Source organism: Tamandua tetradactyla, chromosome 5 (assembly GCF_023851605.1).
Source record: "Tamandua tetradactyla isolate mTamTet1 chromosome 5, mTamTet1.pri, whole genome shotgun sequence".
NCBI classification, from domain to species: domain Eukaryota; kingdom Metazoa; phylum Chordata; class Mammalia; order Pilosa; family Myrmecophagidae; genus Tamandua; species Tamandua tetradactyla.
The window spans coordinates 84101409-84173497 of record NC_135331.1 but is presented as its reverse complement, the minus strand read 5'-3'; the positions used below and the strand labels follow the sequence as shown (position 1 = coordinate 84173497).

At 40.2% G+C, this 72089-nt stretch overlaps 2 protein-coding genes and 1 pseudogene across 2 annotated transcripts; all 3 read right to left on the bottom strand.

Moving 5' to 3' along the window:
* Positions 1–2606: 2606 nt before the first annotated feature.
* LOC143683182 (uncharacterized) lies at positions 2607–3411 on the bottom strand (annotated as a pseudogene).
* A 13313-nt stretch (positions 3412–16724) lies between these two features.
* LOC143683181 (putative olfactory receptor 2I1) lies at positions 16725–50095 on the bottom strand. The gene is made up of 4 exons (XM_077159397.1): positions 50063–50095; positions 49395–49744; positions 49165–49252; positions 16725–17694 (listed from the first exon to the last, which is right to left on the bottom strand). Exons 1-4 carry the CDS (start codon positions 50093–50095, stop codon positions 16750–16752), a joined length of 1416 nt encoding a protein of 471 aa, XP_077015512.1. The 3' UTR covers positions 16725–16749.
* Positions 50096–65117: 15022 nt separating this feature from the next.
* Positions 65118–66107, bottom strand: OR10C1 (olfactory receptor family 10 subfamily C member 1). The gene has a single exon (XM_077159188.1). It carries the CDS (start codon positions 66054–66056, stop codon positions 65118–65120), a length of 939 nt encoding a protein of 312 aa, XP_077015303.1. The 5' UTR covers positions 66057–66107.
* Between the last annotated feature and the right edge of the window lie 5982 nt (positions 66108–72089).

The following is a 72089-nucleotide window of genomic DNA, read 5'->3' as shown; positions in this document are numbered from 1 at the left end:
TTTGTGCCATGATTTGGGATGATAAATACATTATTCAGAGAAATTTATGGGGAATTTTCCTAGGACTTGGACCAATTTTTGTAGTGAATTCTAATCACTATCACTTCTCTTTAGCAGCCATAAACACTATATACAACTATGTATTAGAGATCCATATATACTTGTTAAAGTTCATATGCATATAAGAAATCAAACTTCTAATTGTGAAAATTATTCTCTATTCACTTGTCCCCAAGCATTTATGTTGCAGGAAAATGAGACGATTATAGCAGCAAGAAGAGGTACTTGGCTTCCAGTGCAGATGTCAAGATCTTTGCAGTCCTCTCCAGAGACACATATACTGATCCATTTGGCAAAAGAATATCTAAAAAGAACTAAGAGAATAATTGGACTCATTATTGCAGCTGTCATTGGAATCATTGGAAGTATCACAGTGGCTGCAGTCGCTGGAATCGCATTGCAACAAACTATACAGATGCAGCATTGTTAAAAAAAAAACAAACCAGTGAACTGTGGCATAGACAATCTCATTAATGAGCAAATTAATAATAGACTAAATGATATAGAAATGACATTGGTTCATATTAGAGATCAAATGTATAATTTAAATTTTTTACAAAGTTTAAAGTGTAAAAGGAATGAGAGCAGTTTTTGTATTACCCTCTTTTAACATATGGCCTGTCTGAAATAGAATGGGAAAAGGGAAAAGGCATCTTTTAAGGCTTTCAGATCTAAGTCTTGATATTTTAGAATTACAAAAAAAGGGGTATTAAAATTATCTCAGAATAATTTACATGTAGCCTAGGGAGGTGATATTACACAATCACTTACCCAAGAGCTAAATAATCTTAGGTTTGGGGCTGTTTATACTTCTTTGCTTCCTCCTCAGCTGTGTTTAACAATGTGAATCAAAGTCAGAGAGCTTGACTGGCAGCCAATGATGGGTAAGACCCTTCAAAGCCTAAGGGCAACCTAAGACAGGCGTGGTCACCTCTGCTTATAGTCACCCTAAAAAGGTGATTCTTGTTTTCCTCAGCTTATAAAATAAAAAGGGAGAAATGTAGGAGCCAAAGGTTTAAAGCAAGACCTACAGAATTTGTTGCAAGCAGCTGGCCTCAGGATGGCAGCAGCAAACTGTGGAGATTGTTATGTAGAGCAGTCTGGGAGGAAGAGAATATTTACCCCAAATGGTTATGTTAAATATGAAGAACACTGTAAAATAAGAACTTTGCTCCCTCAGGAAATGCCTGCATATCTATTGACATCCTGTGGTATATAACTAGGATCTGGTTGAGAATCAAGTTGTCTGATGTCTGATGTAGAGTTAAACTTCAGACCCCCTGAATCCATTTGTGTCTGTCTTTCTTTTCTTCCTTTTTCTCTCTCCTTCTCATCATTCCTTAATATCCTTCGAGCTCTGTTTCAACAGAAAGCAACAATTTCCGTATGCCACAATCCAGAATTAACCTGTATCTTGTTATATTTACCTGCAGTCTTTTATTTTAAAGAGAAATGTTTATTTATATGTAAAGCTGCAATCCTCTTTTACCAATCCCCCCCCCCCACCTCCCACATTCATTCCCTTTTCTTCTCTGCTCTTCATAGGCAATCACTATCAATAGTTTGGTCTGTATCCTTCCTATCCATTTCAGAAATATTTACATAAAATATGCATCCATTGCCAACATATATTACTGAATTGTATGAAGGAAGTCTTTATTCAAATTTACACAATTTCATATGCATCATTGTGCAACTTGATTCTTCCCTCTCAACGTAATTTTTGAGATCTTTCTCTGTTAATGCAGGTTGCATTTTACAGATATAGTCTTCCACCACAATTTTCCATTTCATTTCTGATGGGCATTTAAGTTGTCTACAACTTTTGGTTATGAAAAATTTTGCCACAATAAGTATCCTCCTGGTACATAGCTGTTGAGTATACATATATAGAGAACAATTGCTAGGTAGTTTTAAAATTTGTTTTAAGAAATGCTGTCCTATTCTTAAGGTGATTTAAGAATATAGCCTTTTCATATTCCTATTTTTAACCCCTTTGCATTGTATTTTTGTACATTTTTTTCCCTCCCTGGTTGACAAATTACCTCCAAACTATTTTTTAAATAGTCCAATTACTTCATCACTTCAAGAAGTGCAATTTCTACATATTCCAAATTCTAGTAAGTGCATGAGTCTGTTTCTGGGCTCACTTTTGCTGCATCAACACCAGAGGAGTTTTATATTCTTTGTTTATGATATCTAGTACTGTCTTTTGCTTTCCAACACCTACAACTTTACATATACATAATATTGGTTAGAATCTCCAGATTCTATGCTGATAGCAATGATGATAGCAGGCATCTGTTTTTTGTCCCCAATTTTAGTGGGAATGCTTCTGAAGTTTCAGCATTACCTTTGCTGTTTGCTGTAGGCTTTCTGTTGGACACAGACTTTTTATTATGAGTGTCCTTCATGTCAGTATCCCAGTTTTTAGTTCTTGTTTCCCCCATCCATGGTTCTCTTCTTTAGAACAATTGTTTCTGATGTGCTATGAGATGTAAATTCCTGATGAAAAATTTCACATCTTCGAGGTACTCTTATGGTTTTTAATGAGTATGAATTTTCTGGTGTCTAATTTGGTGTGACTTCTGGCTGGAAGCGTTCCTACCTTCACTACACTGATAAGGCTTCTTACCTCTATGTATTCTCAAATGTAGAATAGTTGAAAACTGAGAGAAGGCTTTCCTGCATTCATCACAGCGATAGGGTTTCTCACCTGTATGGCTTCTCGCATGCACAGTAAGAGATAAGCTTTGAGAGAAGTCTTTTTCACATACATTGCATTCATAAGATTTATCACCCGAATGAATTCTCATGTGTACAATAAGTGATATTCATGGAGAGAAGGTTTTTCCACATTCATTACATTAATAGGGTTTCTTTCCAATGTGAATATCTTAATGTTTTATGAGTTATTTCTTCTGGCCAAAAGCTGTGCCACATTCATTACATTTTAAGTGTGTATCTCCAATATGAATTTTCCCAGGCTCAGTAAGATTTGATATGTCACTGAAGGTTCTCCCACACTTCTTAAATACAAAGGACTTCTTTCCCATGTGAGTTCTCTGGGGTCTGATGAGGTTTGATTTCTGTACGAAAGCTTTTCCACAATTCTTACAGTTAAATAGTGTATCACCAGTTTGAATCTTCTGATGAGCACCAGGAGGTTTTTCTTTCTGGCTGAAAGGATTTTCCACATTCATTGCATTCAGAAGGTTTCTCTGTAGTATGAAAATTCTCATGTTCAGTAAGATTTGATTTCCCACATACCTTACAGGCAAAGGGGTTTTCACTTCTATAAATTATCTGCCACAATACCTGCAGTATTGACATTCCTTTGTTCTTCCTCATGCAAGAACATTTTTTGATTTGCACATTTAGTCACTGTCATTATACACTCTAGACATTCCTAGATTATACCATCTCAGTCTTTATTGTTTATTTTTCCTTCTGATTTCATTTGTACCCCCAAGCCTCATCTCTCTATCATTCTTACATTCAGCTTCATTCAGTGTTCTAACATTATTGTATTACAGTTAGGTAGTATTGTGCTATCCATTTCTGAATTTTTACAATCAGTCCCGTTGCACAATCTGTATTCCTTCAGTTCCAATTACCCAATATCTATCCTATTTCTATCTCCTGATGACCTCTGTTCTTAACTGAAATTATCCAAGTTCATTCATTAATGTTAATTCATATCAGTGAGATGATACAGTATTGTCCTTTTGTTTCTGGCTAATCTCACTAAGCATAATATCCTTAAAGTCCATCCATGTTGTTACATACTTCATCACATTATTCTGCATACAGATGGATAATATTTCATCATATGTATATACCACAGCTTGTTTAGCTACTCATCTGTTGATGGGCATTTTGCTCTTGGCAATTGTAAAAAATGTTGCTATAAACATTGGTGTGCAAATGTCCATTTGTGTCCTTGCCCTCATGTCCTCTGAGTAGTTACCTAGCAATGGTATTGTCAGGTCATACAGCAATTCTATACTTAGCTTCCTAAGGACCCGCCAAACTGCCTTCCACAGCGGTTGTACCATTTGACATTCCCACCAACAGTGGATAAATGTGCCTCTTTCTCTGCATGCTCTCCAGCACTTGCATTTTCTGTTTTATTGACAATGGCCATTCTGGTGGGTGTGAGATGATATCTCATTGTGGTTTTGATTTGCATTTCCCTAAAAGCCAGGGAAGTTGAGCATCTTTTCATATGCCTTTTGGCCATTTATATTTCCTCTTCTGAGAAGTGTCTGTTCAAGTCTTTTGCCCATTTTGTAATTGGGTTGTCTGTCTTTTCGTTATTGAGTTGAACAATCTCTTTATATATTCTGGATACTAGAACTTTATCTGATATATCATTTCCAAACATTGTCTCCCATTGTGTAGGCTATCTTTTTACTTTCTTGATGAAGTTCTTTCATGCACAAAAGTGTTTAATTTTGAGGAGTTCCCATTTATTTATTCATTTCATCAATGCTCAAATTTGGGGTGAAAGTTCTAGAAAACCACCTCGGATTATAAGATTTATAAGATATTTCCCTACATTTTCTTCTAAAAGTTTTATGATCTTAGATCTAATGTTTAGGTCTTTGATCCATTTTGAGTTAATTTTTGTTTAGGATGTGAGATATGGATCCTCTTTTATTCTTTTATATGTGGATATTCAGTTCTCTAGGCACCATTTATTGAAGAGACTGTTCTATCCCGGGTGAATTGGCTTGACTGTCTTATCAAAGATCAATTGTCCACAGATGAGAGGGTCTATATCTGAGCACTTTATTTGATTCCATCGGTCAGTATATCTATTGTTATGCCAGTACCATGCTGTTTTGACCACTGAAGATTCATAATACACCTTAATGTCAGGTAGTGTGAGACCTCTGACTTCATTTTTCCTTCTCAGGAGACTTTTAACTCTTCAGGGCACCCTGCCCTTCCAGATAAATTTGATTATTGTTTTTCCTATTTCTGAAAAGTAAGTTTTTGGGATTTTAACTTGTATTGCATTGAATCTGTAAATCAATTTAGGTAGAATTGACATCTTAAGTATATGTAGTCTTCCAATCCATGAACATGGTATGCCCTTCCATTTATTTAGGTCTTCTGTGACTTCTTTTAACAATTTATTATAGTTTTCTCTGTACAGGTCTTTTGTTTCTTTAGTTAAACTTATTCCTAAATACTTTATTCTTTGGGTTGCAATTTTAAATGGAATTTTTTCCATGATTTCCCCCTCAGATTGTTCATTACTAGTGTATAGAAACACTACAGATTTTTGAGTGTTGATCTTGTAACCTGCTACTTTGCTGTACTCATTTATTAGCTCTAGTAGTTTTGCTGTTTTTTTCAGGGTTTTCGACATATAGTATCATATCACCTGCAAACAGTGAGAGTTTTACTTCTTCCTTTCCAATTTTGATGACTTGTATTTCTTTTTTTTGTCTAATTGCTCTGGCTAGACCTTCCAACACAATGTTGAATAACCAGTGGTGATAGTGGACATCCTTGTCTTGTTCCTTATTGTAGGGGGAAAGCTTTCAGTTTTTCCTCATTGAGGATGATGTTAGCTGTAGGTTTTTCATATATTCCCTTTATCATGTTGAGGAAGTTCACTTCTATTCCTATTCTTTGAAGTACTTTCAACAGGAAAGAATGTTGAATTTTGTCAGATGACTTTTCTGCATCAATTGAGATGAGCATGTGGTTTTTCTGCTTTGATTTGCTGATATGGCATATTATATTAATTGATTTTCTTATGTTGAACCATCCTTGCATACCTGGGATGAATCCTACTTGGTCATGGTGTATAATTCTTTAAATATGCTATTGGATTCGATTTACAAGAATTTTGTTGAGGATTTTTGCATCTGTATTCATAAGAGAGATTGGTCTGTAATTTTTTTTTGTAATATCTTTGTCTGGCTTTGGTATGAGGGTGATGTTGCCTTCATAGAATGAGTTAGGAAGCTTTTCCTCCTCTTCAATTTTTTTGAAGAGTTTAAAGAGGATTGGTACTAATTCCTTCTGCAATGTTTGGTAGAATTCACATGTGAAGCCATCTGGTCCTGGACTTTTCTTTTGGGGGAGCTTCTTAATGACTGATTCAATTTCTTCACTTGTGATTGGTTTGTTGAGGTCATCTATTTCTTCTCGAGTCAATGTTGGTTGTTCATGCCTTTCTAGGAAGTTGTCCATTTCATCTACATAGTCTAGTTTATTTGCATAAATTTGTTGATAGTATCCTCTTATTACCTTCTTTATTTTTGCTGTGTCAGTGGTTATGTCTTGACCTCCAATTCTGACTTTATTTATTTGCATCCTCTCTCTTCTTTTTGTCAACCTTGCTAAGGGTCCATCGATCTTATTGATTTTCTCATAGAACCAACTTTTGGTCCTACTGATTTTCTCAATTGTTTTCCTGTTCTCAACTTCATTTATTTCTGCTATAATCTTCATTATTTCTTTCCTTTTGCTTGCTTTGGAGTTAGTTTGCTGTTCTTTCTCTAGTTCTTCCAAGTGGACAGTTAATTCCTTAATTTTTGCTCATCTTCTTTTTTGATATAGGCATTTAGGGCAATAAATTTCCCTCTTAGCACTGCCTTTGTTGCATTCCATAAATTTTGATATGTTGTGTTTTCATTTTCATTTGCCTCGAGGTATTTACTGATTTCTCTTGTAATTTCTTCCATGACCCACTAGTTGTTTAAGAGTGTGTTGTTGAGCCTCCATATATGTGTGAATTTTCTGGCACTCTGCATTTTATTGATTTCCAACTTCATTCCTTTATGATCTGAGAAAGTGTTCTGTATGATTTCAATCTTTTTAAATTTATTGAGACTTGCTTTGTGATCTGGCATATGTTCTATTCTTCAGAATGATCATGAGTACTTGAGAAAAACGTATATCTTGTTGTTGTGGGGTGTAATGTTCTATAAATATCTGTTAAGTCTAGCTCATTTATTGTATTATTCAAATTCTTTGTTTCTTTAATGATCCTCTGTCTAGATGTTCTGTCCATTGATGAGAGTGGGGAACTGAAATCTCCAACTATTATGGTAGATGTGTCTATTTCTCTTTTCAGTGTTTGCCTCATGTATTTTGGAGCATTCTCGCTTGGTGCATAAACATTTATGGTTGTTATGTCTTCTTGTTGAATTGTAACTTTGATTAATACATAGTGTCCTTCTTTGTCTCTTTTAACAGGTTTGCATTTGAAGTCTGTATTAGTTAAGGGTCTCTAAAGAAACAGAATCAACAGGGAACACTTGCAAATATAAAATTTATAAAAGTGTCTCACGTGACTGCAGGAATGCAGAGTCCAATATCCACAGGGCAGGCTGTGAAGTCGACGACTCCGATGGATGGTCTGGATGAACTCCGCAGGAGAAGCTCACCAGCCAAAGCAGGTATAGAATCTTCTCCTCTGAGTCCTCCTTAAAAGGCTTCCCGTGATTAAATTTAGCATCACTAATTGTAGAAGACACTCCCCTTTGGCTGATTACAAATGGAATCAGCTGTGGATGCAGCTGACGTGATCATGACCTAATCCTATGAAATGTCCTCATTGTAACAGACAGGCCAGCACTTGCCCAATCAGCTAAACAGATACCACAACTTGGCCAGTTGACACATGTCCCTAACCATGACAGTCTACCCCTTGTCAACTTGGCGCCTATATATATATATATATATATATATATATATATATATATATATATATCACCTTAAACCATACTTAATTTCCAAATGAAATAAGCAGACATTTTTTTCTTTTACCTGACAATACTCAACTGTCCTGCATATAACTGGAAACACATAAAATCTCTCCAGAATAGGGTACAAATCCTTGGCCAACATTCATTCTTAAACTTGATATCTTACAACTTAAATAGTATAACATGAACAAAACAGCATTACAGTCCTCATTTCTGTAACTGATCACGTGGTTGAAGTTCATATTTATCACTACCTTCTTCCACTACCCATTCCATGTTCCCTTTACCCTCAGCAAGCACTTCAGCTGGCCGTGATTTTTTGTCTGTTGGGGTAACCCAAACCTTCATTCCTGAAGTTTCAGAGACATTAGTAGTCCTGCCTGGAATATGTTGTTGCAGTTTTCCATTGATTTTAATCATAGGGCATGGTAGTACTAATAGAAACCCTAGGGGATCTCCTATATTCCAAGAAAACTCTTCTTTACCTCCATTATGTAGTTGCAGTCCTACTTCCTTCTGATAGTCAGGGTCAATTACCCCAGACAATAATGTAATCCCCTTCTTGGCTTGTTGATCCAGAGGCATAAGTAGCCCAAAGTGACCAGGTGGCAATCTTAACTTTCAGTTCAGTGGTATCATTGTTATTTCTCCTGGAGGAAGCACACCCCATTTTGGAACTCACCCGAGTGGCTTCTCTCAGCCAGCCAGCCGTTCCAGGATGGGGTACGCTGTCTTTTTTATCTCTGTTGTGGCTTTGGGCGCTGTTCTGTATCGTTTCTACTCCCCTAGTAGCTGTCCTGGAGAAGAAACTAAGATCCACGCGTCTTACTAAGCCGCCATCTTCTCCGGAAGTTCCTCATAAACTTTTTGATGGGCATTTTTAAAGAGATGGGAAAGAAGCCTCTGCACTCGGGAGGCTTCAGTGGGTGGAGTGACTAGCCTGGACCATCCCAGAGCCACAGGCAAGCTAGGATGTTTGTAGGTAATCTGAGCCATTTGTTTCTTCTTCTTATCCGGCAAGATCTCCACAGCATGGTCTTTCACCCTGGCTGATTTCCTGAATTTATTAGAGGGCCAAGTGAAAAGAGATGTTTCTGCCTTTGAGAGAGCTTATTATGATAAGCTCATATTACTAGTAATCAAGTAGTAATAAAGTAGCAATAAAGTACTACTAAATCTAAAGTAATTAGATTTACATTGTAGTAAGAGGCAAGGCCCCAAGATTGAATCCAGCAAAGGTGAGACCAGAGAAGTAATTTTACACAAGAAGGGATGAAAGAAGAGAGAGAGAGAGAGAGAGAGAGAGAGAGAGAGAGAGAGAGAGAGAGAGAATGGCTCAGATTTGCTTTCACATTCCTTGAAAGGGCACTATTTCTCAGAATCAGGTGAATACTCTGGATCAGATTTTCCTGGGAGAATCTGGCATGCCCTTGCAGTAATGCTATGCTGAATTACCCCAATCCTAATAGGTAGTTTCTCTTTCTCCACCACAGCATCATCAGTGAGGGACAAGATGATGCTTGGTAAGTTTGAGGGTGGGGATTTCAATCCTTGATTTGTCAAGCTGGTAAGGAGGAGGGAGGCTTACTTTAACTGACCAGAAAGGGTGACTGACCAACTTTTAAGCTTCTGACTAGGAGTGGTGACCTCAGGGGGTTAGTGCTTGCTTTGCCTCAACTGTTGAGACCCTGTAAATTCAGAGGGAAGCCTGTGGGCCCTGGTGGCCATCTGTTGATGGATGTCACTGTCATCTGAAAGTGTATCACAGTGGTGTTCTTGAATGCTCATAATCTTGGGAGAACAGTTCTCATCTCCCTTTATACAGGCTGCCATCTTCCTGCAGGCTGGATTCATGCACTCCTGAACTCTCTGCTCTGTTAGGGGGGTAGGGTATCAGTCAGTGCCTGCTGTCTAGAGATACTCTTGCCTACATTTAGGTCCCAAACCTCTTCTTGCTCTTCTTCATCCCAAGGCTGCATGCAGTTCCCTGTACATTGTGTTCTAGTTTGCTAGCTGCCGGAATGCAACACACCAGAGACGGATTGGCTTCTAATAAAAGGGGATTTATTTTGTTGGTTCTTCAGAGGAAAGGCAGCTAACTTTCCACTGAGGTTCTTTCTTACGTGGAAGGCACAGGATGGTCTCTGCTGGTCTTCTCTCCAGGCCTCTGGGTTCCAACAACTTTCCCCGGGGTGACTTCTTTCTGCATCTCCAAAGGCCTGGGCTGAGCTGCGAGTGCTGAGATGAGGAATGCCAAGCTTTTTAGACTGTGCTACATTGTGATCTCTCATTTAAGCACAAGCCAATTAAGTCAAACGTCACTCATTGCAGCAGACACACCTCCTAGCCGACTGCAAATGTAATTAGCAACAGATGAGGTTCACATACCATTGGCTTATGTCTGCAGCAACAAGACTAGGTATGCTCACCTGGCCAAGTTGACAACTGAATCTAACTAACACACATTGCTTTTCTTTTCTCTCTTATTTCCTTCCATCAACTTGTACCTTACCTGTAACAAGAATGCATGTACATGCTGACATTTTCTCTGCTTTTATTTCCATTGCAGCAACTGAATATGGTAAGAAAACTGACTGGATAAATGAAGACTTGCATTTGAACCCTTGCTTATCAGCTTCTTACTGATAAGACTGTGAGTTATTTACCTTCTTTTTTTTAACAGCAAAGATACTAATATTTATCTCATTAGAATGTTAAGACAGTAAATGAGTACCATGTAGTAACATCTTATGCAGTCTCTGAAATGTAGTAAGTCTTCACTAAATATTAATTTCACTTTTTTGTTATTTCATTGATAGTTCAGTTATTAATTCATTATGCACTTAGCAGATATTAAATATTTACTGTGCCAGACAGCAAGAGGCATAGTCCTGAAGATACAAGTTAATTAAGATATAATGCTGGCCCTCAATATTCTCACTGCTTCCTGGCAGTGATGGACAAATAACCAGATGATCTTTTTACTATCAAAATATGCTTTGAGAAGCTTGTATCAGTGTGGGAAGGCAGATGGGCATATAACTTTGACTAGATAAGAGAGTTACAGAAGGCTTCCTGGAGGAGATGCCACTTATCATTTTTTATCTTACATATTCTTGGTGGGAAAGTCCTGCCAAGCAGAGTGATTGGCATATCAAGGGCTTAGAGGTGACAGGGAGCTGGACATGTTAAGAATATTCAGGGAAGTCAGATAATGGTGCATAGGAGGCTAGAAATATGTGTCTGCAACTCAGATCTGGGCTGTGGATTTAGATCTGGGGGTATCAGTAAGCAAATGCCACTGCTGGGCTTCTCCTTCTGGAGCCTCCTCCCAAGGTTCCTTGCTGCCCCTGATAATGCAGACATTGGTACCTAGATGGTGCACGGTAGTGAGGAGAGAAAAGCAATGAAGGAAAGGGTTTGAGAAGGTTGATTTAAACAGTTTAACCATCTACTTACTCTCTTGTCTTTTCAGAAGTGACATGAAGCTATGAGAAGATAATGGTGCAAACAAAATTTGAAAAGTCAAAAGCAGTTCACATAAGTTTGGGTTTGTATAGGTTTTCCTTATCCCTCTTTTGAGGTCCTTCCCCTTTCCCTACTCTTCTGAGGACTTTCTCTTTCTCTTTCCCTTTCCACCTTACCCTGATTTGATATTTTCTTCCTGGCTACTGGTGATGTTTCAGAATCCTCAAATCCTACTGTACAGGGAGCTGTTCTCTGCTGAGCAGCAGCCAAAGCCCAGAGTTTTGGTTTCTAAACCTGGTGCAATATGTAAAGGAATGAGAAGGATTAATGGTTTCTGGTTGATTTCATCAGGCGCTTTTCCCTCTTCATAATCATTCTATCTGCTTTAAAAAATACATAAAAGTAATAATTAGTTTTTCCAATTTTATTATCAAGCAAGAGCTTCAAATAGAATAAGATGATTTATATTAAGCTTTTTAAAATATTGGAATGAACTCTTGGATCCCATTACTCTGTGGAGGCACTGCTGTAAATCCAAGTTCTCCAAGATGGAAACCCTTAGAATAAAGCAGGATCATTTGAGATCTATCAGTGAGTATCATAATGGCCCCTGAAAAACACAGAAGTCAAACATAACTTGACATTCTTATAGGCTTTTTACTCTGAAAAAAATTGAAGCACTTTTTTTAAAAAAAAATAAATTCCAAGTCCTTCAAGATAGAAACCCTTAGAATAAAGCAGGATCATTTGAGATCTATCAGTGAGTATCATGAGTGGCCACTGAAAAACACAGAAGTCAAATATAATTGACATTCTTATAGGCTTTTTACTCTGAAAAAAATTGAAGCACTTTTTTTTTTTGGTATGCTATACGGCAGGGTCACATTTCATTATTTTTCCATGTGAGTATCCCATTATTGCAGCACCATTTGTTGAAAACAATGCCAGTGAGAGACCAAAACTGAGAATTGGACAGTCATAAATCAGGACTGAGAGTGGGGAGGTGGGATGTTAATCAGAAGGAAACTCTCAAAAAAGAAGGACTGTGCTGTGTTTCGAATGAGGTGTGTAAATAGATTAGCAAGAGGAAAAATACCTGATCAACAAAGTATTCTGTTTTATTGACTCCACCCCAGCAAAAGTCAATTTCTGAGACTGTGTCAAGAATAAAGGGTACAGCAAAGCTGTGTAAAGATAATCACGACAGTCCAGGCAGGGGATTTTCCAACTCAATTGCCTGTATATAGTATATAAGCTGCACTCTATGTCCTTTTTCAGCCTCATATTTCTACTCCCTTGGCTGCAGAGATGGCTCCCATGCTTTCTGAATCTGTGTAATTTAGGTCTGACAAAGGGATGGGGAGAGGAAAAGCACTTTTAAGAGTTAGGGAGGGATTTTAGGAACTGGAACAGGGATGGTGCTCAGGGAGGCAGGATAGCCAGGAAGGCATCTTGAAGGAGAGCAAAAAGGAGTTATCTGCAGAATGGGAAGAAGGGTCTTTTGGACAAAAATCAGACATCTGGCTCCTGATTTCTGTTTTGTGTCAGACCTTGAACTGTTAGGGAGAAATGGTAGTAAGTGGATTGGGCTTTTTGTTCAGCAGGGCTGGCAAAATTTGAAATTATAGAAATATTTTCTCATGTCCTTTTCCCCTATTCTGTTTAGGGGTCCAGGGTTCTTAAATGTAAGCTTCCCTCTCCCTCAAAGGACAGCTTCACAAAACTCATTTATTCCAAGTTGTTAATGACCCAATATGTTACCTTCGGAAAGAATATACACATTATGAAGAGAACCTGGAATGTGGGCATCTTAACACAGAGGAAGGGCAGTCCAGTGGAGGAATACCAGACAGGTTCCGTGATGTGTAGATTGGTGTGCTGGTTTGAATTTGTGGTGGACCCCTGAAAAGCCATGTCCTTTAATATTCATTCAATATTCCTGGCTGGGAGATTTTTGATTGTTCCTATGGAGATGTGACTCACCCAATTGTGGATATTTTCAATAGAGGCAAATGATGTGACTCCACCCATTCCAAGTGGGTGTTGATCAGTTTACTGGGATCCTTTAAAAGATGAAGCATTTTGGAGAAAGTCCCTTTTTAGAGCCACAACATAGCCCACGCAACTAGAGACCTTTGGAGATGAAGAAGGAAAATGCCCCCGGGAAAGCTTCATGAAACAAGAAACCTGTAGAGATAGCTAGCAGATGTCGCCATGTACGCGGTGTGCCTTTCCAGTTGAGAGAGAAACCCTGAACTTCATTGGCCTTTCTTGAGTGAACGTAACCTCTTGTTGGTGGCTTAATTTGGACACTTCTATAGACTTGCTTTAATATGGACAATTTCATGGTCTTAGAACTGTAAATTTGCAACTTACTAAATTCCTCTTTTTAAAAGCCATTCCATTTCTGGTATATTGCATTCCAGCAACTAGCAAACTAGATGGCTGGGGAAATATTTTTGAATGGGCTATGAGGGAGCTCCTCCCAGGCTTTCAGGTGACAACAAAATGGTAAGCTGCCCGTCTGTCAGAATTTTTCAGTTATTGAAGTAATACTTGGATACAGCCCTCACCTTCGGTGAGGCTCTGATGTAATTACAGGAGATCACATTCTATGATATGTAGATACAAAACACAGGAAAAAAGACTGGCATGTAACATTGAACATAGTGTCACTGAAATATGTAACATCATTATACAGTAATTAAATCTTAAATCAGAAAGTAAGAGCAGAGCAATATTGTGCCAACAGGGTTTCTTTCCAAAGTACTTGTAGAAAATGAGTATCCAGGAAGGCTGCCAAGTCTTAGAAACTCTTTGGGAGTTGTTTTTAGAGTTTGGTGTGCATCTTTTGAAGTTGGATTTACTTTTTGATATTTGCCACCTCTTATCTCAACAGAAGACAGGTAAATAAAGTCAGAAATCACTAATGCTATTTAGACTTCTCTTATTTGGCCACACCTGGGTCTGGAGAAAATACCAAAAAGAGAAGGGTGAAGAAAAGAAGGGTCACTGGTGGGAAGGAGCAGGAGTGCCAGGTAGGCAGTGGAAGGATGGGTGCAATGAAAGTGGGGTTAAAAGTGTGGTGGATATTCTAGGTAACGTTTCTTGGTAATCATTGCCCAGGCACATGCTTATTCCATGGAATGGGAATTAATGACGTTCACTATCAACAAAAATGACAGGGTGAATAAAATCAGCGAGCACATCAAAATCAGGACCTAGGTTCCTGTTCAGGACCAGGTCTTGTTTCTGGGTCCCAAGACCTTAAAGCTTCATCTTATGGAATCAACAAGAAGACCATCCAACCTCTTCCTGAAGGTAGTGAAGCCCAGTGACCAGGAGGTGACCATGTTTCTGATAGTATGAGGTGATGAGGGGCAAAGGCACCGTCTCCAGGTGCGGAGGTCCAGCTCAGTGGCCCAGGTTAAAGAGATGATTGAGACCAAAAGCAGTATCGGCCCTGAGACCCAGACTGTGACTTGCAATGGAAAGAGACTGGAAGAAGGGAAGACCTTGGCCAACTATGACATCAGAAAGGAATTTTACTCTCCCTGGCTTTCCCCTGCATTGGGGGTGATCATCTTGGGGATGAGTGATCTCAGGAGACAAAATGCTTATTTCCTTTTTGCTCTCACTCATAATCTTGTCCTTTGTTGGCTTGCCCAAATGAAAAAAAGCCATAAATATAAAAAGTAAGTTTTGGGTGGGGTGGGAAGGAAGACTGCAGAATGTCTTTCCAACTTTATTACTCTTTGATTTTAACACAATTATGAGGCAGTGTTCTAGTTTGCTAGCTGCTGGAATGCAATACACCAGAGACAGATTGACTTTTAATAAAAGGAGATTTATTTCATTAGTTCTCCAGAGGAAAGGCAGCTAATTTTCAACTGACATTCTTTCTTACATGGGGAGGCACAAGGTGATCTCTGCTGGCCTTATCTCCAGGCCTCTGGGTTCCAACAGCCTTCCCTGGGGTGATTTTTCTGCATCTCCAAAGGCCTGGGCTGAGCTGTGAGTGCTAAGATGAGGTGTGCTGAGCTGCTTGGGCTGTGCTATGTTGAACTCTCTCATTTAAGCACCAGCGAATTAAGTCAAACATCATTCATTGCAGCAGGCACGCCTCCTAGCCGACTGCAGATAAAATCAGTAGCAGATGAGGTTCATGTACCATTGGCTCATGTCCACAGCAACAGAACTAGGTGCTTTCACCTGGCCAAGTTGACAACTGAATATTACTACCACAGGCAGGATAGTGTAAAAGATAATAATGAAAACAGAAAACGAATTACTGAGGCTTATGAGAGACAGCATTCAAAGTCAACTTTGAATTGGCTTTGAATTCAAAGCTATTTAAAACTGTTCTTATTCCTGGAGATAGCAGTGGACATGGAAGCTGTTTTCCGTGGGGATCTAGAGATTCTGTGCCTCTTGTGGGGACTCCTTGGTGTCAGACGTGTTTCAGGAAGGAATGGACTTTCTGAAAGTTGGGAGTCTGTGGGCCAGTCTCCATCCTGCTTGTCTTAGGGTGTAACAGGTCTTCTATAGGCCAGGTATCACTCTGGATGAGGGGGTAAAGAGTTAACTTCTGGGTTGGCCCCAGCACTCTGCCCAAGTTCTGCTGAAGGAGACTTTTCCTTTCAACTTCCTTCACCACCAGATCCTGCTCCTCTCTTGGAAACTTGAGTCACAGCCTCCATCTTACTCCCTCCTCTTACTCCTCTGCCTCATGACCCTTTTCTCAGGTTCTTGCTGCTCATCATCTTGATTTTTTGTTACAACCTGAGATATCATTTCCTTCTTCTTCACCAATTCTAGTCCTTATCTTCTTTAAAACTTGCTCAAGAACCACTTCCTTCTGGTGGTTTTCCCAACTTAACCTCACCCAGCACAACTCATCACACTTAGGAGTATTCCTCATCACTTTTATGGGTCAGGTGCCCTGTCACGGGCACTGGTCACCTGGCCAGGTGGGTATTATGTCTCCATTTGGACTGTTTCCTCAAGAAAAGACACCATGTCTCCTTTTTCTGGATGGAGTCTCATGCAGGGCAAGGTCTTTGATTCCGTTCTCAAACAGAGAGAGCCCTGGTAGCAGAAACTGGGGAAAGCTAATAAAGATAAGCATTATGAAACACATCATCTCACCTGCATATGGAGTCTGAGGGTTGGTTACTGTGTCTCCTGACAATGGGGAGATCTCTCCCGGATAATGCCTCCTCCCTTTTCAGCTTGGGAGAAAAGCCCGAGAACCATTTCCTCCTCCCTAAACCTGTATGTAGAGAGGATATACAGATTTTCCCTCACGAATCAGAACAGTACCTGAAGATGGGAAGGGTTAATCTCCCCATTAACCTTGGGCTCCCTGAAGACAAATCTTGCAGATTTTCATTAAGAAGTGGACAGCATGAAGCGAAACTGACTGACTCTCCAACAGCGTTTCCATTCTTGGGTACTGGGCTGACAGGTTCTTACTTTCCCTCCTCACTCACTGTCCTGCCTGCCTTCTCCCCAGGCTCCCCAGGAACCTCCTCCCTGCCCCCTTCACCTCCTTATTCCTCAAGGTATAGATGAGTGGGTTGAGGGCGGGTGTGACCACGGTGTAGAAGAGCGAGATGAACTTGCCCCGCCTTTGATTGTAGCTGTGCGTGGGTTGCAGGTAGGTGTAGATGGCTGAGCCACAGAACAGGCAGACGGCGGTCAGGTGGGACCCACACGTGCCTAACGCTTTCTTCCGGCCTCCGCGGCTCCTCATGCCCCACACAGCGCGGGCCACGGCGCCGTAGGAGGCCAGGATGACAGCCGACGGCAGCAGCAGGATGACCACGCGGGCAACAAACATCTGGCGCTCGGTGGAATCTTGGCCGCCGCCGCTGCAGATCAGCTTGAGCAGCGCGGGTAGCTCGCAGATGAAGTGGTCCAGTTGGTAGGGCGCGCACAGAGGCTGCGCGGCCAGAAGCGACGTTTGCGCCGCAGAGTTGGCGATGCCGCCCAGCCAGGAGGCGCCGGCCAGCACGCGGCAGAGGCGGGGCGAGGCGAGCCCGGCGTAGCGCAGCGGGCGGCACACGGCGGCCGCGCGGTCCCTTGCCATCACGGCCAGGAGGACGCTCTCGGATGAGCCCAGCGCCAGCGACACGCACAGCTGCGCCATGCAGCCTGCCCGAGTCAGCCGGCGCGCCCAGCCCAGCAAGTTAGCCAACAACGGCGGCACCACACTCGCGGTGAAGCCGGCGTCCACCAGGGCCAGGTGGCACAGGAAGTAGTACATGGGCGTGTGCAGGCGCGGGTCGCGCACCGCCAGCAGCACCAGCGCCGAGTTCCCCGCCAGGGTCATCAGGTAGCAGAGGAGGACAAGGGCGAAGAGGCCTGGCTGCAGGGAGGGCCAGTCGGAGAAACCCAGCAAGAGAAAGCGCTGCTCTGTGCTCTGGTTGGCCTAAAAGAGGAAAACTCCAAGAATGTTAGAAAGGACCAGATGTAAAGGGTGATACTGTCTCTCACAAGCAGTAAAAACTGCGTGATGTGGGGTTGGGGTGGGGAAAGGGATGGACTCATATTCCATGTTTCTGTACCATTTTGTTACCTCATTTACAGCCTTGATTTCTTAGTTTAGGAATAGAGCCAAATATTTACTATTTTTGGTTTATATATTTACAAGATCCTATGTGGAAGATAGAACCTCCATTTTATAGAGGAATAAATTGAGGCCCAGAAAAGCTAAGTAAATTGTTTCAAAATTGTAGCTAGTCAGTGGATGGCGGGGCTTGTACTCAGGCCAACCTTGTTTCCAAATCTGGTTGTAGGGGCTAAAGAAGAAATCTAGTTTTCCTCCCACGTGACCACCCTTCAGGTATTTGAAGACAGATTGCACATTGTGGCTCCCTCTCCCTTCTTTGAAAATGTGCGGTTCTAAAAATAAGTATAATACCCCAGGTTTGGTCAAACAAATACTTGGTAGATCAGAACTATCACCTCCCTTATTTTAGATGCCCTAGTTTTATTAATGCAACCCATCACACTGCTGACTATGGATGCATAATCTGTACTGATTAGAGACTGCTTTCATGCCCATGTCCCTCCTGCCCTAAGATCTAGAGTGATGATATTGAGTAGCACAGATCAGCACATGCATTCCAGCCTTTAAATCTATAACCAGCTGTTAGAAGAAAAACACTAGGCCAGAAGCCATGAGACCTGACTTCTGGGTAGCATAACTGCCATTCGGCAGTTATTTGACATGGGGAAGTCACTTCATTATCCTCTGCCTCAATTTTTTCATGCACACAATGAAGAGTTTGAAGTAGATGAATTCTAAGTTTCCTGTCCTATTCCCCCTGGCTCTAAACTCAATAAATATTGCTAAAAAATAAAATAAAGAGGGGAAACAGAGCCTTTAATTCCTTGAGAGTGTTGTCAAATCATGTGTCCTAACAGTACAGAAACCATAATAGTTGATGTAGTAGATAGAAGTTAATAAAATATTTCTACTGTGTGTTTTATGATGGGTGTCATCAATACATGGATAACAGTTTAGACATCACATTTGGTATTCTTAATTTAAATATCATAACCTCTTAGCTTTTTATTTTCAGAGGGATAAATCCCTTCTTTTACTAACAAACTATCATGTTTATATGGTTTTCTCATTTACCATTACTAGGCTGAGGCATGTATTAATGTGATTAAGAAAAATGTTTCTGGAGCTGGACTGTCTGAGTTAGAGGCTTGCAGATGTCATTTCCCTGCTGAGCAACATAGGCATGTTACTTAATGTATCTGTTCTTCAGTTTCCTTATCTGTTAAATGAAGTGGAGTAAGTAGGTTAAGCAGGGTAAAAATTCCTAGGACATTGCTTTAGAACATACAGTAAGTATTCTATAATTAACTATTACCATCCATATTTCACAAATGAAGAAACAGGGTTTTGGAGGGATCCTACGCTAGGAGTGACAGATCAGGGATGAAAATTTATATCCTTTTCATTTATTAACCCTGATCTTCACCCTCCTGTAAATTATAATAGTCCTTTTTATAGATTAGTGTAGTAGGCTAATTGAGGTTAAGAAACTTGCCCAAATCATCTAGTATGTATACACTGACAGGATTTGAACCTAAATCTGATTGACTCTGAATTCCTTGCTTTTTTTAAAAAAAATCTGTCTCTATTATGTGTGGGACCATGGAGGATAAAAGAACCTGCAAAGTCTGATCTTTATTTATAGAAAATTTGACAGTCTTGGGGTCGTATGGGAGAAAGATAAAGTGCAAGAAGTAATAGTCATGCTTATTGTCCAATGGTGGCTTTAGTGTTGAGTTCAGAAAAGTAAATTCTCCAATGCTACGATCACCTAGACACGCACCAACCCTAAACCACTCCCCTCCAAGCACATCAAACTCTTCTCACACAAAAATGCACACACTAATAAAATTCCACAGAAAATGCTCCTATTACATGTATGAACAATCATCAAATACATAGCTCTACATAGCTCACATAAACATATAACCCATCATCCCCCTCATGCATACACAAGGCAAATCAGCTGTACAAAATATTCTGCAACGTGTCTCCAAACCTCATTTGGGATACTAGAATGTGCTCCTTATCCACAAGGCCATTTTTCCCCATGGCAATGTAATGACAAACTAACCTTCATTTCTTAGTCTCTGGCACTGATCTTTAGACCTTCAGTTTCCAGGTGGTAAGTTGGCCTCTTGATTCTGCTCTGGTTTCTCTGAGTTCAGAATTGTGATGGGAAGGGTTAAAGAAAGATCCAATTGTATGCCTGTGTTGATTGCTGGAAGGGGTGCCTGAGAACAGAGCCAAGCCCTCAGGAAGACGATGTGGGGTGGATGCCATCTTGCTGGTCAGCAGAAGAATAGATAAAATGTCTTTGGATAACAAGCCCTGTGAAACATTAAGATTCAGCAGAGTTGCTGATGTCTATTCCTGGAGTGCCCGTAATAGGGTCCCAGCAATGTGAGAACTACAGAATACATAGAATCAGCATGAGCCAGTGGTGGTAGAAAAAATATTCTCTCTGATTCTAAAGGGCATAGCTGTTGGAGACAAGGGGGAAACTTGATGGTAAGTAATGAGTACAAACAGGGGAATCAGTCCCTGTGCTATTTAGAAGAGAGGACAGAGCTCTGGGAAATCTGTGTCCCACATCTTAATTAGTGCTTGGCATAGAGGTGTCCAGAGAGAAGTCCCCCAGGGGGAGAAGTGAAAGTCATTTTAGGATAGTGCATCTCTGCCAGTGTGTGGAGGACAGAGACAGCATAGTTCCTTTTCACTGACATTTCTAAATCCTATGTTTTAGCTGGTTTGGAATTTCATTCTCTGGTTGAGTGACCTTAAGCAAGCTGCTTAGCTTCAGTGACTCTCAGTGTCATCATTTGTAAAATGTGAAGCTGGGCTGAATCACTATCCTACTTAAATACAATTCTAATTACACTCTCTCCCTGCATTTGTTCAGCTGACCGTGGCTGGGGAAAAGCACATTGCTATGCTGAGAGGTTTCGCTCTACATCCACGACCACTAACTGTAAGGGGGTGATGTGACGCTATCCAGCAATCAGAGAATATTCCCTATGGCCCTCTCTTGTTCTCTTAGGTCATTCATACATGCTGTTTTAGTTAGTAAGCTGCCGGAATGCAATATACCAGAAATAGAACTGCTTTTAAAGAGTGGAATTTATTGAGTTTGAAGTTTGACACTTTTGACATTTCTGAATCCTATGTTTTAGCTGGATTGGAATTTCATTCTCTGGTTGAGTGACCTTAAGCAAGCTGCTTAGCTTCAGTGACTCTCAGTGTCATCATTTGTAAAATGTGAAGCCAAACCAAACAAAAAACAAATCCTTATCTGTTAGAGATGTAGATATTATGAAGTAATCCTCCCATTGGAACACATCTTTGATGCTCATGTTATTGACCTCTGCCCACTACCCCTCCTTGTGGCTGTCACCCCCTCCTCACCCCTCAAGCATCTCTCATTCTTTGGAGAATTTTGCTCCTGGCTCATGCTCACTCTCTCCAGCATCCATATAGATTATACTTCCTACAACTTCTCCTCTCAGTTCCTTCTCAGTTAGAGGTCTGGGAATTTATCACTCTCCCTCCCCTCCCCCACATCTTTGCTTCTCCTTAGATTCCCTGGTCCATTGTTGTAATTACTCCCCTGCACTCCTGCTTTCACTACTCCTGCCTCCTTTTACTTTGGTATACTCTCTGGGCTGAATCACTATCCTACTTAAATACAACTCTAATTTCACTCTCTCCCTCCATTTGTTCAGCTGACTGTGGCTGGGGAAAAGCACATTGCTATGCTGAGAGGTTTCGCTCTACATCCATGACCACTAACTGTAAGGGGGTGATGTGACGCTATCCAGCAATCAGAGAATATTCCCTATGGCCCTCTCTTGTTCTCTTAGGTCATTCATACATGCTGTTTTAGTTAGTAAGCTGCCGGAATGCAATATACCAGAAATAGAACTGTTTTTAAAGAGTGAAATTTATTGAGTTTGAGGTTTACCGTTCTAGGGCCATGCAAACAGTCAAATTAAAGCAAGGGAATAGAAATGTTCAATCCAGGGAAAGATACCTTGGTTCAACAAGATCAGGGTTTCTCTCTCAACTGGGAAGGCACATGGTAAACATGGCAAACATGGTGACATCTACTAGCTTTCTCTCCAGGCTCCTTGTTTCATGAAGCTCTCCCAGGGGATTTTTCTTTCTTCATCTCCAAAGGTCTCTGACTGCATGGGCTCTTATGGCTCTAAAGCTTTTCACAAAATGGTTTCCTCTTAAAGGGCTCCAGTAAGGAACTCCATCTTGAATCGGTGGAGACACATCTGAATGGAAATCGTCTAATCCAATTTACTACCCAAATTGGGTGAGTCACATTTCCACGGATAATCAAAAAACTCCCACCCAGCAATACCGAACGAAGATTAAATGGCCTGGCTTTTCTGGGGTCCACAATAGATTCATACCAGTACACATGCTTATTCATTTCTCCTCAAATCCCCAATACTCCCTCTCTCTTAGATAATATCCTTTCTCAGACAATAAAGTTAATTAACATTTCACTGAAATTAAGGAAATCAGACAAAACTCCCACAAGCTCTCACTAACACATCTGCTCCCCTACTTGCAACTATGCTCATACACTTTACTTTTTTCCTGATACTTCTCGGAGTAAACTATTTGTGTTTCTGTCTGATGCTCGTTTCTCCATTTGTCCACTGGCTTCCATCCCTTTGTGTTTTTGTAAGAATATAATTCTATCCTTCCCCCTCCTCCTGATCATTATTTTCTTTCTCTAGCAGATCTCCATCACACATAAACAAATGTTTATTTCTCATAAAAAATGATCTTCTCTTGACCTCTCTTCTCTCCAATTACCATCTATCTGTGCTGGTTTGAGAGGATTTATGTACCCTAGAAAAGCCATGTTTTAATCCTAATTAATCTTGTGGGAGTAATGGTTTCTTCTAATCCCTATTCAGTACTATAGACTGGAAACTTGATTAGGTTATCTCCATGGAGATGTGAGTCAATCTATTGTAGGTATTAAACTTGAGTAGAAGGAGATGTGTCTCCACCCATTCTACATTGGTCTTGGTTAGTTTACCAAAATCCTATAAAGAAGTATTTTGGAGAAAGCTTCAGAATGCTGCAGAGCCACGAAGCAGAGAGTCCACCAGCCAGTGACATTTGAAGATGAAGAAGGAAAATGCTTCCCAGGTTGCTTCATTAAGCAAGAGGTCTGGAGAGAAAGCCAGCAGATGCTGCCATGTTTGTCATGTGCCCTTCCAGGTGAGAGAGGAACGCTGAATGTCATTGGTTTTCTTGAACCAAAGCATTTTTCCCTGGATGCCTTAAATTGGAGGTTTCTATAGACTTGTTTTAATTTGGATAATTTCACAGCCTTAGAACTGTAAACTAGCAACTTATTAAATTCCCCCTTTTAAAAGCCATTCCATTTCTGATAAACTGCACTCTGGCATCTAGCAAACGAGACCACCATCCCATGTCTAACCTGCCTTTATACCACAACTCTTTGAAATAAATGCCTGTACTCACTGTCTTTAACCTTCCCTCTTGCTACCTTGAATTGGCTGCAGTAAGGCTTTGCCACTGAAACTGCTTTTGTCAAAGGTCACAAATGACTTTCACATTGCTAAATTATCAGGTCCAGAGATTAATTTTTAGTCCTCATATTTCTGGACCAAACAGGAGCATGTGATAGAATGGATTTTTCTTTCTTTTTGGAAACACCATTTTACTTAACTTCCAGAGCATCAAAACCGCCTGACTGTTCCTTCTCAGTCTCTTTTGGTCTCTCCTCATCTTCCTGCCAGTTGCAAGGGTTCATTCCTTGTACCACTTCTCTTTTCTGCATGAACTTTCCTAACTGATCCCATCCAACTTATGACTTTAAACACTATTTGTATGCCAGTGAGTCCACATTAATATTGTAGCTTGGCCTTTTCCCCTTAAGTAAAATTGTAGATGGAACATTATCATTTTGTTATCTAATAGACATCTCAAGCTTAATATAGAACAAAATGAACTCCTTATGTTCCCCCCAGATATGCTCCTTGTGTAGACTTTTTCATCTGTTTGAGGCAATTTATCTTCCCTACCATTCAGATAAAAATCTTGGAGTACAGAATATTCTTTGTCTCACTAAAATACAATCTGTCAGCCAATTCTGTTGGCTATAGCTTCAAAAACATGTCCTGAAACTGACAAACTGTCTTCATCTGCAGAGCTACCAAACTAGTTGGGTCCAAACCATGATCATCTCTCACTTGGATTATTGAAATAGTCTCCTGATTCTGCCCTTATTCTTTTTGGTGTATTCTCAGATAGAGACCAGAGTAACTCATTTAAAACACAGCATGATTTAGATCATGTCACTTCTCTGTCGAAAATCTTTCAACACTTTTCCACCTCATAATAAAAATTGCCTCCTAATTAAACTTAAAAGGCTGTACATCAGAGTTTCTCAGTTTCAGCTCTTGACATTCTGGGCTGGTTAATTCTTTGTTGTAGGGAGTTGACTAATATGTTGTAGGATGTGTAACAGCATCCATGGCTTCTACCCATTAGATGCCAGTAGAACCCCTCCCCAATTGTGACAATCAAAAACATCTCCAGACATTACCAAATTCCTCCTTGAGGGCAAAGTCAACCCTGTTGAGAACCACTGCCACACCTGATGTGACCCCTTGCTCCCCTCTGGCCTTCTTTCCTCCCCCTCCCACTCATTCACTCCACACCAGCCACTCATGGCCTTCTTGCTGTCTCTAGACCATACCAGATCCATGCCCACCTCAGAGCCTTTGTTCTTGCTGTGCATTCTGCATGAAATGAGCTTCTCTTGGATAACTGCTTGGTTACTTCTTTTATTTCCATCAGAAAATTTATTTCAATGTCAGATCCTCAGGGAGGGTTCCTTTGGCCACCTAATCTAAAATTTAAATCTTTTCCCCTGGTATCCCTATTCCCTTCCCTGCTTATTACTTTCTCCTTAGCACTCACCATTTTCTAGGAGACCAAATATTTTACTTGTTTACTTGTTCACTTTACCTCTCCTACAAAAATGTAAGCAAGTAAGCTAGTTGAAGATAAGGGTTTTTTTTTCTTCCTACTTTGTTTAATGCTGTATCCACAGTGTCTAGAACATACCCTGGAACATAGCAGAGAAGTTGTAGGTTTACATGAAAGTCATGCAAAAAATACAATGTTCCATAAGCCTCACTATTGTTGAAACTTTGTGTGATACTTTGGTGATACACCAATCACGGATTAGTGTGATACTTTGTTACAATTGATGAAAGAATATTAAAATATTATTGTTAACTATAGTCTATATTTTGCATTTAGGTGTATTTTTCTCTCCTATACCGCTCTACTAGTAATGCCCTATAATAGTGTCATACATTTATTCTAATTCATGAAAAAACTTCATATATTTGTACTGTTAAACACAGTCATCATCCACAACAGGGTTCATTGTGTTATAAATCCTGTGTTTTACTATCTGACTTTCTTTCTAGCAACATATAGGACCCAAAACTTCCCCTTTCAACCAGATTCACACACATAATTCAGTGCAGTTAATTACACTCATAATAATGTTCTATGTCACTACTGTCCATGTCCAAACATTTATAATCAATCAAATTAGAAATTCTGCACAAATTAACCATCACACCCCATTCTCTATCCCCATTCTATCTCCTGGTAACCAATATTCTAGATTCTAACTCTATGAGTTTGCTTATTATAATTAGTTCATATTAGTGAGATCATACAACATTTGTCTTTTTGTATCTGTTTTATTTCACTTAACGTGATATCTTCAAGGTTCATCCATTATCAGAACTTCATTCCTTTCCACAGGTGATATTGTATGTCTATATCACATTGTGCTTATCCCTTCTTTAAGTCATCTGTAGTTGCTCTTCAGAAAAATGCCTGTTCATATCCTTAGCCCATTGTATAATTGGATTGTTTGTTTTTTTGTTATTGAGTTGTATGATTTCTTTAAGTATACAGGATATCAAACCTTTATCCAATGTGTGATTTCCAAATATTTTCTCCCATTGAGTTGGCTGCCTCTTCACCTTTTTGACAAAGCCTTTTGAGGTGCAGAAGCATTTGATTTTGAGGAGTTCCCATTTATTTCTTTCCTTTTGTTACTTGTGTTTTGGTTGTAAAGTTTAGGAAGCTTTTATTATTTTATAAATATTTTATTTTTATATTTTTATATTTTATTTTTAAAGCTCCTATTACTAGGTCTTGAAGACGTTTCCCTACATTTTCTTCTAGAAGCTTTATGGTACTAGTTCTTATATTTAGGTGTTTGATCAACTTTGAGTTAATTTTTATATAGGGTGTAAGGTAAGGATCCTCTTTCATTCTTTTGACTATTGATATCCAGTTCTCCCACGTCCATTTATTGAAAAGAATGTTTTGTCCTGGTTCAGTGGATTTGGTGGCCTTGTCGAAACTCAATTGATCATAGATTTGGTGGTCTGTTTCTTTTCAATTCAATTCCATTGGTCAATGCTTCTATCTTTGTGCTAGTACCACGCTGTTTTGACCACTGTGACTTTATAATAAGTTTTAAAATCAGGAACTGTTAATCCTTTTGCTTCATTCTTCTTTTTTCGGATGCTTTTAGCTATTCAGGTTTCTTTCCCTTCCAGGTGAATTTGGTAACTAGCTTTTCCAAATCTTCAAAGTAGGTTGTTGGAATTTTGATCAGTACTGCATTGAATCTGTAGATCAATTTGGGTAGAATTGACATCTTAACTATATTTAACCTATCTATCCATGAGCAGGGAATGTCTTTCCACTTATTTAGATCTACTTTGATTTCTTTTAACAATGTTACGTAGCTTTCTGTGTACAAGTCCTTTACGTCCTTAGCCAAGGTCATTTTCCTAGGTACTTGATTCTTTTAGTTGCTATTTTGTATGGATTTTTTTCTTAACTGACTCCTCAGTTAAGTCATTGCTTGTGTGTAGAAACATTATGATTTTTTTGCACAATAATTTTATATCCTGCCACCTTGCTGAACTTGTTTAGTAGCTTAAGTAACTTTGTTGTAGATTTCTCAGGATTTTCCAAGTATAGTACCATGTCATCTGCAAATAATGAAAGTTTTACTTTCTCCTTTCCAGTGTGAATGCCTTTTATTTCTTTTTCCTGCCAGACTGTTCTACTTAGAACTTCTAGTAGAAGTAGAATAATAGTGGTGACAGAGGGTATAGTTGTCTCGTTCCTGATCTTAGGGGGAAAGCTTTCAGTCTCTCTCCATCAAGTATGCTGTTGGCTATTGGGTTTTCATAAATACCCTTTATCATATTGAGGAAATTACCATTGATTCCTGCCTTTTGAACTGTTTTTATAAGAAAAGGATGTTGAATTTTGTCAAATGTTTTTCAGCATCAATTGAGATGATCATGTGATTTTTCCCTTTTGATTTGTTAATGTGCTGTATTACATCAATTGATTTTTTTGTGTTGAGCCATCTTTGCATTCCTGATATAAACCCCAAGTGGTCATGGTGTATAATTCTTTTACTGTGTTGTTGGATTCAATTTGTTAGTATTTTGTTGAGAATTTTTGCATCTGTGTTCATTAGGGAGATTGGCCTGTAGTTTTTCTTTCTTATAGCATCTTTACCAAGTTTTGGTATTAAAATGATGTTAGTTTCATAACATGAATTAGGTTGTTTTCCTTTTCCCTCAATTTTTGGAAAAGTTTGAGTAGAATTGATGTTAGTTCTTTTTGGAATGTTTGATAAAATTCTCCTGTGAAGCCATCTGGCCCTGGGTTTTTTTTTTTTTTGTAGGAAGATTTTTTGATGACTGATTGAATCTCTTTACTTGTGATTGGCTTGTTGAGATCTTCTGTTTCTTCGTGAGTCAGTGTAGCTTGTTTATGTGTTTCCAAGAATTTTTCCATTTCATCTAAGTTGTCTAGTTTTTTGGCATATAGTTTTTCTTAGTACTATCTTATGGTTTTTAAAAATTTCAATTGGGTTTGTGGTACAGCACCCATCTCATTTCTGATTTTGTTTATTTGTACCCTCTCTCTTTTTTTTCTTTGTCTGCCTTGCTGGTGGCCCATCAATTTTATTGATTTTCTCAAAGAACCAACTTTTGGTTTTATTGATTCTTTTTATTTTTCTTTTGTTCTCCCATTCATTTAACTCTGCTTTAATCTTTGTTATTTCTCTTCTTTTCTATTTGCTTTGGGGTTAGTTTGCTGTTCTTTTCCAAGTTCCTCCAGTTGAGCAGTTACATCCTCAATTTTTGCTCTTTCTTTTTTTAATATAGGCATTTAGGACAATAAATTTCCCTCACAGCACAGCCTTTGCCACATCCCATAACTTCTGATATGTTGTATTCTCATTTTCATTCATCACCAAATAGCCTCTGATTTCTCTAGCATTTCTTCTTTGACCCACTGATTTTTTTAGAGTGTGTTATTTCAATTTCCAAATTTTAAAGAAAATTCTCATTCTTTGTTACTTATTGATATACAGTTTCACTCCATTGTGGTCAGAGAAAGTGTATCACACTTGCCATACTTGATAGGTCAGATGCATATATTCTTTTCCCTCTTTCTCTTCTTGTCCTTTAGGTTATCCTTACCAGTAATCTTCAATTCTGTGCCCTCCTCCAGACCTCCCTCTCCTATCTTTTTCTCCCAACTGGCAGAACTCCCTTTAGTATTTCTTGTAGGGCTGGTCTCTTGTTGACACATTGTTTCAGAATTTGTTTGTCCATGAAAATTTAAAAATCTCCCTCAGTTTGGAAATACAATTTGGCTGGGTACAGAATTATTGGCTGGAAGTCTTTTTCTTTCAGGATCTTAAATATATCATGCCACTGCCTTCTCACCTCCATACAGCCAGTTGAGTAGTCTGAACTCAGTCTTATGTTTTTTTCCTTTATATGTAGTAGGTTGTTTTTCTCTTGCTACTCTCAGGATTTTCTGCTTCTCTTCAACATATGACAGACTGATTAGTATGTGTCTTGGGGAAGGCCTATTTGGATTCATTCTATTTGTGCTTTGTTTGGCTTCTTTGATTTACATATTTATGTCTTTTATAAAGGTTGGGAAGTTTTCCCACATTAGCTTCTCAGCAAATCATCCTAGCCCTTCACTGTTCTCTTTTCCTTCTGGGACACCAATGATTCTTATATTTGTGTGTTTTGTTTTGTCAATCATTTCCCTGAGATCCAATTCAAATTTTTCCATCTTTTTTGCCATTTGCTGTTTTGAGTGTTCAAAATCAGTTTTTCTGTCCTCTTGTTCACTTATTCTTTCTTTTGCCTCTTCAGATCTGCTGTTGTGTCTTGAGTTTATTTTTTATTTGGTCTATTGAATTTTTAATCTCTGTGATATCTGCTATTTTTCTATTTATTTTTTCAAATTCTTCTTTATGCTTTTCTAGTGTCTCTTGATCTCCTCCATGTCATTAGCTATTCCATTGATTTTATTTAGTAGAGTTAAATGAACATATTTGATTAGTTATTCCAAAGTCTGTGTCTCCTATGGTGTTTAAATTTTGTGATTAGGCTGGGTTATATCTGTCTGCATGATATGCATAGTAATCTTCTATTGTCTTTGAGGTATATAAATATCTTGATAGGTTTACTTTGGAAGTTGATTTCCTTCAGTAGTCTAAACTTTATATATGATGGATGGAGGTGGAGCAGGATGTGGGGTGCAGGGCGCACAACAGTGTGGTGATGAGTTGCAGTGCAGGTATAGATGCAGGTTCGGGATGCTATGCTGATGCCTTTGAGCATGGGGTGTGGGTTGTGGGGTTGTGGAGGTGTGGTGTAGTAGCTGAAGATATGGGGTGCAGCTCAGGCTGACTTTGGAGTGGAGGAGCAGTGTGCAGAGTGGGAGACACAGAGATACAGTGCTGTGGGAGGCAGATGAGAGGTTGAATGGATGCACAGGGGTTGATGTGCACGTAGGATGTGAATGGGCTTGTGGATTGCGGGGGTCATGGTTATCAGGTAGTAGGGTAGATGACACAGAGGTTGGGGTATGTGATGAGGCCTGGTTGTGCATGTGTCCTTGCTTAGAGTGGGTGGATCCAGAGGGTCCTGGATATTGATGTGGGAGTGTGTATGTGTGGGCACAGGTCACCAGAGTTGCAGGGTCACCAGAGTTGCAGGACATGGGTCTGGGTGGAGGGTGTTGTTGGGTGGGCAGTGCCTTGGCACACATGCATGGGTGTCAGGGGTTTGGAACAGGGGTGCACATGTATACACATCTGTAGAGGGTGGGGGCTATGTAGAACAGATTCACCCATGAGCACCTTGTGCTGGGGGTGGTGCAAGTGAGCACACTTGCGGGACAGGGGTTAGAGTGCAAGGATCAAAAAGTCAGTGCATAAATGCTTGGGCACCCAGTGGTGGGGAGGATGTGGATGTATGAGGGCATGGGTCTGGGAGGCAAGGCCTGGTGTACACTGATCTAGGAAGCAAGGCCCTGTGTGTACATGCACAGAGCTCAGGGCAGCAGACTGGGGTTGCATTTGTGTGGGCTGGGGGTGGGGGTGGCCTGGTTGTGAGGTCAGTGCTTGCTATGAGCTGGGGGACATAACTGGGGATCATGCACATGCTGGATTTTGGAGGACCATAAACTGATATACATATGTGCTGAGCTTACTGGGGGGTGGATTGGGGTTGTGCGAAGGTATGGACTGGGGTTGGATGTAGCCTAGATATGAAGATAAGGGCCTACAACCTTTATGTGCTGGCACCCACCTGCAGGGGGCAGGGAGGGGGAGCTGGATCACAGGAAGGCAGTGTCAGGGCTTGCACAGAGAGCTGGATTGGGCTGGGGTAGGCATATGTGTGTTTTGGGTGGGTACATGTGGGGGCATGGTAGTAGGGCAGGGGCGCTTGGAGCGTGAGGGGGCAGATGATGGAGTTCAGGTGCACAGGGAGTGGGGTGTGGGGTGAGTTGCAGGTTGTGGAGTTGTGCCTGTGAGAGTAGCCTGTTGAAAGAACATAGCTTGGCTTAATGCCTAGTCTCTGTTCCCCTGTCCTTGTAGTACTGAAGGCTCCAGGCTTCTGTGTGGAAAGGGGGACATTAGGCTGTTTGCACCAGCCAGATGGTCCCCGGTTCTCCGTATCTCAATTCTTTAGATTTTTCAACCAGGACCAAGACCCTCACAGGTTACTTATACCCTGGAATCGTTGTCTTAATCACCTTCCTGTCCCTTCTTTACCTGGTCCTTGGAGCAGGGATGAACTCGGCCTATCTTATTCTGCCATCTTCCTGGAACTTATCCTTTCTTCTTTAGATGGATATCTGGGTTGCTTCCAGCTTTTGGCAATTATGAATAATGCCACTTTGAACATTAGGGTGTGAATGTCTGTTTGAATGTCTGTTTTTAGTATTTCCAGATGTGTATCTAGTAGAGGTTGCTGGATCATATGGCAGTTCCATACTTAGCTTCCTGAGGAACAGCCAAACCGTCTTCCACCACAACTGCACCATTTTACATTTCCATCAGCAGTGAATGAGTGTTCTTATTTCTTTGCATCTTCTCCAATACTTGTATATTATGCATAAGAATAACTTCAAGGATGACCTCTTGACTCTATTTGAAGTCTCTCTGCCACTGAAACTTAATTTTGTTTCATTTCTTGTCCCTCTTTTGGTCAAGAAGGTTTTCTCAAAGTGATGATGCCAGGTCCAGGCTCATCCCCAGGAGTCATGTTTCACATTGCCAGGGGGATTTATACCCATGGAGCCATGTCCCACAAGGAGGGGAGGGCAGTGAGTTTACCTGCTGAGTTGGTATATAGAAAGAGGCCACATCTAAGCAACAAAGGAACTTCTCTGACATAAACTTAGGCATAATCATAAGTAAGCTTAGCTTCTCCTTTATAGGAATAAATTTCAGAAAGGCAAGCCCGAAGTTCAGGGTCTAAGCCTTTCAAATTGGTAGTTCCCTATGCTTGTGAAAATATCAGGAATTCCCCAAGAGGGGAAATTTAATATTTGCAACTACTTTTTTATTCTCTGCCCAAATTACTACCACAAGATCTTGAAGATGCTTCCCTACATTTTCTTCAAGGAGTTTTGTGGTCCTGATTCTTACATTTAGGTCTTTGGTCCAATTGGATTTACTTTTTGTATATTCTGTGAGATAGGATTCCTCCTTCATTCTTTTACATGCAGCTATCCAGTTCTCCATGTACCCTTTGTTGAAGATACTATTCTATTCCAGTTGAGTGGACTTGGCAGCCTTGCCAAATATCTACTGGCCATAGATGTGAGGGTCTACATCTGAACTCTTGGCAGCCTTGCCAAATATCTACTGGCCATAGATGTGAGGGTCTACATCTGAACTCTCAAGTTGATTCCATTGATCAGTATGTCTATCTTTATGCCGTTGCCATGCTGGGTGACTACTGTAGCACTGCAATATGCTTTAAATTAGGAAGTGTGAGTCCTCCACTTCATTCTCCGGTTTCAAGATATTTTTGGCTTTTCAAGGCCAAAATATCTTACGCTTCCAAATAAATTTGATAATTGACTTCCCCAGTTCTGCAAAGCAGGCTGTCTGAATTTTTACTGGGGTTACACTGAATCTACAAATCAATTTGGGTGGAATTATTTTAATTCAATTAAGATGAATCAATTGAACACAGATTGTCCTTCCATTTGTTTAGGCCTTCTTTGATTTCTCTTAGCAATGTTTTGTAGTTTTCAGTTTATAAGTCCTTTACATCCTTAGTTAAATTTATTCCTAGATATTTGATTATTTTACTTGCTATTGTAAATGGAATTGTTTCCTGATTTCCTCCTCAGAATTTCATTACTAGTATATAGAAACACTACTGGTTTTTGTGCATTGATGTTGTATCCTGCCACTTTGCTGGACTCATTTATAGTAGCTTTGTTATAGATCATGTCATCTGCAAATAGGGAAAGTTTTACTTTTTCCTTTCCAATTTGGATTCCTTTTATTTCTTTTTCTTGCTAGACTGCTCTAGCTAGAACTTCTAGCACAATGTTGAATAACAGTGGTGACAGTGGACAGTGGATATCTTGACAACAAGATATCCTTGCCTTGTTCCTTATCTTACAGGGAAATCTTTCAGTCTTTTACCATTAAGTACAGTGTTGGCTGTGGGTTTTTTATATATGTCCTTTATCAAGTTGAGGAAATGTCCTTCTTACATTTTGAAGTGTTTTCAACAAGAAAGGATGTTGGCTTTGTCAAATACCTTTTCTGCATCAACAGAGACAATCATGTAGTCTTTTTCCTTTGATTTGTTAATGTGGTGTATTACATTAATTGGTTTTCTTGTGTTGAACCACACTTGCATACCTGGGATAAAACCCATTTGATAATGGTGTAAAAGTCTTTTAATGTGCTATTGGATTTGATTTGCTAGTATTTTATTAAGGATTTTCACATCCATATTCATTGGAGACATTGGTCTATGCTTTTATTTTCTTGTAGTATTTTATATAGCTTTGGTACTAAGGTGATGTTGGCTTCATAGAACAAGTTAAGTAGTGTTCCCTCCTCTTCAATTTTTTGTAAGAGTTTGAGCAAGATTGGTATTATTTCTTCTTTGAATGTTTGGTAGAATTTACCTGTGAAGCCTTCTTGTCCTGGGATTTTCTTTGTTGGAAGATTTTTGATGACCAATTCAATCTCTTTACTTGTAACTGGTTTGTTAAAAATGACTGTTTCTTCTGGAGTCAGTGTAGGTTGCTCATGTGTTCCTAGAAAATTGTCCATTTCATCTAAGTTTTCTAGTTTATTGGCACACAGTTGTTTATAAAATCCTCTTATGATCCTTTATGTTTTTGTTTCTCAGACTGTCCAGCTGTATGGGTTTCTTACTCTTCTTTCATTGTGTCTAGCTGCTTTTGTCTGGAGAGCAAATTCTGGGAGGAGGGTCATTCCAAGAGGATTTCCCAAAACAGTTTTTCCCAATAAAACAGGGCCAGGTCTCCATGAAGGGGCACAAATCAGTTCCTAATAGTCTTGGGGAAATCCCAAGTCTTGGATCCCAAGTCTTGGGGAAATCCCAAGTCTTCAGGAAAGACACCAAAAGATTTTTGATGACTCCCTGAAGCTGAGCTTTCCTGTCCTTCAGAACAGATGACACTCTTTAGCAAATGGTTTCCTTTAGCCCTAAGGAGGCCTGGTATCTTTGAACATCTACCCACTTCTCCCCTGTCAGGGGCAGGGTTAAAACAATGGTTGGGCTGTCCCTGTCCAGGTCAGGCTAAAACAGTGGTTCAGCACTAGGACTCAGCAACCTAAGCCTTGATCAGCGCTTGACTATTCCTTAAACCCCCCACCCCCATTCTTGGGGAAGAGGACTTCCACGTCCCTCTTTATCACAGTAGCCAGAATAGGGACCAGATCCTGAGGTGGCTCACCTCAAGAGTGGCGTATGGGCACCAGCAACTGCTGCAGAGTGAGTCACTCACAGTTCCTTACCTCAGTTTCTCATCCTCTTTGTCCCACTCTTTCCTGGATGACCTACAGTGCTCTCCTAGTCTTTGAAGCCCCAGAATACTTGTTTTAGATAGTTTCTTCCTGCCCACTAGCTGTTTTTGGACGAGGAGTGAGTATTGGAGCTCCTTAGAAGTCCATCTGCAATACTTTTTCAGAATACATTTCCTTTAACGTGTCCAAGACTGGTGGTTCCTTTTTGTCTTTTAGATCATATTTCAAATAGAAGTGGAGGTTCCTAAGCTGGGGCTTATGGGGGATAATGAAAGGACCACCAAAAAAAGCATGGTGAGAGGATTCTGTAGATGAGGGTACCTGTGGATAGTGTGAGGTGTGTGAAAGCCCTGTGTGTAATTCCAAGGGAAAAGCACTGGCTTAGAATATTTGCCAAGCACAGAGGGAATGAACAGAAGATATTTGTCATAGAGGAAACCAACCAAACTGTGGTGTCAATTAAGACCTTTTCTACTCATTAATTTATCTCCCATACTACCCTGTTCTAGTTTGCTAGCTGCTGGAATGCGATATACCAGAAATAGGATGGCTTTTAAAAGGGGGGATTTATTAAGTTGCAAGTTTACAGTTCTAAGACCATGAAAACTTCCCGATTAAAGCAAGTCTATAAAAATGTCCAAATTAAGGCATCTAGGGGATACTTTGGTTCAAGCAGGCCAGTGAAGTTCAGGGTTTCTCTCTCAACTGGAAAGGCACTTGGCAAACATGGCAATGTCCACTAGCGTCCTCTCCAGGTTTCTTGTTTTTTATGAAGCTCCCCCAGGGGCATTTTCCTTCTTCATCTCCAAAGGTCTCTGGCTGTGTAGGTTCTCGTGGAGCTCTTGTGGTTCTGTTGCATCAAGCTTTTTCCAAAATATTTCCTCTTTTAAAGTATTCCAGTAAACTAATCAAGACCCACCTGGAATGGGTGGAGTCTTATCTCCCTCTAATTAAAGCATAATACCTACAATTGAATGTGCCACATCTCTTGTGGAGATAATCTAATCAAATTTCCAGCCTACAGTGCTGAATGGGGATTAAAGCAAACTGCTGCCTCAATAAGTTTGGATCAGGATTCAAATGTGGCTTTTCTAGGGCACCTAATCCTTTCAAATCGGCACACTGCCCCTATTGCTAAAGGAGCCAGACTGGTGAGTAGAGGAGGAGGGTGGGTGCTCACCCATTCCTCCTTTCCACTGCAGGCAAGCTGTGATTGGGAGGCGGAAGAATTTAAAATCTCAATTATTATAAGAGTCTGATCAGCTTATTTACTTAAATAAGTCCATTCTTGGGGCAAACATGACCAGAAGTCTTCTTACTATCAAGAGGTGGTAGGCCCCATATTTCACCCAGGGGTTGGGAAAGAAGTGTCCCACATTTGCCCAGACAGTTAAGTAACAGCGTACAGTTGCTTTCTTTTAGAATCCTACTCTTTCAATGTATTGATACACTTTTTACATGTTTATTGTCTGTCCCCAACTAGAAAGTAAACTTTGTGAGGGCAGGTAAATTGCCTGTAAATTAGGATTGCAAATATTCTGCCTTTTTGATTGCATGTGAAAATACTTTATAAAATAGAGTGAGGCATTTTTACTGCTGATATATTTTTGTTGTTTTAATAAATTTAAATAAAATTTATGGGAGCACAACTTACATGCAATAATTTATACCTATTTAAAAGATACAATTTAATGCGTTTTGACAGATAAACATTCTTTGAAACCATTGCCACAATCAATATACAGAACCTTACTAGCACTCTCAGAGTTTTCTCTACCACTTTTCAAGAGGTCTTGACCTGGGGCAAACACTGATCTGTTTTCTGTCAGTATAGTTTGGTTTGTATTTTCCAGAACTTCATATAATGAGCATATATCAAAGAGCATATATCATGTGCTCTTTGACCACTATATTTCACTCAGCGTAATGCTCTTGAGATTCATCCATGTTGTTGCATGTATCAGTAGTTCATTCCATTCTGTTGCTGAGAAATATTTTATTGAATGGTGTCATGGTCTGGTTCATTGTCAACTTGTCCAAGTGGTGGTAACTGTTTTTCTAGTTGGGCAAGTGCTGGCCTGTCTGTTGCTATGAGGACATTTCATAGAATTAAATCATGATCATGTTAGCTGAATCCACAGCTAATTCCATTTGTAATCAGCCAAGGGGAGGGTCCTCTTCAATGAGTGATGGTTCGTCTAATCACTGAAAGCCTTTGAAGGAGGAGTCAGAAGAGACAGGCTCTCTTCCTGCTTTGACCGGCGAGCCTCTCCTGTGGAGTTCATCCAGCCCCTCCATTGGAATCATTGGCTGCACAGCCTGCCCTGTGGATTTTGGACTCTGTGTACCCACAGTTATGTGAGACACTTTTATAAATTTTATATTTGTGAATGTTTCCTGTTGATTCTCTTTATCTAGAGAATGCTAACTAATACAACTTGGTACTAGGAATGGTTCTTAGGAAAAAGAATCTTAAAAATGGGTTTTTATGAATGGTTTTCTACTCTGATTAGACACAAAGGCACTAAGGACTCTGATTTCCATAATCAGAATGACACTCCCAATCCATGGAGTGAGTTGGCAACAGAGGTAGTCAAAATATCACCATGCAATTCTCCTAATGCTTCACTTGTACGAAGCCAGCGCCTGGGCAAAAATGTTTTTGACACTTTTACAGAGTTTTGTGGAAATAAGAGGTATAGAGATGTTGGCTGGTTGTTGTTAGATATGCTGGATACATTAAGGAGTGAAAAGGATGGGCTTAAGGCTTCAAACGAGAAGCTTAAGCACCATCTGACAGATGTAGAAGTTTCTATGAGTAGCCTGAAGGAAAATCTTATTTCCTGTAGCCATAGACTTGAAATTTCTGAAAATCAAATTCAGAATCTTATTGTTAGAGCAGCAACTTTGCAAGATAAACTGAAATCTCAATGTTACATGGTGTCTGCCATTAAAGTGAGGGTGTTGATTGGAAAGGAGTGAGACCCTGAAAAATGGAATGATGACATACAGATTGATAATGATGTCAGGGTGAGGTTGAAACCCTAGTTCATGCTGAGACTTTCCTAGGTAATCCTGTTATAGTCTGCCCTGAGGACATAGCCACCCCACCTCCAGCATGCCTTGAGGAGTTGGCCACCCAACCTCCTCATGAAGGAATTAGCCTAGAGTGATTAATCCTGTTTCACCAGATGAAACTGCAAATGAATGCCCTGAAGCAAATGACTTAGAAGATATTTCTAATTCTTTTCATGACCCATCTCTACCACCCCTCATTACTTCCAGACCTATAATAGACTAAAGTCCCAACAGGCCTCAAAGGTGAGGTACAAAGTACCACACATGAGGAGGTACATTATACTCCAAAAAACCTGTGTGAATTTTCCAAATTATGTAGACAGAAATCAGGGGAATATGTATGGCAATGGATTTTAAGGGTGTGGGATAATGGTGGGGGAATATAAGGCTGGATCAGGATGAATTTATTGATATGGGCCCACTAGGCAGAGATTCTGCATTCAATGTTATAGCTTGAGGTGTTAGAAAAGGTGTTAACAGTTTGTTTGGATGGTTCATTGAAAGAAGGATCAAAAGGTACTGATATTACCTGAGGTTGAAATGCCAGTACTGCCCTGGTATAATGTAGATGATGCGATCCAGAGGCTTAGAGCGATTGGAATGTTAGAGTGGATTTATCATGCAAAGCCTGCTCTTACATCCCAGGAATGTCCGGAGGATGCACACTTTGCCAGAACAGTGAGAAATAAATTTCTGAGACTAGTGCCATCATCCCTGAAGTGCTCTGTAGTTGCACTTCTCTGTAGGTCAGATATTACTGTAGGAACTGCTGTCACTGAGCTGGAATCCTTAAACACAATGGAGATGACTGGATCCCAAGTTGGCAGAAGCCAGGTGGCAGCACTTAATCACCAAAGACAAGGTAGACGTGGCTATTTTAATAGACAGCAAACTCAAAGGAGAGTCAAAATTGTGTGTCTCACAGAGATTTGTGGTATTAGCTTGTAAATCACAGGGTACCTAGAAATGCAATAGAAGGGCAGTCTACTAAATTCTTGGTTGGGCTGCATAAACAAAAGAGTTCTAGTTCAAGTGAGCAGAAGTCTAACCTGAATTACAAAAATGCAGAGTCATGGCCCCTTAATCAATTTCCAGACTTGAGACAACTTACACCCCAGAGTCCCTTGAATAAAGGGGAGGCCAGGGCCCTTTGGGGGAGGACTGTTTTACACTGCCACAAGTCTATACTGTTAGTCTTCCTCCAAAGCTTCCCCAAGGAGACTGATGGCCTTTTACCAGAGTAGCTGTGCATTGGGCAAAGGAAATGATCAGATATTTCAGGGATTATTAGACACTGGTTCAGAAGTGACATTAATTCCAGGAGAACCAAAACATCATTCTGGTCCACCAGTCAGAGTGGGGGCTTATGGAAGCGAGGTGATCAGTAGAGTTTTAGCTCAGGTACATCGCACAGTAGGTTCAGTGGGCCCCCAGACCTATTCTGTACTTATTTCCCCAGTTCCAGAGTGCATAATTGGAATAGACATAATGAGCAACTGGCAGAATTCCCACATTGGCTCTCTAACTCATGCAGTGAGGGCTATTATGGTGGGAAAAGACAAGTTGAAGTCACTAGAACTGCCCCTACCTAGCAAAATAGTAAATCAGAAGCAATACCAGATTCCTGGAGTGATTGCAGAAATTATTGCCACTCTTAAGGACTTGAAGGATGCAGGGGTGGTGATTACCACCACATCCCTATTCAACTCTCCTATTTGGCCTGTGCAGAAAACAGATGGGTCTTGGAGGATGACATTGGATTATCATAAGCTCAATCAAGTGGTAACTCCAATTGCAGCTGCTGTTCCAGATGTGATATTATTGGGCAAGAAAATCAAATGCATCCCCTGGTACCTGGTATGCAGGATCTGGCCAATGCTGTTTTCTCAATAGCTATTAGTAAGGGCCACCAGAAACAGTTTGCTTTCAGCTGGCAAGGTCAGCAATATACTTTTACTGTGCCACCTCAGGGGTATATCAACTCTCTAGCCCTATGTCATAATCTTGTCCACAGGGAACTTGATCGTTTCTCCCTCCTAGAAGACGTCACACTGGTCCATTATATTGATGTTATCATGTTGATTGAACCAAGCAAGCAGGAAGTGGCAACTACTCTAGTGCCAACTTACTAGTAAGGCATTTGTGTGTCAGAGGATGGGAGATTCCAACAAAAATATAGGGAACTTCCACTTCAGTGAAATTCCTAGATGTCCAGTGGTGTGGGGCATGTTGACATATCCATTCTAAGGTGAAGGATAAGTTGCTGCACCTGGCCACTCCTATCACCAAAAAGAGGGACAAATGCCTAGTTGGTCTCTTTGGATTTTGGTGCCAACATATTCTTCATTTGGGTGTGCTACTCTGACCCATTTATCAAGTGACCAGAAAAGCTGCTAATTTTGAGTGGAGACCTGAACAAGAGGAGGCTCTTCAAGAGGTCCAGGCTGCTGTACAATCTGCTATGCCACTTGGCTGTATGAACCAGCAGATCCAATTGTGCTGGAAGTGTCAGTGGCAAATAGAGTTGCTGTTTGGAAACTTTGGCAGGCCCCTATAGGAGAATTACAATGAGGACCCTTAGGATTTTGGAGCAAAGCCTTACCATCTACTGCAGATAACTACTCTTCTTTTGAGAAATAGCTTTTGGCCTGCTACTGGGCCTTAGTAGAGATTGAATGCTTAACCATGGTCCACTAAGTTACCATGAGACCTGAGTTGCCTATTATGAGCTTGGTGCTGTCTGACTCACCAAGCCATAAAGTTGGGTGTGTGCAGCAGCACTCTATTGTAAAATGGAAATGGTACATATAAGATAGGGCCAGAGCATGTTGTGGCCCTGTGAAATAAGACACACAGATGGACGTGGACACTTGTTGCAATCTTTCAGCAACCCCTGCGGAATGATTCACGCAGATACATAAGACATACAAGATGACTGCAGCCCCGAAGATCTTCAGCTGCTTTATTTTATATCCTTTCTCACAGCTCTTTTGCTGACCAAGCCTGCTTTTCAGTATATTACTTGTTACATACAAGAGATAGCTAAAAAGACCTTGGGGCTTCAAGAAAAAACAAACATTCTGTTCCTCTCAGACTGTCCTCCAAGTAAGCAGATAACAGTCTCCACAGTTTATTGCTAAGGCCACTCTGAAGCCAGCCACTCCCAGTAAATTCTGCAGGTTTTCTATTAACTCTTGGCTCCTACAGAGCAGGTCCTGAAGGTCCAAGTAAGTTACATGGGGAAGTGGCCCAAATGCCCATGGTCTCCACTCCTGCCACATTACCTTCTCTTTTCCAGACCAGAGCTATGATAGCCTCTTGGGGAGTTCTTTACAGTGAATTGACTGAAGAAGAGAAAACTAGGGCCTGGTTTACAGATGGTTCAGCATGATATGCAGGTACCACCCCAAAGTGGACAGCTGCAGCACTACAATACCTTTCTGAGGTGTCCATGAAGGACAATAGTGAGGGGAAATCCTCCCAGTGGGCAGAACTTTGAGCAGTGCACGTGGTTGTTCATTTTACTTGGAAGGAGAGCTGGCCAGAGGTGCATTTGTATACTGACTCATGGACTGTTGCTAATGGTTTGGCTGGATGGTCAGGGACTTGGAAAGACCATAATTGGAAAATTAGTGATAAAGAGATCTGGGAAAGAAGTATGTGGATAGACCTTTCTGAGTGGGCTAAAAACATGAAGATATTTGTGTCCCATATGAATGTGCACTGGAAGGTGACTTCAGCAGAGGAAGGTTTTAATAATCAAGTGGATAAGATGACCTATTCTGTCTATACCAGTCAGCCTCTTTCTCCAGCATTTCTTGTCATTGCCCAATGGGCTCATAATCAAAGTGGTCATGGTGGTAGGGATGGAAGTTATGCATGGGCTCAGTAACATGGACTTCCACTCACCAAGGCTGTCTTGGCTACTGCCACTGCTGAGTGCCCAATCTGCTAGCAACAGAGACCCACAGTCAGCCCCTGATATGGCACCATTCCCCAAGGTGACCAATTAGCTACATGGTGGCAGGTTGATTACATTAGGCCACTCCTTTCATGGAAGGGGCAGCAATTTGTTCTAACTGGAATAGACACATACTCTGAATATGGGTTTGCTTTCCCTGCATGCAATTCTTCTGCCAAAACTACCATCTGTGGGCTTACAGAATGCCTTATCCGTTGTCATGGTATTCCACACAGCATGGCTTCTGATCAAGGAACACACTTCACAGCAACTAAAGTGAGGGAATGGGCACATGCTCATGGAAATCTCTGATCTTACCATGTTCCCCAGCATCCAGAAGTACCTGGATTGATAGAACGGTGGAATGACCTTTTGAAAACTCAATTACAGTGCCAACTAGGTGGCAATACCTTGAAAGGCTGAGGTAATGTTCTCCAAGAAGCTGTGTATGCTCTGAATCAGCATCTGCTGTATGGTGCTGTTTCTCCCACAGCCAGCATCCATGGGTTCAGGAACCAAAGGGTGGAAATAGGAGTGGCACCACTAACTATTACCCCTAATGATGCACTAGGAAAGTTTTTGCTTTCTGTCTCTGTGACCATGAGCTCTGCCGGTCTTTGGTTTTTGTTCCAAAAGGAGAAGTGCTTCCGTGAGGAGAAACAACAATGATTCCATTGAACTGGAATCTGATACTGCCACCTGGTCACTTTGGGCTAGTCATGCCCCTGGATCAACAAGCCAAGAAGGGGATTCCATTATGGTCTGGGGTGTTTGGCTCTGACTCTCAGAGGGAAATATTACTGGAACTACACAATGGAGGTAAAGAAGAGTTTTCTTGGAATATAGATCCCCTAGGACATCTTTTAGTACTACCATGCCCTGTAATTAAAATCAATGGAAGACTGCAACAACCCAATCCAGGTAGGACTACCAATGGCTCTGAAACTTCAGAAATGAAGGTTTGGGTCACCCCACCAGGCAAAGAACCATGGCCAGATGAAGTGCTTGCTGAGGGTAAAGGGAACATGGAATGGGTAGTGGAAGAAGGTCATGGTAAATATGAACTATGATCACATGATCGGTTACAGAAACGAGGACTGTGATGCTGTTTTGTTCATGTTATACTACTTAAGTTGTAAGATATCAAGTTTAAGAATGAATACTACCCAAGGACTTGCACCCTATTCTGGAGAGATTTAATGTGTTTTCAGTAATATGCAGCACAGTTGAGTATTGATTGGTGCAAGAAAAAAATGTGTTTTATGTTTTTTTTTTTAATTTAGTATGGTTTAAGGTGATATGTATAACTGCCAAGTTGACAAGTGGTGGACTGTCATGGTCAGGTTTGTGTGTCAACTTGGCCAAGTGGTCGTACCTGTTTGTCTGATTGGGCATGTGCTGGCCTGTCTGTTGCAATGAGGACATTTCATAGAATTAAATTATGATCATGTCAGCTGCATCCACAGCTGACTCCATTTGTAATCAGCCAAGGGGAATGTCTTCTGTGATTAGCAATGCTTAATCTAATCACTGGAGGCCTTTTAAGGAGGATTCAGAAGGGAAACGCTCTCTTCCTGCTTCAGCTAGGGAGCCTCTCCTGTGGAGTTCATCCAGCCCCTCCACTAGAATCATCAGCTTCACAACCTACCCTGTGGATTTTGGACTCTGCATTCCCACAGTTACATGTGACATTTTTATAAATTTTATATTTGCCAGTGTTTCCTGTTGATTCTGTTTCTCTAGAGAACCCTAACTAATACAAATGGATATAACACGTTTATAGTCATTTTTCTGTTGGAGGACATTGAATTGTTTCCAGTTCTTGGCCATTATGAATCATTGCTGCTGTATTTTGATCTACTTAGGAACTAAGGCTTGGCTAACAGGTAAGAAGCTGGTGGAGGGGTTTCCTGTTCAAGGTACCTCCTTTTCTATAGGAAGGCTAGCAAGGATGCTCTTTGCAATCACAGTGTGAAAACATGAAAACCTCAGAACTTGGAGATGAATTTGAGGCTCTGAATCAACACCATAGACATCTTTAGTCCGATGGAGTTGTCTTCTAGCACAGAAACCTTCAAAATTATTATTATTATTTCTATTATTGGAGTGAGGAAAATTTAAGGAAGCAAAACCTCCATTATCTTTGCCTCCATGCTCATGCCTACCACAACCCTTTCCCTGATTCATTCCCCCCTCTACTTTGTGTAGACTTCCCTTTTTCTTTTACAATCTAGGGACACCTTTATTCAAGTTTCATTCTTAAATAGCCCCTCTGTTCTCTCATTGGCTTGAGGCTCTGTAAAGCACTCCTACTCTTCCTGACCCCAGAGCCTTAATTCTCTTTTCTCAAATATCCTCCCCCATTCTTTCCTTGTTTTCTCCACTCCTATTCATTTCAGCCTCCTCGCTTGCTCTCCTGTCCCCCTCTTCTCTTTCTTCCCCTGTCCTCTCCGTGCTATCAAATGGTTCCCTTCTTTTATCTGAGTCTCAGTCAGTGTCCCAGGGCTTTCCGTTTTTCCCCCCTCCCTCTTGGTGATAATGCACATTGAAATCACCTGCTAAGCCAGGTGATTCCTTGGAGACAGGGGCTAAAATCACCAAGCTTGAATCTCCTACATATCCTAGAGGGGCCCTGACGGAGAAGAGGTGGAGTCTTTCAGTGGAACTGAGGCATCTCCAGGGCAGCAGTGGTGTGTCCATGCCAGGAGAGCCTGGCCTTCTCTTGCTGGGTTGGCAGGAGCTGAAAATCAGTCTATGTGAAAGAGAATGTACACGTGAGACTTTCACAACTCTCAGTGATAAAGCAAAAGAACAAACAACACTTTTTTTTTTTGGTGTTTTTAACTTTTTTTTTATTAATTAAAAAAAGAATTAACAAAACAATTAGAAATCATTCCAATCTACATGTACAATCAGTAATTCTTAATAACATCACATAGTTGCATATTCATCATTTCTTAGTACATTTGCATCGATTTAGAAAAAGAAATAAAAAGACAACAGAATAAGAATTAAAACAATAATAGAAAAAAAAAAAACCAAAAAACCTATACCTCACATGCAGCTTCATTCAGTGTTTTAACATAATTGCATTACAATTGGGTAGTATTGTGCTGTCCATTTCTGAGTTTTTATATCCAGTCCCGTTGTACAGTCTGTATCCCTTCAGCTCGAATTATCCCTTCTCTCTTTTTTTTTCTTTAATTAATGGAAAAAAAGAAATTAACCCAACATTTAGAGATCATACCATTCTACATATGCAATCATTAATTCTTAACACCATCACATAGATGCATGATCATCATTTCTTAGTACATTTGCATTGGTTTAGAAGAACTAGCAACATAACCGAAAAAGATATAGAATGTTAATATAGAGAAAAAAATAAAAGTAATAATAGTAAAATCAAAACAAAACAAAACAAAACAAAACAAAAACCTATAGCTCAGACGCAGCTTCATTCAGTGTTTTAACATGATTACTTTACAATTAGGTATTATTGTGCTGTCCATTTTTGAGTTTTTGTATCTAGTCCTGTTACACCGTCTGTATCCCTTCAACTCCAATTGGCCATTATCTTACCCTGTTTCTACCTCCTGCTGGACTCTGTTATCAAGGACATATTCCAAATTTATTCTCGAATGTCTGTTCACATCAGTGGGACCATACAGTATTTGTCCTTTAGTTTTTGGCTAGACTCACTCAGCATAATGTTCTCTAGGTCCATCCATGTTATTACATGCTTCATAAGTTTATCCTGTCTTAAAGCTGCATAGTATTCCATCGTATGTATATACCACAGTTTGTTTAGCCACTCTTCTGTTGATGGAGATTTCGGCTGTTTCCATCTCTTTGCAATTGTAAATAACGCTGCTATAAACATTGGTGTGCAAATGTCCGTTTGTGTCTTTGCCCTTAAGTCCTTTGAGTATATTCCCAGCAATGGTATTGCTGAGTCGTATGGCAATTCTATATTCAGCTTTTTGAGGAACCACCAAACTGCCTTCCACAGTGGTTGCACCATTTGACATTCCCACCAACAGTGGATAAGTGTGCCTCTTTCTCCGCATCCTCTCCAGCACTTGTCATTTTCTGTTTTGTTGATAATGGCCATTCTGGTGGGTGTGAGATGATATCTCATTGTGGTTTTGATTTGCATTTCTCTAATGGCCAGGGACATTGAGCATCTCTTCATGTGCCTTTTGGCCATTTGTATTTCCTCTTCTGATAGGTGTCTGTTCAAGTCTTTTTCCCATTTTGTAATTGGGTTGGCTGTCTTTTTGTTGTTGAGTTGAACAACCTCTTTATAAATTCTGGAAACTAGACCTTTATCTGATATATCATTTCCAAATATTGTCTCCCATTGTGTAGGCTGTCTTTCTACTTTCTTGATGAAGTTCTTTGATGCACAAAAGTGTTTAATTTTGAGGAGTTCCCATTTATTTATTTCCTTCTTCAGTGCTCTTGCTTTAGGTTTAAGGTCCATAAAACTGCCTCCAGTTGTAAGATCCATAAGATATCTCCCAACATTTTCCTCTAACTGTTTTATGGTCTTAGACCTAATGTTTAGATCTTTGATCCATTTTGAGTTAACTTTTGTATAGGGTGTGAGAGATGGGTCTTCTTTCATTCTTTTGCATATGGATATCCAGTTCTCTAGGCACCATTTATTGAAGAGATTGCTCTGTCCAGGTGAGTTGGCTTGACTGCCTTATCAAAGATCAAATGTCCATAGATGAGAGGGTCTATATCTGAGCACTCTATTCGATTCCATTGGTCGATATATCTATCTTTATGCCAATACCATGCTGTACAAACAACACTTTTATTGGCATTTCCTCACAATGTTCTCTAGATGTAGGTGATGTTTAGTCTTAAGAACAAAATTAAGGAAGAGATGAGGCAGTCATTCAGAAGCAGAAATGGCAGGGTCTGCCATCTCCCTACCACGGGGTGTATGTAGATCTGGTAGATGTCTTTCTTTCTGCCCCACTCCCTGTAGGAGCCAAGGGTTAAAACAAGACCTGCAGAATTTGTTGGGAGCAGCTGGCGTTAAAGTGGCAGCAAGAAATTGAGGAGATGTCATTTGCTTAATGGAGAACAGTCTGGGAGAGAGAGAATGTTTGTTTTGTCTTAGCCCCAGGTTCTTTGTGGTCATCTTAAGTAAGCACTCCGTATTCTCACCAGGTGCATGCGTACTCTTTGTCATGTGAACCCTGCAGTATATAAGTAGGAACCATTTAAGAATAAAGTTGTCTGGTGTCTCTGGTCTGTTACTGCTGAGCTTCAGACCCCCTGAACCCATCTGTGTCTGTCTTTCATTCTTTCTTTCTCATCATTCCTTAATATCCTTCGAGCTCCATTTCATAGGAAGCAACAACTCCCCATATCTTCACCTCACCTCATTGGCCCCAGAGAGCTAAATCTCCTAGGGAGAGCCAGCCAGTCCATCTGTGCTGGTTTGAAAACATTAATGTACCCCAGAAAAACCATGTACTTTTCTTCCTCATTCAATATTGTTTAGGGTGGAACACTGATTAGATTGTTCCCATGGAGATATAATCTACTCAATGTGGGTATGACCTTTTGAGCTGCGACTCTGCCCATTTAAGGAATGTCTTGATTAGTTTATGGAGTCCTTTAAAAGGGGAAATATTTTGGAGAGAGTTCAGAGCTGACAGAGTCAACACAAGACCCAGATGTTTGGAGATGGAAAAAGAAAACATCCCTGGGGAAGCTGTTTGAAACAAGAAGCCAAAGACCTGAGTAGACACCAGTCACATGCCTTCCCAGCTCACAGAGGTATTCTGGACCCATTGGCCTTGAGTCAAGGTATCTTTCTCTGAATGCTTTAGTTTGGACATTTTTACAGCATTAGAGCGGTAGACTTGCAACTTAATATATTCCCTTTATGAAAGCCAACACATTCGGTGGTAGAATGTTTGCCTTTCATGCGGGAGGCCCAGGTTCAATTCCCGGACCATGCACCCCCCCCCAAAAAAAGCCAACCCATTTCTGGTATATTGCATTCTGGCAGCATTAACAAACTAAAACACCATCTTAGAAGCCAGAAGACTTAAGAAACTCTATTCTTTATTTCAATAATAATAATAATTTACATTTTAGGTTCTATCTTTTCATAATACAATAGAATAACTCTATAATGGTCCCTCCGCACTGCCAGAGTACCCATAATGTTGATTCTCCAAATGCTATGGCTTGAGTTCCATTATGTAGTATTTATCTCTAGGTCTGTTTCAGTTCATCTGTACACACATACTGTTTCAAGATCTTCCACATATTCTAGGCAGAAGAGTCTACAACCTCTGGTTCAATTCTGTCTAACAAACATTACTGAATATAGCATTTTTATTTGGCTCTGATACTTTAAAACTTCCAATGCAAACCCCATTTTTCAAGCTGTTTATTTTTGGGGAGCTAAAAAAAGATTAAAAAGAGAATGCTCCATGTGCATATTATTTGTGGTTCCACTGGGAAAAAAATCTGTGAATGATTTCTCAGTTACCACTTTAGAAAGTTTCCCAACTACTGCAAGGGCAGCGGTGAAGAAACACTGTGATTCCCTATGACAATTTTTATTTTACCTTTTGAATCAATGTGCTTTTATATAAATGGGGAGTAAGACCCAGACAGCAAGGGCTAGACTGGTGTTTGCTTAGGGAGAGAAGAGTTAAGAAAGCTCATGTGAATGCCATCAAATTAAAAAAACAATGATGGAGAACACTGGTCTGGGCAAAAAGCTTCAGTTCTTTGGTTAATATTCTTGTTGTGGAAAGGGAATGATTTCTTAGTTTGGGCCCATTATATGGCCCAAAGTGGATAGATCCCTTGTGCTCTCTGCTGTTTGGATTCCAAACAACTTTTTGACCTGTTAATTGGTTTCTTAAAGAAGGTGTCTGGAAAACTGGTCCCATTACTCAGGCCGGGTATCTGTCCATTCAGTAGTGGTCATCATTCTGGCTCTAAATTAGCCTTTTGTGAAGTCAGTTTTAGTAAGTCAGTCACTTCATTAGTGTCTAGTCACTGGTGAATATATTATCAGTCATATTCTAGACATGTTGAGGCTGATGCAACCCAAGGCTTTCCTGAGAGAGAGGTGAGTTTTAACTTCTGTTCTACCTCATTCCCTCCTGTGGTTAAATGTCTAACTGCATTCATGTGTGTCCCTCTACTTTTGTTTCTCTAAAGATAGCAGGAACATCCATGGCCTTATCTCCTGTCCCCTCCTGTTCCTTACAGTGTCTCTAACTGCTTGGTGGCAAGAGCAGCTTCTGAGAAGAGTATGGCTTAGGTTCCCAGCCCCCTGCCAGGTGGCATTGTCAGTCCTGGTTGTGGGGAGAGGAAATATGTTCAGGAAATGCTATTGCACATGCCATTGGAGGTGAAGGAGTGGTGATGGGGTGGATGAGGCAGAGTGATAACATCATGTATTCCTGCAGGGTTGTGGGATTGAGTGGTGAGGAGGGAGACAAGAAAGGGAAGCTCACAGGGAAGGGAGGAGAAGGGTCTGCATGAGAGTGAGAAGAGAATGGTGATAGAAAAGAGATGCTGAGCAGTGGAGGAAGCAAAGGTTTACTAGACCATGAGAAATGCTTAGTATAAAGCACATGTTGGAACCTGGTTAGGCAGAAGAAAGGAGGAATAGAGGATTGGGTGGCATCTTTGAAGCCTGAAGTCTGCACCTCCCACCTCTGCTCCCAGAACAGCAATTCAGGAAACTCCTGAGCAGCAAGCCAGGTCAGCTTTTCCTTGTTCTTCCCCTTAAGTCTCCAGAGGACCCAGGGCTCCTGTCTCTCAGCATCACCATTGCTCCTGGGTTATGTCCTTTCTCCTCCACTTCTTTCCTCCTCTCACTCTTTCCTAGTCGACCCTGGCTGGTAAGAGTTAAGGCCCTAGAGATGGAGAGAGGCTGACGGCAGACCTTGGACACACACCCACTCCCATTTCCTGATCTGAGCCAGAGCCTTTGTCTCTGTTCAGTGTCCATTCCCATGTCCTATATCCCTTTCCTGGCCCCTTTTGTAAGAGCCTTACCTTCTAAGCTCTGAAGTTCTTTCATAGTGCATCTTAGAGAGCTCTAGGTGAGGGAAGGTGAAGTGGGGGTACCAGGACGCCACCTGCAGGATCTGATGGGTGGAATCAGTGAGTGCCAGCTGTGACATGAGGTTTGGGCAGGCGGTCTGCTCCCCAGCTCTGAAGAGTAGCTGGGCCAGGGAGCACAGATGCTGTTCTCCCAGTGATGTGAGTTTTTCTCTAGGATCCTTTTTCCTCTTATCTTCCTCTACCCAGTGCCTCAACCTGGGCACTCTCCTCTCGACTTTCCCTTCCCCCAACTTGGTGCAGTCACTTTCTACTTCAGTTCTGCAGAGAGGGGTGGGGGTGGGCTGGGGGGCAGGAAAGGAGGATGCCTCTGGTAACAAACATTGTCAGAAGCTGGGGACATCCTTTAGAGAGTAGATTCTCTGGGAACAGAGAAATTAAGGACAGGAGGCTGGAAAGAGGACACACTAGGGAATGGGGATGCCAGTTCAGGAAGAGGGGATAAAGAGGGCCAGAGATTGCTCAGGGGCAAGGGCAGGACTTGTGGAAGGTAGAAATATGAATAGGAGAGAGAGTCCTTGGTGTCAGGTTCAGGGAAGTATAATGGCATGGCATCTGAAGATTGGGATCTCTTTATCTTCCCTAGATTAATTTGTCTGTACCTTTGTACTCCACAGGTAAACCATGACATCCATGCCCTCTGCAACTGGGGTCCAGGTGAGAATGTGGCCCTCTGCTGTCCTTTCCTTCTCCTCTTCTTTTCTACCTGTGGGGTGTGTATGTGTGTTTTCATTTTCCTTTTTGCCTTCTAGAGCTGTACTTAAGCATTTACTTTGCTTCACTCTATTTCTCATGCATGCTCCCTTTTTTTCTCTCTGAATCCACAGTTTTGATGGAAGTCCCAAGATGAAGCTAGGTGAGAAGAATTCATTCATTTGAATACTCAACAAAGTAGGGCCAAGAAGAGCACAATGGCAACAGGTGCTGGGTGGGGGCAAAGGAGATCTGAGTTCTGGCTTTGCCCCAGGCAGCTGTATGACTTTGGACATATTTTAGCCTCTTTAGGCCTGTTTTCTCATCTCCAAAATCACAGAGTTGGGCTGGATGAACTCACTTTTCTGCTCAAAAACCTTAAGGACTCTGTGATGCCTTATTTCTATTTATTAAATAGCACTGGGCATTTTATTTATACTCTGCTTTTAGTCCCTTTTTCTCTCTAGGTCACTCTGATTTTATCTGCTTCTCATGTCATTCTCCTTTCCTTGTATCTTGCAAACCTCTCCATCTCTGAGTGTCTTCCATGTTTTCCAGTCTATTATGAGACTCAGTCTTGGATTCCCATGCAATTCCAAGGGCTGCTGATATTCGAGGGGATGGCAGTGCATTTCTGCCAGGAAGAGTGGAGGCATCTGGACTCTACCCAGAGGGCCCTCTTCAGAGACGTCATTTGGGAGAACTACAGGAATCTGACTTCTGTGGGTGAGATTTAATTTCTCTTCCCTGTTTCAGAAGGCCCATTTTTTTTCATTAGCTGTATATAGATTTTCAGCATTATTTAACAGCAGTGTCCCCACTGATGCTCCCACCCCAAACTCAGGGGTTACTGAGCAGGAATTAATTGATGTTAGAGTGGTCTGAGTATGCAGTGTGTTTTTGATTATTATTACACCCAAATAACTTTATGGAAAGTCAAGGTATTTATATAGGGCACTTAGAACATTGAGTAGTAGCTCTATATAACTCTTTGTAGAAATCTAGAGTCTTTTAAATCAGCAATATCCCTTAATTTGCTAAGGATATTCAGAAAACCATATAAAGGCCACTATAAAAAAGTCCTTGGGAGACTTAGTCACTTGTGTTACTCAGACCAGATCCCACAAATTTATTAGCACAAACAAGTTGTCACCAGGTTTTATAAAACAGGAGAGGCTTTCCTTCATATTTCCCTTTTCTTTACACCTACCTTTTTCATTCTTTTAATCTACATTCCCTCTTTCCTCCTTCCCTTATGTTTTCTCATTTCTTCTTTTCTTTCTCTCATTCCCCCACATTTTCTTCTCTTTTATTTCCTTTTCTACCTTTTTACCCATGAAGCTTTAACTTTTCTTCCTACACAAATGCATAAAATGCTCCTTTTTTCTCCATCACATTTTTTATTACAAACACATTTTTATTTCCTGAGCAGACTAATGGGCTGTAATAGCAAACCCAGTTATACTAATGGACTGTGTAAAATAGAAAGATCTGGGATTGGGAGATATGGTCTTGATTGGGGAAGTGAAGACTTCTGTGTCATTCACTCTTCAGGTATTTGTTCCACTCCCTTTATAGGAGAATAAAGGAAAAGATAGCCATAGATAATTCAGCCAGAAATGTTTGATCTTCTGATTGAGTTAATAGGATTCTTATTTCCTAAACCTGAGCTGACCTTACAATTGGAGCAAGATGAGGAGCAATGGATTCCTGAAGCCTTAACACCACCTGATCCAGGGCTGATTTTAACATTTTCTGCAGGTGAGAGGGCTGGGTCTAAAGTGGAGTAATCAAGCAGAAGGGAAGGGTTTGTTGGGTATTTAGTACTTGGGGAAGGGAGGCAGTGAGGAGGAAATAAGATCTACTCTCTATTTTCCCTTCCTTGGTTATACATCCTTTTACCTACCTACTCATCCAGTTGTTAATAGAGGGGGTGTTCAACTTTTACAACCACACCCCTTTACCTTTTGTTGTTTCCTTCCTTGCCAGTCCCTATGCTTGGAGGCATTTAACACGTATACCTCCTCACCCTGGGATTGTTATCCTGCATTCAGTCTCCCATGCTGCCCATATAGCTTCTGATCTGCAGGGTTTATGTATACCTTACAGCTATCTCTGAGCCCTTCAGAAGAGACTCATCTGTCCTTATTTTATATCCTAAACATCCATATCGCATTGTGTCCTAATTCTTACTCTGTTTATCTAGCAAGCATTTATGGAATTTACCATGTACTGGAGCTGTGTACTTCCTGAGTTCTATCAGCATGTTCTAAGAAAGATGCCATTTGGAGTGTGAAGAATTGACCCCAGTAACTATTAATAGAGATAAAGATGATACCGGGCTTCTCATCTGCCGGCTTTTCAGTTTAAAGAGTTCTACCAACCAGCTCACTGTTAGTTGTGTCATTTTAAGTGTTTCCTACAGAGCAGCCTGTTTGGTCGTGAGTTTCTGCGCATTTGGATTTGTTCCGAGGGTACAAGGGAAATGCAGTGGTTTCTCCTATCCCTTCTGGGTAGCCTTGTAAATTTTTGAAAATTAAAACATATGTTTCTAATTACAAATGTGATGCCTGTTCATTGTAGAAAAGGTGCAAAATATAGAAAGTGTAAAATTTTAAAAATACCCATAATCCCACTATCAAGATATAACTTCTCTTTATATTTGGCATATTCCTTACAGACTTTTAAAGAAGTTCACTCAGTAGAGAACTAGAGACACTCTCCATCTTTTTTATATAGCTCAAAATTTCTCTAAAAATGAGAATGTTAGGAAGATAGAATGATAATAGGAAGATAGAATGAAAGCACCCTCTGCTTCTGGAAGAGATGTTTTGGGCTTTTAAAATAAGACTGTCTACCAAGCTCGGCTCTTGTACTTTTTGATTTTGACAGTGGTGCCCAGTAGAATTTTGAGACTCACTTGAACTTGAGGCTGTTGGGTTGTTGTATTTCAAACTATGTGCGTTTGAAACTTTGGAGGTTTTCAAAGCCCACATAGGTTGCCTTGGACTGAGTGTTGGAGTAGGTCTGGGGAAGAGTTGTTCCTATCTTGAGAATATGGAACCAGAGAGGTCTGGTATCACTGGCAGGTGCTTTGGTGCTATGGCTTGGGAATAGCAGAGGGAATAGCACTTCATGGCTCTCCTTGGTCACTGACAGTATTGTTTCAGCATCTCTGATTTGCCACACATGTGAGATCATGTTGAATGAATGGTAAATACATAGATTGTCCTTCTGCATTGTGTGTGTACATGGGTCTTTTTGTGCATGTGTCTGTGCCTCATATTGAAGAAGAGAAGGTTGTACATTTGATGACTTGGTTCTAAACAGCTGAAAAACTGTTCCACAATCACAGGCATACCCTCTCCCTATTGTCCACAAACAGAATCCTAGGTGTCCCATCCTCATTTATAGAGTTTACTGTACATGTAAATCTACTAGCGTGAATGTGTTTATAATAGTATAGTTACATGTGCATTTCTATGTTGTTTTTGTTTGGGAGACACAGGGCACATGGATAGGTTTAGAAAAACTCAAGACCAAATTATTCATATTATGTATAGTAATTGCCAGTCTACAAGCTAATGGGAGAGCATAATTTCAAAGGCAATGCAAGACATGGATAAGACAAAATAGCAAAAAATAAAAAAGTAGTTTCTATTTGGTTTTGGAAAATGGTTACTACTATTTTAAAAGTAAACTTACCAAATCAGCCAACAACATTTTCTAGGCATATCTGAGCATCTCTTATCTCAACATGCTTAGAATCAAAATAATAGTAAACCCTTGTGTATTATTTACTCGGTGTTAAGAATCAAGTACTTCAACATATTAACTCATTATATATTTATAACTATCGTATGAGTTAGATATTATTATTATTATCACTCCTATATTTTTTCAGATGGGTAAACCAAAGTATAGAGGAGGTAACATACTTGTTGAAGATCTTATAGCTAGTAAGTGACAAAGCTGGGATTTGAATTCAGGCATTTTTATTCCAGAAATTGTGCTTTCGTCTTCTAAGCTAAATTGCCTCTCCACTCATATTAAACATAAGCTAAAGATGATTGTGCTGTTGAACTTCAGGGTAGAAGTATGTTATGGAAAATCTTCCATGTTCAAATTGAATTCGTCATCTACTTTTTATGATTAGGAACCTATGGATTAGTAGGGCCTTGGATCTAGGGGGAAAGAACTTGTAAATTAAAAGGTAAAATTACTTCCTTGTATGTAGGAAAATTGTGAAACAGAATTGATGAAAGGAAAGGCTACATTTGGAAGTCACACAATTTTTTTTCCAGTGGCTCTTCTCTTAGGGTGTCACTTGGATGGTGCTTTGCTATTTTTTTGAAATATTGGTCTTCAAATATCAGATACATTGTTACTTATTTGAAAAGAAAAAAAAAAACTCCAGAGCCAGAGAGTAAACATTTTAGATCAATTTCTGGTTAGGGATATCTTCATTCCTGCTTCTGACTATGGTGATTGGAGAAATGCATCAAATTTCAATGTTCTGTCTGCAGATATGTCAATTCCTGAATTATATGTGCTGGTACAAATATCTAGCTGGCACCCTCTTACCTCCCTACACCCTAGTCCACCCATCCAAAGCAAGCCTCACATGTCCTGGAGTACAAATTCATTTTAATTCCTAAAATCATATAATAGAGCTAAAAGGGATCTTACAAATAGGCTTGATGCATATTCAGTATTTGGGAAAGGGAGCTGCCTTCCTCTCTTTGGTTACTAGCAAATATAGAGATATGCTACAAAACTAACAGTACAATTTATATTACATATATATATGTTACAGACCTAATGGTACATATGTTACATGTTACAGACCTAACAATACAATTTTAAAATTGTTACAGACTCAATAGTACAATTTTATAATAATTGTTTTACACCATTATCTTTTAAATAGTTAAGAGAAGAAAAGTGAAATATATAATTGTACTGTTTTTTATAATTATATAATTATACGTACTTGTGCTTTTGTTTCTTCATGTGGACTCAGGTTATTGTCTGGTGCCATTTTTTTTCAGCCTGACTCATCTGCTTTTATGTTTCTTCTAAGACAGGTTTTCTAGCTATAAATTCTCTCAGACTTTGGTTATCCGGGAAAGTCTTTATTTCTCTTTCATATTTAAAGACTAGTTTTGCTGGATATAGAATTCTTGGTTGACAGTATTTTTTTTCTTTCAGCACTTTGAATATGTCATTCCATAGCCTACTGGCTTCTATTGTTTCTGATGAGAAGTCAGCTGTTAATCTTATTGTGGTTTCGTTGTACATGGCTAATCATTTTTCTCTTGCTGTTTTCCAGATTTTGTTTCTCTTTGTCATTCAGCAATTTGACTGTGGTGTATCTAAGTGTTGGAGCTAAGGGTTAAAACAAGACCTGCAGAATTTGTTGGGAGCAGCTGGCCTCAGGGAGGCAGTGTTATGTAGAGCAGTCTGGGAGGAAGAGAATGTTTACCCCAAATGGTTATGTTAAGTATGAAGGAAGAGAGCACTGAAAGATAAGCTCTCTGTTCCCTCAAGAAATGCATGCATGCTTTTTGTCACCCTGCAGTATATAAGCAGGATGTGGATAAGAATAAAGTGGTCTGTTATCTGTTGTTTGTTAAAGTTAAGCTTCAGACCCCCTGAACCCATCTTTCTTTCTTTCTTCCTTCCTTTTTCTTTCTTTCTTTCTCTTTCTTTCTTTATTTCTCTCTCTCTCTCTCTCTCTCTCTCCCTCCCTCCCTCCCCCTCCCTCTCTTTCTTTCTTGTCATTCCTTAATATGCTTCGATATAGTTGTGCTTATCAACTCTAGAATTTCCTTCTTTTGGTAATGTTTATCTTCTTATTGATATCTTCTTTTTGATGAGATATTGTCACTATACTTTAAAAATATTATTTCATTCTCCAATTAGGGTTTTGAATACATTTATAATGGCTGCTTTGAAGTATTTTTCTACTACATTTGACATCTTCTATTGATTGTTTTATTTTGTACATGGGTCACACTTTCCTATTTCTTTACATGTCTCATACTTTTTTATTCATAACTGACCATTATAGATAATGAATCAACTTTTAATTCTGGCCTTTCTGCTCTGCCAAGGGTGGTGGGTTTTGCTGTTTATTTGTTTAATGACTTGCCTGGACTAATTCTATGGTGTCTCTTTCCTTGCAGGGCATGGTCATTAAATGTCGCTGCTCAGCTTTTTGTGAATTTTCATTTTCCTTTTTAAGCTTTGCTTCATTGAGGTCTCCTCTAGGTCAGCATAACTTATTGGTTAGCCAATGATTGTTGAAGGTTCTGCTTAGGCGTTTTGAAACAGTAAGTCTTCCACCCTTTATTGATGGATCTGTGCATGGCTTGGAGAATACATTCAAAGTACGGGCAGTCTGTACATTTGAGTTGGCTTTTACCTTCTGTGTTTGCAAGGCCTCATATTCAGCCTGAGGGGAGAAGCTTGCCAGTGTGTGTAGCTTTGCACATATGCACTATCTTCCAGACCACAAGGCATATGTATGATCTTATCAAAGCTCACTATGGATTTCTTGTTCTTCAGATCTCCCTCATAAGTCTCCACGTGGCCTGCAGGTTTATTGCTACCCTCAACCAGTATGGAAATCACAGGTTAGCTGAGATGTTGGCCTTCCTTCTCTGATTGTTTGCCTCTGAGATTGCCCTTTTTTTAAAAAATATATTCCTTCTTCCTCCCTCTTTCTCCCCCCCTTCCTCTGGTAACCTCTAATCTTCTTTCTGTCTTTGTGAATTCGCTATTTCTATTCATCTCTGATATGTGATATACAAATTTTGTCCTAATATGTCTTCCTTATTTCACTGAGTGTAATGTTTTCAAGGTTCTTCCACTTTGCAGCATGTCTTATAACTTCATTTTTTATGGCCTAGCAATATTCCATTGTGTATATGTACCCATATTTTGTATATCCATTCATTGTTGATGGAAATTTGGGTTGTTCCCAGCTTTTGACTATTGTGAATAATGCTGCTGTAAACACTGGTGTACAGATATCTGTTTGTGACCTTGTTTCACTCTCTTTGGGAATAAGCTTAGAAGTGGGATTACTGGGTGAAATGGTAACTCTATATTTAACTCTTGTAGAATCACCATATTACTTTGCATAGTGGTTACACCATTTTATATTCCCTGCTATTGTTTTAACATTTATACTGGGCATGGGATTTTCTTTGCTTTGTTCCAAATAAAGTCAGCCATCTTCCTGTTGGCCTTCATGGCCTGCCTTTCCCTGGCAGAATTTTGGGACCATGACACCAGTTAGTGATAAGAGCCAACCTAGGTTAAAATACCACAGACTTATTGCCTTAACAAGTTTATCAATGTTTACCAATATTCTTGAATAAATGTTTGATTTTTTGGGTGCTGTCTTAGTTTGCATGAGCTGCTATGACAAATAACACACACACTGGTTGCCTTAACAACAGGAATTTATTGTCAAATAGTTTTAAAGGTTAGAAGTCCAAAATCAAGATGTCAGCAAGGCCATACATTCATCTGGAGTAAGTAGTGTTCCAGTGATGGCAGTCTTCCATCATATGGCAATCTCTCTCTCCTGTCTGGCTTCCTCTGACTTCTGACTTCACTAACTGCCTGCCTCTAAATTTCCTTTTTAAAAGGTCTCAGGTCTTTTGGATTAAGACCCACCTTGATTCAACTTGTCCACACCTTAACCCTAACTAGAAATAATAACATCTCTAAAAGGTTCTAATTACAAATGAGTTCACAGCTAAAGGAATGGAGATTAAACCTGAACATATCTTTTGTAGCATACATGATTCTATCTCCAACAGATCTTTTAGTTCAATTTCCTGAGTCCTTCATGGTTGCTTCTGACAAATTTATCCGTGTTATTACTGCTTTTTAGTGAGAATATTTGTTGCGTACCTCACTCAGACATCCTGGAATTCCCTTGCTCCAAATAATTCTAAGTCAAGAGAATTAGTTAAACTTGTTAAAGCTAGAAAGAAATAATGTCATACTCGTTCTACTTTTGGATTGTCTTGAGTCTCTAGTAAAATGCTAGATCACAGAGCTTGACATTATTGTGGACATCTTGAGGGTGTGTGTCCCTTTATCCCTTTACTTTTCCAAGTGGTGCTTAATTATCCTAACAGATCTTTAAGTATGCCTTGCCCCCCCCCCCCCCCATTTACAAATGAGGAAAAAGGCTTAGAGGTAAAGTGATTTTCCCAGTGGGTCAATGGCAGCCTTAGGAGTGGGGCGCAATTTTCTGATTTGCACAGTATTTCATTTTCATTCATCTCTAAACTTGGTCTACTCTCTCCCCTGCAGGTGACACACTGGAAAACCCTCACCTGCCGATCAAGAGCTGCAAGGCTGGGGACCTCCAGAGACTCCTTTTCCCTGCTCTGTCCAGGAGAGACGAGGCTTCCGGGGAGCCTCCTGACAAGGTTCTTTATTGGTGCACCTCAGAGGGCAAGGAGCTGCTCCCCTGCGCTGTGGTCGACCGTCCTTGGCAACCCCTTTCTCCGCCGGACCCGCCCAAGCCTTGCCAGTGTCCTCAGTGAGGCAAGGGTTTCAGCCACCGCTTCAACTTCCACCGTCACAGACGCAGCCACAGCGGCGAGAAGCCGTTCCAGTGTCCACAGTGGAACTGGAGCTCAGACCAGCGGTGAGCGACCCTTCTGGTGCCCTCTGAACGGGAAGCGCTTCGGCCTCAGCTCGGACTACATGCGCCACCGGCGCACGCACACAGGCGAGCGGCCCTGCCGGTGCCCCCAGTATTCCCGGAGTTTCAGCCGCAGCTCGGACCTGGCCACGCCCCAGCGCGTCCACACCGGGGAATGGCCGTTCAGTTGCGCCAACTGCGGCCGCAGCTTTAGCCATAGTTAGTCGCTGCCTACGCGCACCAGCGCGTCCACACGGGCGAGGGGCCCTACAGGTGAAGTGACTGCGGCAAGTGCTTCTGCCTTGGCCAGCACCTTGTCAAGCATCCACACGGGCGAGAAGCCCTACCACTGCGGGGACTGTGCCAAGTGTTTCAGCCACCGTGCCAATCTCATCACGCACCGTCGCTTGCACACTGGTGAGAAGCCCTACAAGTGCCCGGACTGCCGGGAGAGCTTCTGCCAGAGCTCGCATCTCATCATTCATCAGAGGGCGCATATGGGTGAGTGCCCTTATCGCTGTGGCAACTGCGGCAAGTGGTTCAGCAGCCGCTCCTCCCTCCTCACGCACCGCAGGGTCCACACGGGCGAGAAGCCCTACGCTGTGGCGTATGCGGCAAGAGCTTCAAAGAGAAGACCAATCTCATTATGCACCAGAAGCTGCACAGGGCGGACCGGTGTCGCCCCGTAGCCCGGCCCGGCCTGGGGCTGAAGCCTGAAGCTCTTCTCTGAGGCCGAGATGCGCCCCATCGTTGGGAGATAGGGATGAACCCTGCCCAGGAGCCTAGGCCCCGACTTCGCTCCTTTCCAGTGAGAGTCGTCAAGGGAAGATTTAGGATCATAATAGAATTGGAGTGGGTTGGGAGCTGGAGTTGAGTTCCTCTGGGGAACATTTCAGGGATGTGCTTGGCCTCAGGCAAATACTTGAGGCTGCACGGTGACTAAATGGGGTTTCTGGGACCCCGACCCCTGCTCTGCTTTCCTCTTCAGATTCTTTCCTTTGTCCGCCAGAAGTGTGCGGAATTCCTGAGAACATCAGCAAATCTCTGGATGTTTGGGTTCCCAGGGAATTATCGGGAAGCAGAAAATAGGGAGCAAAAGGATGACAGGTGGTATACAGCTGGGGAAAAACAACATCTTTAGAGTTTTCTCATCACTCTAACTTGGTATCATCATATTCTCTAGAGTTTTCATGCCCAGCCCTAGTGGTTTATTGGAGCCCCTGGTCTTCCTCATGGCTGATATTCAAAAGGAAGGAGAATGTGACCCCCTTTAAAGTGGTCCCCACCATGTTTCCATCCCCGAAATAGCCTTCTGTGCTGTGCAGCTCAGGTTCCTTCCTTGTATTAGCCCACCAACTTGCTCTCTCCTAGCTCCGCCCAAATCTTCAGCTTTCAATTAAGAAGTCAGAAAATTCTGCACTTCAGTGGCACAAGGAATGGGATTTTCATTATATTTACAGTTTGTATTTCCCTCAGTGGTGGAATTTCCTACCCAGGCTTCCTAACTGTGGTTGGAATCTAAGTGATTAGAAATTTAAAAACAAACACACAAAAAAACCCACTTCTCATCTTTCAAGGTCGAAGTCAAACACAGGTCTCAGCGACCTCAACTTCCTCTTGAGCACTTAATATTTCTAGTTGGAGAGGCATCAGAGGGATAATGGCGGTGGAAGCACCTTTCTTTTCTCTCTCCCTCTCTGGAAAATCAGATTTTGGGGAGGTAAAAGTTAATCCTAAACATCACCTGCCGTATGTCCTGCAGGGTGGGGCAGCCCATTTCTTTCCTTTACAAAGTACTATTCACAATGAACTGCCTTTTCCCTGTAAGAAGAAAGCCACACTAAAATTTGTGGTTGGTAGAGGCCAGCTTATCTCTTTCCAGGTGAATTATTTGGATCAACCTCACTTTCCTGCCCTGTCTTTGGGAATTGGTTTAAAGCTATTGTTTATAAACACTTTTAGCTGGCTTTCTAATTCTCCTAAATTTTTCAAAAACTTACCAATTTTTGCACAGAAGCCTTTTGGTTAGCATTGCTAATAGAGCGCCTATGCTCTCAGGATATCAGAATTGTTATACCACCTTGTGGCCAAGATGGGTAACTGCACCTTTTTCAGTACTGAGTAGGAGGCTCTCATTAAATTGTCTGTTGTCCCAGTAAGTCATCAGGGAAAGCTCAGAAAAGTGCTAGAAAACAAGGAAAGTGATTCTCCCTACTTATCCAATAGGAGTCGTGTTGTTGAGTGGGGCAAAATTGTGACTTGGGCAAAGTAAGGTTTAGCCACTTACCTATCTTTGGGATCCTTCCTTTTTGTCATTATTCCCTTCTGACCTGTCTGGGGTCCAAGTCCTATATGAGCCTTACTCCTAGATCTAAATGATAAATGGCTCAGGTAATGCACTCTTTCAGAAGTTCTTGAAGTAAAAAAAATAATATGTGGCTCAAAGAGAACAGCTTTTATGAATCTTTAAGAGTGGAATTTCAGGCACCTTGTCAGGCAGTTGTATTAATATTTTTAATAGATGTGCCTGGTTTGCAACCTATCATGTTGTTAGGGGGAGCCACCTTTCAATAACACCATGGTAGCTGTTGAGCCTTTCCCCCTCTTTTGAAGAGCTCATCCAGGTGTGGAGCTGATGACCCTGCCTCGGATGATATTTTGTAGATTAGTGCTGGTTATTCTAGGAACGTTGAGAGTTCACCAGAAAAGGAGGTGGGGAAGAAAGCACACTGAATTTGGGGAAGAGGTATCTGATTCATTCCTTCAGCTTTGAAGGAAGGTGGATCTTAGCTAACCAAGGACCCCTCCAATACATGGCTCCTCCATATGTCTTTTCCTTCTTTCCTTTCCTGATAAGCACATGAATATCTACTTTCTGCTGCAGTTTCTCTGTGAATAAAAGAAACAGAAACCTGTCTGCCTGACTTCTTTTAGGGTGGGGATTATCATTTTGAATTTAGGAACTTGTTGCCTATTTTGATTGGTGTTTGCCATGCCAATCTAGTGAACATACTTACATCTGGCCATACTAATATTTACATAGTTCAAAACCTTTTGATAGTGACGGAAGAGAAGGCAAATTCATCTCAGTTTTCTATTGTTCTTTTTTAAGAGAAGTAGTCACAGGTATAGTGGGTCCTTGAGGGAAATAGGCATAGAATGGTGGAAGTGAGTCCAAAGCTGAGCTCATCTGGCCTAGCCCTTCAGCATTTTGATGATGAAGCTGACAACCATAGAGGTAATGGAAGAGGTTTGCTCCAGGTCACGTAAGCCTTCAGTAGCAACCTGGAGATGATAACTCAGGTCTTCAGTTTCAACCCAAGGTTTTTCCCACTTACTAATTCTTCTTCTTCTTCTTTTTTTTGTTTTTGTTTTGCACATTGATGGCTCTGAATCTTGTTTCAGAAAGACTTAAATGTATCTTACATAAATATGAAGAATGATGAGAGAGGCTAAACAGGGGAAAAAGTAAAATAGGACAAATAAGGTGAATCCAGAAACCAGGTATGAAGGTTAGGTTCTGGTGTCAACTTGACCAAGTGATGATGTCTGGTTAGGCAAGCACTGGCCTGACCGTTGCTGCAAGGATATTTTATGGCTAGTTCATAAACTGGAAGACTGGTGTATTAAATCATCAGTCAGTTGTTTGCATCTGTGGCTGATTACATCTACAATCATCAAAGGCGTGTCCCCCACCAATAATATAATCCAATCAGTTGGAAACTTTTAAGGAATTTTAAGGAAGAAGAGAGACTTTTCATTGGAGCTACAACTTCTATGCCCTGTGGATGTTGGACTCTTTCATTCCCACAGTTGTGTGAAATGCCATTATAAATCTCATATTGACAGATACATCCTGTTGGTTCTATTTCTATAGGGAACCCTAATATACCAGGTGGGTATTCCAAAAATTATGCTATGAATAAATCCACATTTCCTGGAAACGAGTTCCAGATTTAACAGCAAGCTTACTAGCTGCCATACAGAAAGGGAAAAGTGACTGCTTAAAAAATTTCTTAAAAAGTTAAGCATACAAATTCTCTATGATCCAGCCATTCTACCCTGAAATATTTACCCAAGAGAAATGAAAGCATACAAAGACTAGTACACAAATTTTCATAGCAGCTGTATTTATATAAACAAAAATGATATAATCCAAATGTCCATTAATAGGTGAATGGAGTAAGCAAATTTTGTTATATCCATATAATGGAATAGCACATGGCAAGAAAAAGGAATGAGCTGTTGATACACACAACAACTTGAATGAATCTCAAGATAATTAGGCTTAAGGAAAGATGTCAGAACAAAAAATGTACATACTTTGTGATTCCATTTATATAAAATTTTAATTTTAATGACAGCAAATCAGAGGTTATTTGGGGATGATGGATGCAAGGAAGGATGGAAGGTTAGAATTACATATGCCAAAACTTATCAACTTCTATACTTTAATATGTCCTATTTGTTAATAATGCTTATACTCCCATAAAGCTATTAGAAAAAAGTTCTTGCTTATATGGCAGGAAAAGTACAGTTATTCCTATCGCTGAAGTGTGAGAGAAAGTTCATATTATTGTTTCTTGTAATCTTCCTCACTGTGACAGAATGCCAGTGAACCATTTGGCATGAGAAATTCCATGAAAAATATTGTGGGGTGGATGGAGACAAAGAAGAGGTGGAAAATAAGGCCTTTTAGGTTTGCAGCTCTCCACTGGTCTGCTTTAACCTGGGGATATGATTTTAGATTATTAGAAGAAAAACTGTATTGCCAATTCTTTAGGGCAAACTCTTCTTAAATACTCTTCTTCTCAGTTGGGATTTTGAAAAGGACTAAGGAGAAGTATTTCTGAGATTTTACTCATTGATATAAATATACAGACCATAGAAATATATTAGGGACTGGATGAATTTCGCTTGAAAATCAATGTGCCAGACAGCTCGTATGACTCCAAGGAAGGGCTTTCTGCTGCTCTGTGGGGTGGGCGAGGGAGTAACCACTTATCTGTTCACTTCAGTGATTTGAGTATTTCCCTACTTTGCATTGTTCTCTGATAGTTTAATGGGAATCAGTGTTATTTGCCCAACAAGACTGCATGCACTATCTGAGTAAAATCAGCTCCCTGTATTTACTTGGTATTAACCACAGCACCAGGCAGAACAATGGGAGTCCTTTAATAAACGCTTGCAGAATTTAATAACATATTGAGAATAAGGAGAAAGATATGGATTGTAATTTTATTAGTGAATATTTGTCCTGAGACAACTTTTTCATTAATCCTCTCAGCTCAGTTCATTTCTTTTTTTCTGGAAGTCTTTGACTTCCTATACTTCATTGACGTTGTATTTATTCTTCAGTGTCCTGATTGTCTTTGGCTTACATTATGCTAGGTGGCAGTTTCCTGTGGCAGTTGTGTGGAGTCTCTTCCTCCTTCCGGTTCCCAATAGAACTGACATTCCAAGAACATCTTTCTCTCCTCCAATACGGGCACCCAATGTAAGCTGCATGGCATCCTCTGTGTTGACCAGTCTGACTTTTTAATAAAAACCTTTTTTTGAGACACTATTTTGTACCAGCTATTAAGCTTGGTGACTTACAAGTTTATGGTTCTCAGAAAAACCCAAAGAAATTTTTATCCCAACAATACAGATACAGAAATTAAGGCTCAGAGAAATTATATTATTTGTCTATAATCACATACTAATCTTTAGTTGGAAGAATTAAGACTTGAATTCACATCTGCCCGACATCAAAATCTCTTGAAAACTGTTCCATACTGATTCCCATAAGACTTTACCTTCACAGAAAATTTCTAACACCTCTTTGCTTCTTCAGGACTCTGCTTTTTGCCTGGTGATGAATTTTAATCACATATAGTTATATGTGCTAAACTACTAGGGTGCAGTACTGCCCAAGGAACAAATGCCTTAACAAAGGAACTATAAATGTCAAATAGCTTTAAGGAGCAATATTGTGGCTGGAAATAGTACTACCTTGATAATCTGGTGATGATATTTTGTAACTTTTCCCCTACTTGTCACCTTCTTCCGCTTTTAAAGTTTATCCTCCATCCTGGGTTTCTTATTTCTTGCAAAAGTATGAGAACAGAGATAATGTGTATTGCTAGGGTGGAGGAGCTGTTTGACTTTTATAGTTCTTCAAAGGTAAATCTGTCTTCTTGACAGGATGGTGCTCTCCTAAGGTGGGAACCATGTTTCCTTTCCCTTTGATCCTGTGACTTGGGGCTGACTGTGAGTGCTGCGCCACTGTCATCATCATCATTCCCTTGTCACATTTCTGCAGGTCCCATTTTTTTGATGGTCCTCTTCAGAGCAGCCTTGACATCAGCGTTTCGCAGGCTATAGATGATGGGATTGAGGATGGGGGTGACCACAGCATAGAAGAGGGACAGAAGAGGGTCAGTGGCTGGATCATAGCTGGCCTTAGGGCGGATGTAGATGAAGATGGCTGTGCCATAGAAGAGGGAGACCACAATCAGGTGGGAAGAGCAGGTGGAGAAGGCCTTTCTGCGGCCAGCAACAGATGGGATCTGGAAGATAGTAACTAAGATACGCCCATAAGAACCCAGGATGAGGCCAAAGGGGCAGAGGATGATAAGGGCAGCGGCCAGGATTATCTGTAATTCATTAAGTGAAGTGTCTCCACACACCAGTTGTAGGACTGGCTGAATCTCACAGAAGAAGTGTGGGATGGCATTGGGGCCACAGAAGGGCAAGGAGAAGATAAAGGAGGTGTGGCCCAGTCCCACCATTGCTCCACAGGCCCACGCTGACCCTGCCAGTTGTAGGCACACCCGTCGGCTCAGCAATAATGGGTAGCGGAGAGGTTTGCAGATGGCTGCATAGCGGTCATAGGCCATTGCTGCCAGAAGACAACACTCTGTGGCACCAAAAAAGAGAAAGAAGAACATCTGGAGGGCACAACCAGAGCGGGGGATGTGACACTGGCCAGTGAGAAGGTGGTGAAGCAGCAAAGGGATGGTGACAGAGGTGTAGCCAATCTCCAGGGCTGAGAGGATTCGAAGGAAGAAGTACATGGGAGATTGGAGGGCAGAATCAGCTGAGACTAGTGTCATGATGAGGAGGTTGCCTACCACAGTGAGAAGGTAGATGGTGAGAAAGAGAGAGAAGAGCAGGCTCTGGAAGTCAGCCAAGTGGGAGAAGCCTACAAGGATGAATCCAGTCACCATAGAGATGTTTGCATTCATCCCGCTCACATGCCTTTGGACTGGAGGACAAAAGAAATAGAAAGAAAAAGATGGAATTACAGAATTGTGAAATGGGCAAAGATGACCTCTTTTGCATCTGATCAAAGCATTGAGGTTCTTTTCTTTTAGAATTTCATGAACTTTGAAATTAGGCAGCCCCGGGTTGAATCCAGGTTCTGTCCTTTGCTCACTCTAGGAACCCTGGGCAAATATTTCCCGATAGAGCCTACCTTTCAGAAAGACATGGTAAATTCTGTATTTAACTTCTCCCTGGGGATGTCGATTGTCTTATTCAAGCCTATTTTTCTCTCTTTTGTTCATTTTACATCCTTCCCACAGTGCCGGAGATTGAATTTCCCCTCAGCAGATTTTTCTAGCTCAGAGGCAGAATTTGTTCCATTGTTAGGGTGTTAAAAACCTCATTCCAAGTCAAGGGAGTAATTTTCTATCTGAATTCTTCTCCCTCTCTAATTCTCAGCTTATCTTTTTCTGTCCTTCTTTGATTTGTTTTCTCTCTTTTTTTCCTCCAACCTGCCTCCTTTCTGGCCAAATTTTCACCTCTTCCCCCTCTATTTTTCCTTTTTTCAGCTTTTCAGTAATGAGATCTGCTAAGATCTTCTTCTTTTTCTATCATTTTACCATCCTATAAATTTCATAGTTTTCATGAAGAGGGAAAGAATTTGAATCATCATCATCTCTTTCAAGCTCCTGTAGGCAGTTAAGCAGTACAATTATCCAGAGGGGTAGGATCTCTAGTTTCTAAAATGTTGACAAAAGTCTTCCTTGACTGCTTGTTTTTGCATTTTACAGCTTCTTAACCTTAATTTCCTTGTACTGCAACACATAGCAAATTTCCAAACAAGCCACATATACTTAATATGCAAACTCCACAGATCTATAAGTTAACATATTATATGTCTAAATGCAAGCACAGGAAAGTAGCCCAATATTCTCAGATGCCAGGTTCCTCTAAGGTCCCAAATAATGCATATATTATATATTCTTACAAATGTCATTACAAATTCCAATGAGAGTCAAAACACTTTAAATGAAAAAATATAAACACTTAAACATATACATAAATCCAAATTCTGTGCAAAATATAACCATATAAAAACATGTAGTAAAAATACAACCCTAAAGACTGATATCCTTTTGCAGTTGGAGAGTTTGTTCATTTGGCCCTGGGGCCTCCTTCAGTGCTTTCCAGGAGATGTTATCTGGATAATGTCTTTCTATTTGGAAAATAACCAGTAACAAAAGCAGATAGTATTTGATGACTTGCTTATTTCCTCCTCTCTTTACATGCTGGATCCCTTGTGAGGAAAGTACTCTTAATTTGATGTCTCTTTAAGGTCTCTAAGGACCTGCGTCTCCAAGTGTATTTGACTTTCTAATGGAGAGAGCTCTTTGCATAGCCAATTAATCTGTTATTTTGGAATCTGTTTCTTAGACAACAAGAACTACAGGCTGACCTATCAAAAAGATTTCAGGAAAAACGTACAGGGTTGTTGCTTTGTCTTGGCTTTCCCACAATATCTCTGGTTTAACCTTTTTTTTTTTTGCATGGGCAGGAACCGGAAATCAAACCTGGGTCTCCAGGCATGGCAGGTGAGAACTCTGCCTGCTAAGCCACTATGGCCCACCCAACCATTTTTGTTTACTTCTTTGTCATGATTTTCTTATTTCCATCACTGTTGATGTCCTAGTACACCTACAAAAAGATCTTCTCCATGTTGAAATAGAAATAATGCAGTTATGCCCATGTCATTGTTGCTCATATAATTTGCTCACCATTCATAAAGTCCCTTGTAAATTTCAATCATTCTAGAGAACACTAAGAATACAAAAGAGAAATAAACTCATTTATTTTGACCTTAGTGATCTTATACATGTAATTTTCCTAGAAAACTGCCCCTAGTTTCTCTTTCTTTGAACTTTTCAGTGATTATAGAAGAGATTTCTTTGTATTGTAATTATTTGAACTTATTGTTTGGCTTGTTTTATTCTATGTTCTTACATATTCCATAGATATGATAAAGCCTATTTGTTAGATAGGATGTTTTCAATAACAAGCCCAAAGCTCAAGCAGGTTTAAACAAGTTAATTTTTTTGGCTAGTGTAACTGGAAGTTTAGTGCTAAATTATATCAGATATCCTAGTTAGTTTCCTTAAAAATTTGTTTGTGTCTGTCCTTTTGTTAGGTTTATCTGAAAGGAATAGGAACTCAAAATACCAGTGCTTCAAAGAGGATGAAAATTGACTTATCTTTCATTTAAATGTCTGAAGTTTTGCAGTTCAGACTGAAGGAGCTGCTCTGATCCATGAAATCTTCAGGCATCCAGTGTCCTTTTAGCTCATCAGTCTGCTACCCTACATAGGGCAGAATGGAGTAAGGAAAAAATATGGCAAGGTACAGAAATCATGTCTATCTTAAGGCAGGTTTCTGTGGTTTACCTCATTACATTTTTATCTTGTGCTCATAGACCAGAATTTAATGACATGCTTACACATAGCTTCAAGGGAGGCTGGAAGAAGTTTTCATTCTTGGATTCCCATCTGCTTAGATAAACATTCTACATGCATAAACTATGCAGCATGCTTGCCAGAAAATTGAATGTTGAATTAATTTGAATAAAGAATTAACTTGATTATAAATACAGGCATACCTCTTTTTATTGCACTTCACTTTTTTTGCACTTCACAGATACTGCATTTTTTTATGAATTGAAGATTTGTGGCAACCCTGCATTGAGCAAGTCTATTGACACCATTTATTTCCAACAGCATATGCACACTTCATGTCTCTGTGTCACATTTTGGTAATTCTCACAGTATTTCAAGATTTTTCATCATTATTAAATCTGTTATGGTGATCTATGATCAGTGATCTTTGACATTACTATTGTAATTGCTTTGGGGTAATTGTTTTGGGGCACCATGAACTGTGCCCATATCAGATGGAGAACTTAACTGATAAATGTTGGGTGTGTTCTGACTGCTCTACCCATTGGCTATTCCCCCATATTTCTCCTTTTCCTGGGGCCTCCTCATTCCCTGAGACACAATAATAGTGAAATTAGGCCAATTCATAACTATATTATGGCCTCTAAATGTTCAAGTGAAAGAAAGAGTCACATGTCTCTCACTTTAAATCAAAAGCTAGAAATGATTAAGCTTAGTGAGAAAGGCATGTTGAAAGCCAATTGGCTGAAAGCTAGGCTTCTTGAGCAAACAGCAAGCTGTGAATGCAAAGGAAAAGTTCTTGAAGAAAACTTATTTATTGGTATACATATTTTATATTCACATACCATGTAATCAACCAAAGTGTACAATCAGTGGTTCACAATATCATCATCTAGCTATGCATTCATCATCACAATTGACTTTTTCTTTTTTGTAAAAAATAACATATACACAAAAAAGCAATCAATTTCAAAGCACATCATGACAATTAGTTGTAGAACAGATTTCAATTTGGAATGGGTTACAATTCCATAATTTTAGTTTTTTACTTCTAGCTGCTCCAAGATATTGGAGACTAAAAGAAATATCAATTAAATGATATTTGTTAAACCTTATCTTTTCTTTACAACTCCACCATCAACTTTGATCTTTCCCCCATTCTTTAGGCATATTTGGGCTATGCTTATTCTATCTTTTTCATATTGGAAGGGGCTGTTGATAATATGGGATAGGGAAATAGAACTAATTGATGTTCTGGAGAGGCTGTCCTTTCTTGAAGGAAATTAACAGTGCAACTCCAGGGAACACATGGATGATAAGAAAGCAAAACAGCCTTATTGCTGATATGGAGAAAATTTTAGTGATCTGTATAGAAGATCAAACCAACAATAACATTCCCTTAAACCAAAACCTAATCCAGAGCAAGGCTCTAACTCTCTTCAATTCTATGAAGGCTGAGTAAGGTTAGGAAGCTGTAGATGAATAGTTTGATGGTAGCAGAGGTTGGTTTATGAGGTTTAAGGAGCGAGGTGATCTCCATAACTTAAAAGTACAAGATGAAGTAGCAAGTGTAGATATAAATGCTGCAGCAAGCTATCCAGAAGATCCAGCTAAGATAACTGATAAATGTGGCTACACTAAGTGTAGATGAAACCACCTTCTCTTGGAAGAAGATGCCATCTAGTACTTTTCTAGCTAGAGAGGAGCTGTCAATGCCTGGCTTCAAGGCTTCAAAGGATAGGTTTACTCTGTTGTTAGGGGATAATACAGCTGATGACTTTAAGTTGAAGACAATGCTCATTTAGCATTTAAAAAACCTAACTATGTTAAGAGTTATGCTAATTCTATTTTGTCTGTGTCTATACATGGAACAACAAAGCCTGGATGATAGCAATCTGTTTACAACATGGTTGACTGAATATTTGAAGCTCACTTTTGAGGACTACTGCCTCAGAAAATAAGATACCTGTCAAAATTTTACTGCTCATTTATAATGCCCTTGGTCTCCCAAGAGTGCTGATGGAAATATACAACAAGAGTAATGTTATGTTCATAACTGCTAACACAATATTCTTTATGCAGCTCATGGGTTAAGGAGTATTTTCAACTTTTAAGTCCTATTATTTAAGAAATACATATTGTAAGTCTATAGCTGTCATAAATAGTGATTCCTTTGATGGATCTGGGAAAAGTAAGTTGAAAACCTTCTGGAAAGGATTCACCATTCTAGATGCCATTAAGAACATTTGTGATCCATGGAAGGACATCAAAATATCAGCATAACCAGCAGGAGTTTGGAAGAAGTTGGTTCCAACCCTTATGGATGATTTTGTGGGGCTCAAGACTTTCATAGAAGAAGTAACTGCAGATGTGGTGGAAATAGCAAGAGAACTAGAATTAGAAGTGGAGCTTGAAGATGTGACTGAATTTCTGCAATCTCATGGTAAAAGTTTAATGGATAAAGTTTTTTCTATGGATAAGCAAAGAAAGTGATTCTTGAGATAGAATCTACTCCTGGTGAATATGCTATGAACACTGTTGAAATATCAGCAAACAATTTATAATATAATATCGAGTTGATTGATAAAGCAGTGACAGGATTTGAGAGGATTCCAATTTTAAAAGAAGTTCTACCATGTATAAAGTGCTCTCAAATTGCAACACAATGCTACAGAGAAGTCTTTCATGAAAGGAAGAGTCAATCAGTGTGGCCAATTTCATTGTTATCTTATTTTAAGAAATTACCCCAGCCGACCCAATCTTCAGCAGCCACTAACCTGATCAGTGAACATCCATCATTATTGAAGCAACACCCTATACCAGTAAAAATATTATGACTAAATGAAGGCTCAGAAGATGGTCAAAAATTTTTAGTGGTAAAGTATTTTTAAATTAATGTAAATACATTGTTTTTTAGACATAATGCTACTGCACAATTAATAGAGTATGGTGTAGTATAAGCATAACTTTTATATGTACTGGGAAACAAAAAAATTCATGATTCCCTTTATTGTAATATTTGCTTTACTGTGAATGGTTTGAGTGGTCTGGACCTGAACTTGCAATATCTCTTAGGTATACCTCTTTTGGAGATTTCTGGACTTTATTTGGTTCTACTTACTGTTGTTTATTCCTAACTATATATCATATTGTTCTTATTATATTAATTTATAGCACTTACTATCTGTTAAGTCTAGCTCTCCTTCCCTCTGCTCCTCTTTATGCAATTCTCTTGATTTTTATAGGAACAATTCTTTAGACAAATTTTACTAATATTTTACATAATTTTAAAGATTCCTCTAGTTGGTATTTTATTTGGAATTACATTAAACTTATGTATTAATTTGGGAAACTTTTTTTGGTTAAATTGTGTCCCCATTTAGAAACCTATTATATATGTCTATTTGTTTGCCCTGTTAATATTATTTTATTGTATATTTCAAAAATAGGTGCTCTACTTATCCCCAATTATTTCAGAATTTTCCTTGGAAATTCCAATACTCATTCCCTCCATATTCACAGCTTACTGATATTGCTAGGGAAAAAATGGAGTAATTGATTTTTTGT

Coding starts and splice junctions, on each gene's coding strand:
- LOC143683181 (XM_077159397.1), bottom strand. CDS start 50,095: ATGGATGTCATGGTTTACCTGTGGAGTACAAAG. Junction 49,745..50,062: donor TTTACCTGTGGAGTACAAAG/GTACAGACAAAT, acceptor CCTGCCCCCCAG/CCCACCCCCACCCCTCTCTG. Junction 17,695..49,164: donor GACATAACCCAGGAGCAATG/GTGATGCTGAGA, acceptor TTCCTCTTTTAG/GCCAACCAGAGCACAGAGCA.
- OR10C1 (XM_077159188.1), bottom strand. CDS start 66,056: ATGAATGCAAACATCTCTATGGTGACTGGATTCATCCTTGTAGGCTTC.